At 49.0% G+C, this 60,948-nt stretch overlaps 2 protein-coding genes across 3 annotated transcripts; one reads left to right on the top strand and one right to left on the bottom strand.

The window, feature by feature from the left end:
• Nucleotides 1-1,519: 1,519 nt before the first annotated feature.
• SLC23A3 (solute carrier family 23 member 3) lies at nt 1,520-19,081 on the top strand. Of its 2 annotated transcripts, XM_061555248.1 has the most exons (12): nt 1,520-2,359; nt 4,196-4,392; nt 6,309-6,421; nt 7,066-7,133; nt 8,232-8,413; nt 8,708-8,825; nt 9,290-9,413; nt 12,633-12,886; nt 13,925-14,030; nt 14,469-14,636; nt 15,306-15,398; nt 16,876-19,081. In XM_061555248.1, the coding sequence occupies exons 1-12, from the start codon at nt 2,213-2,215 to the stop codon at nt 17,127-17,129; spliced, it is 1,824 nt and encodes a 607-aa protein (XP_061411232.1). In that variant the 5' UTR covers nt 1,520-2,212; the 3' UTR covers nt 17,130-19,081. The 2 variants fall into 2 exon arrangements, with proteins under 2 accessions (XP_061411232.1, XP_061411233.1); XM_061555249.1 differs by lacking the exons at nt 12,633-12,886; nt 13,925-14,030.
• A 4,575-nt stretch (nt 19,082-23,656) lies between these two features.
• Nucleotides 23,657-41,393, bottom strand: LOC133344911 (indian hedgehog protein-like). The gene is made up of 3 exons (XM_061555241.1): nt 40,748-41,393; nt 29,349-29,610; nt 23,657-25,091 (listed from the first exon to the last, which is right to left on the bottom strand). The coding sequence occupies exons 1-3, from the start codon at nt 41,090-41,092 to the stop codon at nt 24,352-24,354; spliced, it is 1,347 nt and encodes a 448-aa protein (XP_061411225.1). The 5' UTR covers nt 41,093-41,393; the 3' UTR covers nt 23,657-24,351.
• Nucleotides 41,394-60,948: the final 19,555 nt, after the last annotated feature.

Genomic DNA, 60,948 nt, shown 5'->3' with positions numbered 1-60,948 from the left:
CTTATAAAACTCAACGTTTAACCTACTCATGCCGGCTTGTGCCCGCCCTCACAGTCGGCCATATTTGCGGAATACACCACGCCGCCGTTGACCCTGGCCATTGACCGAGCAACCCAACATTCCTACCAGCTCCCTCCGCAGGAATGTGTTTATCTCAACGTGTACACTCGCACTTTCTCCTTACAGTCCCCTACACATGTCCTGCAGATGTAGCCTGTGAAGTTTAGAAAAAGCTGCCCGCTTGTACTTTGGCTTAGGCTCCACACACGCACAGCTGCCCTACTGGAGTCGGCTGACAGTTGGTGGCGCTTTCACGATGCCTCATCATTCAATATAAACTATGAAGCTATTTTACCAGGTAAGGTCCACTGAGCTATGCAGCTCTTTTTTAGAAGCGACCTGGCCACAAATGATGGCTCGACGAAGTGGCTCATGTGTACATGTATAGCAGCCAAAAACTCTTAAATGCAAATTGATTCTAAATGTCAAAGGAAAAACCAGAGGTGGCGGAGAAAAAGCCACGTGACCACGGGAAGAGAACATGCAAACTCCAAAATTTCAACATGCGTCAGAGTCGGAATCGAACCCACACCCTCCTGTATACCAGGAACGAGGTATTTAACATCTCACCACTGTGGCGCCTTTGAGTTCCAGTCAGTTTTCCTACCACAAGCAGGACCCCCCGCAAGGGAAGCGAAATGATTTACACTTCCAGGGTAAAAAAAAACACCCCAATGCTGATGAAATGGTCAGGCACAATCTTGATTTGAAGTTTTCGTGACTGCAGGAATCCATACTCTTTGGTTCTTTCGGTAAAGTCACGTAGGTAGAAAAAGCACTAGATCATGACGTTTCGATCGCAACACAAGCAATCGTCATCAGGTAGGACAACCACAGCAAGAAAAAACTGCTGAAGTAGGCGAGAGATCTGCCGTGGTGTTCAGGTACACCTATTTTTTAACACTTATGTCCAGGGGACATTGAAACATTTGGAAAGATTTCCACTTTTAGTTGTTACCTAAAATGAAATCCATGATTCTGGTCACAATCTCACTTTCTGATGGCTAAAGCTGAACGTTTATAGTACAAGTATATCGGTGCTAAATTAATTGGCAGGAATGTAGAGCACACATCACGGCTGTAACGGATAAAAAAAATTCTGCACAATACTAAACACATGTTGCACTAACAATAGAAGAATATCCAGATTAAAAAAGAACACACGACTTAGTGGTTCCTGTTGATTAGGTTTGAGCCAGCTGTTGCTCTGAGCCTTCTGATCAAATCAGAGTTTACCAATGTCTTTGTTGGATATGCAACCGTGCCACACACACACAGGACACGGGGCCTGGGGAAGGTCTAAATTAATTATTACCGAGCACGGAAAGGCTGTCAGCGATTATATGCTCCAGAGGATACACCTTTAGCAAAGCTGGGGCAATAGTGCAGGTTAATTATTGAGCTTGCAGATCAATTACCTCTCAAATGAACAACGCAGGCAAACAAAATTAGACAGCGGAGGCATCATCTAGCCATAGCTGTAAAAAAACAGCTTAACATGTACAGTGCAATGTCTTAGTAACATGATCTAGCTGGTATTACTGACGGTCGTATAGTTTATATAACTAACTGCCTGCCTGGCTGTCATATCTCTGGAGGTTATGTTGGGTCCTCTTTGGTTCTTTCGGTAAAGTCACGTAGGTATAAAATAAATTAAATTGCCAGTTGTTGATTAAATCCAAATGACGCAGGGAGCTTACTCATAGTGTTCAGGAGTAGTAACACGTTACAAGCCAGCACATTACTGCCACCAGATTAGCCAAGGTAGGTACTGGTAAACTTGTTAGTGCATAATTTGGTTACGGTTACTTAGCGCGATTACTTTTTTTATGATTACTTTCTCAAAGTTTGAAGATGATTGCAAAAATAATTAAAAGGGGGAAATTATGGTGTCAGCGGCTTTGGTCGACGTGAGGAGAGCAGCACCCGACGCACAGAGATCGCCGTACCAAGCCCACGGTCACAGGAATGTGCTCTTACTTCTGACGCGAATACAATACTCGTTCGTTTGAAGAACGCGACCTTTGCGTTTTAAAATACCAAATATTAGGTTACACTGCGTCATTTCTAAAACGCCGAGCAATCATTAATCGGACGGGACCCGATTACTTGCCAAAGAGTAACCTCCCAACGCTTGCCCGATCGCGCAAAGATGTCACCGTGGTGCTACAAAGGCACGGCCCTGTGCATTGGTGGCACGGGCGACACGAGGGACCGGGGCAGTGCCAGGGTTGCCAAGGGGTGGCGGCAAGGCACGGCCGAGCCCGCCTGGATGGTGGCCATCCTCTACGCCGTGCAGGTGAGTCGTACGTTCTGCTCCGCTCTGCGCGCACTGACATATTTTGCTGTCTTTTCTTGGATTTTCTGTTTGCACATAGTCACTTTAAGATGTTTTTTGTTCATGTTTTTGTTTGTTGTTGCGGTTGCACCCGATTCAAGAGCCGAATGGCTCACAGGGCTATACCTAATGAATGAAACTTGAAACATTGGCCTGTGCAGGTCGTTTGTCGCGGTCTTAAACGAGCCAGAAGGAACGCGGCTGGAACGCGGCTGCCCCTCTGTGGGCTAAGGGCTGCCGCAGGGCGATGCCTCTATCTCGTGGATGGATGTGTGTAGTGGATGTTGAACTCCTTTCGCACCGTACGTAGCCAACCGCGCTAATCGGAGGTGTCGGGGAAGGACGGCGAACTGAACACAAATAGCAGTTCTAAAGAAATGAGTTTTGAATCTAGATTTGCATCGCTCAAGCGGCTTTCTAATACCGTTACATCGCGGGAACCATCTGTGCTCGATGTTGTCTGGTCCCGTCGCTTTCACAGCTTTGGTGGTCAATAAGGTGGACTCAAATTCAACTCTCGTGTAAGAGGATGAGAGCTGGGATGCGGCTGAGCACTTGGTTGCCTAAATAGGCTTCTCTTTGCGACCGTTGGTGTTCTGGAGAGGCCCGTTGTCCACTGCATTGGCCAGGCCATTTGAGTGGTCGGTGCCGGGAAGGCTTAGCCATCCCAAGGGTCCACAGCAGATTCCACGCTTCATGGCAGGAACGTGCGAACATGAGATTCTCAGCGGTTTCTCGCCGGGCCGAGTCGAGATATCTTTGCATTGCCTTGTCCGCTTTGTGCTGCCCCCCAGCAGTGCCTCCGTTTTAGGGAGCCAACACGGCTTATCGACTTTTCGATGGCCGTGGGGATGTTATATCCGGCAGAGAGTTTGATGATTTGACAGAAAATCTGTGGGTCAGTTTCGAGGCTCTTGATGCTGTCCTCGATTTTGGCTGTGGATCTCGGACCTCAGTGTGAATCACGGATGGGCGATGCTGGCTGTGCATGTAAATCAGGCAGGATTGTTTTGGGTCACTATTTTAAAACAATGTTGTATTTGACCAGGTAAAGCCCACTGAGCTTTGTAGCTCTTAATCAGAAGCGACCTGGCCACGAATGATAGCTCAAGCAAGTGGCTTATCACGTGGAACTTTATAGCAGTCAAATACTCTCAACGCGTGTTGATTCTTTGGGTCTTTCGGTAAAGTCACGTAGATAGGTTAAAAAAATAATAAAAATAAACAAAAAACTCACAAGCGACCGTCATCAGGAGGGAAAAGGGGAGGAACGCCACTAAACGAAAGCTGTTTATATATTTATTCTAAATGTGGAGGGAAAGAGCAGAGGACCGCGATAAAATCCACGTGACCACGGGGAGAACATGCAAACTCCAAATACACCAGGCAAGGTAGTTAACATCTCATCACCGTGGGTCGCGTACTCGCGTGCAGAGGCGCTGTCCGTTCCTCTCCGCAGGTATGAAACAGAGATCGTTGTTGTAGTCTCTCGGCCACCTACTGGACCGCAAGGCATAGCTTGTATGTACTGTATGTATGTTCAACTTCTTTTGCACCGTACGTAGACAACCGTGCTAATCGGAGGTGCTTCGGGTAAAACAGGAGGTCGGGCATTGGGTCTGCGGCGGACGATCCCGATCGGCGAGTCTGTTTGCCTGCCTTGTTGTTTTTTTGGCGTAAGCCCCACACACCGGCTGTGGCGGCTGACCAAAAGTCGGTGTCGGAATTGGGCCCCTCCACAACTGCCCAGAGGGGCCCCTCCTCCGACTCGTCTCGACCCCACTCGTCTCCCGGCAGCACGTGCTGCTGCTCGCCGCCTCCCTGCAGGCGAGCTACCTCCTGCTGCTGCCCTCCCCAGCGGCCGGCGTCGGTGGCCCCGGCTCGCGTCGCTCGGCTCTGCACGCGGACGGCCCGTGGCCCAGTCCCCAGCTGCTGGCCACGGGCTTCTTCTGCTCGGGCCTCTCCACGCTCGTGCAGCTCACGCTGGGCTCCAGGTAACCAGGGCGCCGCCGTGGTGAAATGTTAACTACCTCGCCTGGTATACAAGGAGGTAGTTGTGGGTTCGACCCCGAGCCTGGCGTCTATATATTTGGAGTTTGTGGTGTGTCTCTCTCCCCGTGGATGCACGGATTTTTCTACGGGTCCTCCGGGTTGTTCCTCCAAATTTAGGAATATGCGTTTAGAGTATGTGGCTGCGATTCCACGTGATAAGCCACTTCGATTAGCTATCCTTTGTGGCCAGATCACTTCTGAAACAAATAGCTGTATAGCTCAGTGCGCCTTACCTCGTAAACAAAAATAGTTTAGGTGCAGACGCTCACCCTTGCTGAGCAACTAAAGTCTCGACCACGTCCGCTCGGTACGAGATCACTGCTTCCTCTCTGCTGCTCACCAAGGCTGACACTGTTCCCCCACTGGTCGTCTTCACGGCTGAGGTTTTATTTCTCATGGAGAATTTGTCAGGCGCACAGTTTTCGTTCATCCCGAGAGACAATGACCAGAGGCGCGATAAACCACAGACAAGCGGGAACGCAGCCAGAGTTGGCGCCTACAATTTCCAAAGTTACGTCAAGTATATGTATGTATGTTGAACTGTCCCGCGCTAATCGGAGGTACACGAGTACGGTTTGGTTGTCGGTGTTAACGAGTGCCTGTCGCCCTCCAACAACAACGGGAGAACAAGTGGAGCGACGCTTACAACAACGAGCGGAGCACCGGGCGGCTTAAACGCAGCAAGTTTGCACGGATTATCTTAGTAGCAAAAGTAGCGACATATCCTACGGGCCCCGCACTTTCAAGGGGCCCGCGCTAAATGCTTTCAAGCTATCAATTCCGGTTCAGTGATTCTGCACTTGCTCTATTCCTATGGTACTATACTGCCTTCAACTTTTATGAACGACTGGGTGTTTAAGATTAGCGATTTGTCGTATTATCTGGCTGTATAGAAAATGAAAAAATACAATTACTTTACTATGCTAGTGTCGTGACTGTGATTGTCACTGTGTGGTGCCGGGCTTACGAAGCCACGGTGAATAATATGTTGTCATTATGTGCAGCCCGCTTACTGGGCGTAGTGCCAGCCCTAGCGGGGCTTGGGTGAGCGCTGGTTAGCGCGGAGGCACCGCGTGCAGTGTGCGGTGCGGGCTCCCGGTGAGGGAGCGAGAGGGAGCATCAGCCAGACAGGGTTACGTTGGGGCATGATACGCTGGTTGACCTGCTGACATGTGACCGGATGATATTGGAGGGGGGCCACCGGTGGATGGAGGCTGCTGGGCGGTCACGTGGTCTAAAATAGCTCTCGGGAGCCTTCGAGAAAGAGCTCGAGAGAGATCTGGAAGGTGGGCGGGGCGAAGGGCGGAGCCAGCCCCAGCTCGGGGTTCTTCGTGTGCTGGTGTGAAGAAGATCCACGTGGGGGAGAAGAAGCCTCTAGCCACGCGGTCCGGGACCCAGCTTGTGGTCCGGGCCGGGATAGCGAACCGTGTCTAGTTCTGCCGTAGCATGGTTAGATGGGCATTCAAGACGCGAGTGAAGATTGTGTGATGTTGCGTTAAGTTGCGGAATAAATAGTATTGCTCCCAAGATAACGTCTGCGACTCAGTTGAACTCACTACACAAAAAAAAAATTAGGGCCCCTTTATAATATATGCTACAGGCCCCGCACTAGCTTAATCCGGCACTACATCTACCAGTCATCCCGGTCAATCAATCCATGACACCTGGGTCTGTCCCGTGACCCCCTGCGAGCAACGAGCCTTCGACACTTCACGTGACCTCAGAGTGCACCTAGCCTGGCACATGCGCCGTGGCGACGTCACAGCCACTTAGTGGCGAATAGCGGCTGTTGTTGTTGTCTGCCCTGTCCCCGAGTTCAACTTCCACTGTCTAAGGGGAAGGGTCGCGCTGTGTGTAGGTTGCCCGTGCTGCAAGGGGCCTCCACAGGGGCCTCGGCTCCGCTGCTGCTGCTGCTGGGCCGCTACTCATCCTGCCCCCCCGGCGACGCGGCATGTTCCGCGCAAGCCGCGGGTACGTGGCGGCGTGATCGAGGGTGGAAGGGCAACGGCGGGGAGCGAGTGGTGGGGGGGGGGGGGCAGTCTCAGCGTTGACACGTGGGAGACGCACGCGGAGACAGCGAGACGCGGAGAGAGGGAGACAGACTGGGAGACAGACGTGGCCGCAAAGAGAGACACGGATAGTGGACACGGTTGCAAACAGATGCGCTGACGCGGAGACAAACGCAGAGCTACCAAGAGACAGAGAGGCACAGAGACCGATAGAGGCGCGGATACAAGCAGAGACATACTGGGGGACAAACGACGATACGTCGATATTAATTATTGATTACAGTTTATTGCAATGGGTGGGGGTAAGTGCCCTGTTCCTACATTCGTCAATGTTGAATCACACAAAAATGTGTCTGCTCATGTGAGCATGGGGCAATGCTCATCTCAACCACTGTTGACTATCCACTGTGGCAATCATACACCAACATAGAACAGATGATGGGCTTAGGCTACCCCTGGGCTGGGAATTGAATTTCGAACCTTCTGGTTGTGAATCCGGCACCATAAACACGGCACCTACCTTCTGGGATATCATTACGAATAGAAGTTACGCAGCAATTAGTAACGAATCTGTCTCTGTGTGTTACTTGTTCCTAACCACATTAGGTACCAATAACAGCAACTCCAGCATCAATGCCACAGCCAACTACGAGTGGCCAGAGCGTGCCGGGGAGGTGAATGAAATGCACTCAATACCATAACCCCACAGCAGAAACTTAAGTAGTCACGTGGAGAACATGCACACCCCAAATATACAGCAGCAGGCGTCAGGGTCGGGATCGAACCCACGACCAGGCGAGGTAGTTAACATCTCACCACCGAGGTGTTATTTCTTTAGTACTGTATATTATTACAGGCAGTGCCGGATTATCCATGTAGCAAAAGTACCACACAGCTACGAGCCCCGCACTTTCAAGGGCCCCGCGCTAAATTATTTCAAGCTGTCAATTCCGGTTCAGTGATTCTCCACTTTCTCTATTACTATAGTACTATACTGCCTTCAACGTTTATGAACGACTGTGCGTTAAAGGTTAGCGATTTGTCGTATTATCTGGCTGTATAGAAAATGAAAAAATACAATTTACTATGCAAGTAAAAAAAATGTGTTTTAATATTTATTTAGGGCCCCTTCATAACATATGCTACAGGCCCCGCACTAGTTTAATCCGGCACTGATTATAGGGTTAAATCCATCCCGGTTAATCGTTGGGCATAGCTTTCCTGGTGGATCGCGGAGCCCGTTGAGATTCACCAAAGTGGATCGCAGTGCTCGTTGTCAAGCTTACAAATTTGTTCTCAATGGGGAAGCTTATTCAAAAGTGGAAGCAGAATGTAATCATTAGATGGCGCACAATACAGTGACATACATATGGGGTGGTGTCCAGATTGGCCAATGGAAGACAAGCTTCTTCACTTCTGACCAACTGGTGTTGAGACAATAGTTTAGTTGCGATCAGTGCTTGATTAGGCTTCTAGCCATTCGTCGAAAAGTAAATGTATAAGTCCCTGTCATGAAACCTCTTCATCCTGCAGCCCGTGTTCACTGACATATCCCCTCTGCAGAAACATCATAGTACTGTAGAGGAATTGGAAATTGTTTTGAGAAGTGCCAGTATGGCATGTAAACAATTGCTCGGAGGGATTGTGGCCGATAGCCAGCACGACTGAGTGTGCAGCCAAAGGAGGCGGTTCGTGTCGGAGCACACATCCACCGCGGAGATGGAGCAAAAGGAGCAGCGATGAGATCCGCTCGTGTGTGCAATGTCGTGCAGCTGGGCGGGGCGCTGCTGCTGTCCGGCCTGGTGCAGGTGCTTCTCGGGGCCCTGGGGGCTCCGGCACGGCTGGCCGTGCTGTGTGGGCCCATGGTGCTGGCGCCCGTACTCTGCCTTCTCGGTTTGGCCGGATACCAGCACACGGGCGAACTTGGCGGCAGCCACTGGGGTCTTACTGCCGGGTAACTACAGCCACATACCGTTCCGTCCGTTCGTCCGTCCATCTGTCCACTTGGGTTCAAGAAAATGTCCCGGTGGTCTGTCCTGGTTTCCTAAAGCATTTGTGAAAATCGGGATTATATATTCTGGTCTCGTGCTATGACATCGTGTCTCTGGAGTCGATAAAAACGAGTACCGCGTTGTGGCAAGACATCAGTGGTTGATTCCGGTCGAGAGCGACCCCTTAAATGGTAATGTGGAATTTCCAGCGCTTTGACTCTCTGGACTCGGTGCCTTGACAGTGGTGTCGTCCGCAGGGGAACGCTGCTGCTGGTGCTCCTGTCCCAGCACATGGAGAGGCATCGCCCTGCACAAGGGAAGGCGGGACCTCTCCGTCAGCTGTGGGCAGTGCCGGCTGCTTGTCGGAAACTCTCGGTATGGCACGAAACGCGCCGCCACTCCGCGTCCTCGGTCGCCTCGCCTCCCTTCGAGTACGCGCAACGGTGCGGCACGGTGCTTGGCACGCTGCAATGTGAACCCGCCAACCTGCTCACGGCTAGCAGCAGCGTTGGCGAGTGACATCTAAAACTGATCCTGGGCCTTCATTCACCAACCTGCACGCACCAGCGTGATGAAGCATGGGCAAACAGCCCCCATGACTGACACGGCATGGGGAGGCCTTCATGCAGCATTTTTAAAAATGTAAATTCTAATAAAATCATATATTAGTGTTACATTTAAGATAATATAATGGAAAATGTGACGTAATTTTCATAGTTTAAGCATTACACACAACAGATCAATGTCCGTGTTGCTGTGTGAATTGTGCTGTCCACTTGTCCAGGTTGTTATGTGTGCATTGTCCTGGTCACTGTGTGGGTCACTGTGCTCGCCGGCAGGTGCTGCTCACTGTTGCTCTGTGCTGGGCTCTCTGCTCTGCTCTGCCCTCACTCTCCTTGCCGCCCGGCCACTCGCAAGACGACGGAGCGGCCACTGTGGCCTGGCTCAGCCTGCCCTATCCAGGTAAAACTCCACTAAACTATTTTTCTTTTTACCAGGTCAGGCCCAGAAGCGATCTGGCCACAAATAATAGCTCAACAGAGTAGCTAATAACTTGGAAATTAATAGCAGCCAACACTCTAATCGCACATTTCTACACATGGAGGGGAAGAACCGGAGGACCTGGAGAAAATCCATGCAACCACGGGGAGAACATGCAAACTCCAAATATACAGGAGTCAGGGTTGGGATCGAACCCACGTCCACCTGTTTACCAGTCAAGGTAGTTAACATCTCCTAGCCACTGTGGCACCCCAGTGCACGGCCACCAACTGCCTCCGCCTCTTGGAGCATGTGGCCTAGGGTTGCCACGTGTTCCACAGACCAAACTCGGACACGTGTCTCGGTGGGCCGAGGTCTATCAACACGATGCAGTGGATGGTAATTAAGTCGATTCCTGACACCCTGGACTCTTCTGGTAGTATACCTGGATCAGTGGCAACACTAACGCAGCTTCATGTTACATACGTATAATACATTGAAGTATGATAAAGCAACCCTCATGACGGACACAACATGGCAAAGGAACTTTACATTTTATATGTTTTAATTAAGATTCATGACGGGGCCATATTTTAATCGTAAAACACTACCCCATCCAAGTTGACCCAACTTTGTTCATTGTTTCGTTACATTTTTTCATTTAGACACTAAAGGACGTAATGTGTTTATGGGATGTAAGAAAAAAAACCTGTTAGAGTCGTATAATAATGATGAAATGGTGGTCACGGTGGTCGTTAAGTATTTCCAGCGTTCATTCACAGTGGGGTGCCGACTGGACTCGCTACTCGTGCTGGGTGAAATGGCCGTGACGATGAATACAGCCACGTCAAACATGGCCCATTACCTGCTGCGCTGTTGCGAAGTCAAAAGAACATACCCTCCCCCACTGTGCTTGGTAAATCAGTCACTTCTGCGTGGTCAGAATTGATATCGACGAATAGGACAATCATTACCCCACTCTCCTATCTAATTGTAAAAAAACAACTTTACTGTCAAATCTAGATATCTGTAGGCCTATTTAGCATTTCCATAATCGTCATCATCAGAAACAATCTGTCCACTGCTGGATGTAATCACCATTTGCTCGTATACTAGAGCTGATCTAATCTCTCCATTGCCTTGGTAGTTGCCGACTTTGGGCAAGTTCCATCATTTGGCTGCCATTCTCTCACCAGCCTCATCCCTTAGCCATTTTCCAAATCTATCCATAATGCGTCCTAGCCCAAATCGACTATCTACGAATTTGCATTTGTTCTATGATCGATGTGTTCGTTTTTCTGCCTTTCGGTGTAATTCCCAGCATGTATCTCCAAGTTTTTCTTGTACACTTTAAACAACAACTAAACATTTCCATGGCTCAGCGCTGTGAACAGGTGATGGGCATTGCCTCAATGCTTTGTTGAGCAGGGAATGACTTTGGACAGTTTGTATTTTGGTAATATTTTTTAAATATTGTTTTTGCTCCCTACGCCGTTTGGGCTTTCGTTGTTGTGTCAGTCATGAAACCATCAATATTCTATTCATAACCCTTGCAGCAATCACTACATCACCTTGTGTCAGAGGACATACTACTTCTAAAATCGCTGAAATGGACATTAAATTCAGTGAAAACCCACGTTTTACGTGATGGGTGTGTTTTTGTGCAGTCCTTGGTAACTTGGCTGAGACCATCAACTCACTGCCCTTGAGAACCTGATTTAATCACAGATGGCTGAAACGCAGAGGGGAATCCAGGATTTAAGTGGTGCTGGCTCAGTGCACTGACTTGGTATTTATTACCTGAGACACCTTGGCCATTTTGAAAGCGAAATATTCTAAAGTGCTGTGGTTAGAGCCTGCAGTTCAAGTTCAAGTTCGTGTATTTGGTATAGCCCTGTGAGCCATTCGGCTCTTGAATCAGGTGTAACCGCAACAAACAAAAAACAAAAACATGAACAGGAACACATCTTAAAGTGAATATGTGACTAAGTGCAAACAGAAAATCCAAGAAAAGACAGCAAAATATTGCAGAAAAAGCACCGTACATCAACGCTTTGTGCAAAAATCCCAGTGGGATGCAAGTCAAACAACAACAACAACAACCACAAGACAACTTAGATTAAGGCCATCAGTCTTACTCCGTACTACAACAAACAAACATGGCTAAACCAATTAACTTTTCGAAATCACCAAAATAAAGCCATGAAAGAAATGAAACAGTGATCATAGGAACTGTTACAGAGCCATACAGAGAGAGAGACGGCGGAGCCCCCTTGTACGCGCACGTGGTGTTGCACGTGACACGGTGATGTTGCACATGGCATGGTGGTCATCAACGCGAGGCATCGTGACGCGATCGCCACCTGGTGGCTCTGTCTGCCATTGCTACTCACGATTGCTCGGCACTTGCAGAGCCATGTTGGAAATTCACTGCTGAATGAAGGCCGCTCCACTCGGATCGTGGGACCATTTGACCATAATTCATCATGAATAGGGGCAGGCGGCTAGGAACGGTTCAGATACCACTAGCCATTGATGTTTAGCCGTGGCCATAAATTAAACAGAGGTTGTTAGCACAAACTACGGTGGTGGTCATTTCTTAATGGCAGTCATGAGCCAAGTGTAAAATCTCAATTTAGGTAACAGATATCAGTGGGATTCATAGGACAATCATTGTTGACTTCTAGCCAGGTGATAGCACCTCATCAGATGGGTGCTTATTTGACTGAACTCGGAGGGATGATGTTGAAAATGTTGACGATAATGCCATTGATGGGGTGAAGTCAACCCTCGCCGGGATTTTAACTTGGGAAACCCCACGATTTGGAGCACGACTGCTTGACCAACTGAGATTTCCCTTACGAAGGTTGGGAATCGAAATCCTGGCCAGGGATTGCCTACGTCTATCATTCCTCTGGGGTAAATAGCATAATTAGCGTTTAGTGAGAAGTCAACAGTTTTGCTCTTATAAATAAACGTATCTTTACTGTGGTAATGTAGAATTTTCACCGACGTTCCAGGACTGCCAAACAAACTAAACACCACCCAGTGCTCGTTTTGAACGACACAAGACACTTCGGCTTCGAGATCAACAAGAAAACGATGATAACGGTGACTTATGATGACAACGATTATGGGGGCAGCGGGCGTTGCTGGCGGTCACGGTGATCACCCGGTCCGCACTGCGCTCATCGCGTGCAGGCCGCATGGGCTGGCCGGTGCTGAGCGCCGACGCGACGCTGGCGGGGCTGGTGCTGGCCGCAGCGAGCACGGCGGAGACGCTGGGCTGCTACGTGCTGGCGACGCGACTGCTCCGCTCGCCGGCTCCGGGCGCGAGCGCCGCCTCGCGCGGCCTCGCCGCGCAGGGGCTCGGCTGCGCCGTCTCGGGGCTGCTGGGATCTCCGGCCGCGGCCGCCGCTAGCCTGCCCAACGCCTGTGCCCTGGGGCTCACCGCCGTGAGTGTGTGGACGCCCCTGATGAGGTTAAACGAAACCGCTAAACTATGTATTTTTTTTTACTTCGCCAGGTAAGGCCCGCTGAGCTGTGCAGCTGGGTTTTTTTTCTTCCCAGAAGCGACCTGGCTATCACAAATGATAGCTTATCGTCACGTGGGAATTTACAGCAGCCAAATACTCTAAACGCACGTCGATTCGAAATGTGGAGGGAAAAACCGGAGGACCCGGAGAGAAATTCACGCTACCACGGGGAGAACACGCGTACTCCAAATGTATAGGCGTCAGGGTCGCGATCGAATCCACGACCTCCTGCATACCAGGCGAGGGAGTTAACATCTCCTAACCACCGTGACGAGGCCAGCGCCTGTTGCCCAGCTGTCTTTGGACTGGCTGAATGCGTGGGATAGGCCAAAAAGAAATGCCGCATGGGTTTGTATTTATTTATATAAAACATGTTGTGGGTTTACTCTCCAACACACCGGTGTGCTGAAGCAGTATCTAATTGGGACATTTTGTTTACGTGACAAACCTTACTAATTGGCTGTGTTGGGTGGTGGTGGATTAACGACACATTTATATTCACACGATATAACCTATACAACCTTTATTATGAATGTTTCTGCGCTGATTCGTTATTTTCATATAATTACACCGAATCAACATTTGTGAACCGGCAGAAGTCCTCCTCCAACAAGCCAACCCCAACGCCAGATCAAACGCTCGCCTAAGGACATCTGATGCCCTTGAGGATCACTTTCTAGGAAGCCAGCAGTTGTTATGCTCTGGACAATCTGGCCCCCACCATATGAATGTGCGATCAACGCCACTGCATCGGCAACATTGAGATGGGCACCGGACAATGTGTTTGAACCCGGCGACACGTTTACTCTTTTTTCTCGTAATGACCTTATTTATATTCTCTCAACCTCCCCGCCATAACCCTCACACCCCCCACGCAACCATTTCCCCGCACCCCCATCACCGCCGCACTCCAACTCATCATCCCTCCATTGGACGGGGGGGGGGGGTGTTCGGCAGGAGGGCAGCCGTCGGAGCGTTCTGCTGGCAGCCGTGCTCTGTCTGCTGCTGGGAATGAGTCCTCGTTTCTCAGCGTTGCTCGCCTCACTCCCCCTGCCCGTGCTGGGTGCGTACGCACTGCCTCCAAACGCCCGACACCACTCGGCACAAACCAGCACTCCCGGCATGTAACGCTCGGCTAACAATTCGATAAATTGTCACGAATCACGGTTGGCATTCCATTCAAGAAATAATTTTTCGTTTTACTCGTTCATACTGCCTCGTTTATATGGTTTCTCTACAATGCTCGTCGACGTTTTTAAACAATATTGTGTTTTTTTTCCGCTAATGCCCCATGGTGCAGACAGAGGGCACTTACCGATAACGTCTTGTAAACCCACAGTAGCTGATAACTATCAAGGGGCTGATGCTGCTCAGAAGAGCAACGCCGGTCAAGTTTGTGTATTTCGACAAGTGCCGCCGGATAACATGTCTGCAGTAACAGACTCCGGCAGAACTCGGTGCTCCACACACCGACTCGCGCGCGTGTGTGCGGCACTTGCAGGCGTGGTGCTCGGAGTGACGCACAGCGTGGCGGTCGGTGCTGGGATCTCCTACTTCCAGTACTTGGACATGGACTCGGGACGGTGCATCTTCATCGTGGGCTTCTCCCTCTTCATGGCGCTGCTACTGCCCCGCTGGATGCAGGACCACGCGCAGAGCATTGCCAGTGGTACGGCCGCGCCGTTCGGGTTGCGTCCCGGACGGCATCCGCGTTGGCGCTCACCTGTGATCTCGGTGCGAGTGTGGATGTGGTTGGTCGAATAGAAATTGAGCGTGATGGGTTGTTGTTTTTTTTCCCGCGTGGTCATTGGTGACCGCGCTGAGATCATCAGCTCACTCGGCTTGAGAACCCACTTTAATCACGGGTGAGTGAGGCTCAAATTCAAACCCACGATCTTGGTCGTGTTATCTCAGTGCATTGTTTAAAACTACTTTTATTTTGTTTTAACCAGTTAAGGTCCACTTAGCTATGTAGCCCTTTTTCAGAAGCTACCTCGCCACAAATGATAGCGCAACCAAGTAGCTTATCACGTGGAAATGTATAGCAGCCAAATACTCTAAACGCGTATTTTGTAAATGTGGAGGGAAAAACCGGAGGACCCGGAGAAAAATCCACGTGACCACCGGGAGAACACGCAAACACGTGCTCGTGTTGGCGTGCCTGTCTCAGCGGGCATATGTTAGCGTCTGCATTTTCGTGTGTGGGTGTGAATACAGTGCGCGTTTGTGCCTGCGTGTCCATGTGTATGTGGGCCCTTGGCTGCGCGTGGGATCGCGGTTGTTGCCTCTGTGTGCTCACATCTGCGTGTCTGTGCGCGCGTGGTGCACTCCTGCGCAGGGCGCGCGTGGTACAGCCCCCTCCAGTCGCTGCTGCGCACGCCCGTACTCCTGGGAGGCGCCATGTCCCTGTTGCTGGACACTACCGTGTCAGGTACACTGGGATCAATCGACGGGAGGAAAGGATTCGGACCCCAACGTGAAACGATCGACCACGGTTACACGTGCGCGATAACTTCCCATGTAGGAAACTCACGCGAAAGGTGCCACCCGACGGAGATACGCGTCGAGTGTGGATGTGCGCACACATTGAGACGTGTGTGTGCATGTATGTATGGCGAACTTCTTTCACACCGTACGTAGCCAACCCGTGCTAATCAGAGGTGCGGGAGACATCGCGGGTGCAGAACGAGAGCAAAGAGCTATGACGAAGGTGTTGGGAAAATCAGGGGGGAGCTACTCAAGTAAGGGGAATAAAAGACAATAATGGTAAAATGCAGAACGGGAGGAAGCATCAGGGGACATGGATGGAGCACTTTCCAAGATTGATATGATCCCTGTAATACCACGGACCTGACGGTGTTCAGCACAATATTGGCTCAACCTGCCGTCAATGACCGCAGCCAAGACTTACTAAGAGAGGATTTGGTCACAGCAGGTGGCAGCGTTATCATGGAGGAAAGCTACTCCGCAGAGCGGGAACACAGTAGACTATCCTTCTCGCCACGCCATGCACAGGAGCTGCTTATAAAGGCACCAGTAGCCAATCCAATGGATCTTGCATAAATAACTTCGCCATGATATCAGTTTCACATTCAGCGTTGGTAAACCTTGTTTTATGACCCTACACCAATGGGGACTAGGCTCTAAAGAAAGCCGTCTCGGGTGTGGGCCAATCAACTTCAAGGACAGTGCATATTATCATCCTTATCAGAGTTGCTTCTTTTTGTTTGCTTTTTTGACTACTTGTGTTGTGGTCATTGCAAACATGATGCCTTGAATAAAGGTGTCAGTTTTGTACCAGTTAAAAGGGTAAAAACCTACTATTATATTTTGCCACTGGTAAAAGAGATCTCATAGTGTAAATGCTTACCCCGAGCTCTCAATACTCTGATATTGCACTGTGTTTGAGTTGTACGCCTTCTGGTGTCATCTGGCCCTACACCAATGGGGACTAGGCTCTAAAGAAAGCCGTCTCGGGTGTGGGCCAATCAACTTCAAGGACAGTGCATATTATCATCCTTATCAGAGTTGCTTCTTTTTGTTTGCTTTTTTGACTACTTGTGTTGTGGTCATTGCAAACATGATGCCTTGAATAAAGGTGTCAGTTTTGTACCAGTTAAAAGGGTAAAAACCTACTATTATATTTTGCCACTGGTAAAAGAGATCTCATAGTGTCTTGTTTTATGGGTTACCTTCCCCGTCTTTAAACTGAAAACGGGATCTACGTGATTGGCCACCAATACCTTCAGAACCCAATACCTGCTCGGGCACAAGAACAATTCCACTGACGAAGGCTGTATTGCTGCAAGCATGGAGCAGCCCACGTCGATGCCGCGTCGGGCTAGAAGCTTGCCACACGCACGCATGGACCCGTCGTGGAAGCTGTCCCCGCACTGTGTGACCACCAGGCACGCCCGAGGAGCGGGGTCTCTTCGCGATGCGCCTGGCCCAGGATCTTCAGGGCGGACCCGGGAGGCCGGCTACTCGCAGTGCCGCGCGCGGTCGCTGGGCGGCGCTGCGCTGTGCGACCTTCCGTGCCTTTGTGACGTCACGATCCGCCTCCAGGGCTGCCCGAGCCAACGGGCATCGCCCGGCGCCGGGAGACGCGGCCCCCGTTCACGAGATGCAGTCGCTGGCTCGGGGCGCGAGCTCCAACTGCTGACGCGCGGAGCTACAGCGCAAGTGCCTGTTGATGACCTTCGTCTTGTTATGTAACAGTACAGGCGACTATGGTGGATTTTTTTTTTGGTTCGGAGCTCTGGCTCGAATATGAATGTAATGATTAATCAAATGATAATGAATTCAAACTAGATTCGAAGCTTTCGTGACTGCAGGAATGATTCTTTGGTTCTTTCGGTAAAGTCACGTAGAAAGAAATTAAATTAAATAATAATAGAATGCGACGTTTCGATTGCAACACAAGCAACCATCATCAGGTACAAATGAATGGGAAAACAAACATAGTAAACTTGGAAATATAATGCAAATACAACACAGAGAGTCGGCCAACACAACAGTCAACACCCCACCTGGTTGATTACGTTCCTCGAAAGATTGCTAAATTTGAGAGAGACACAACACATAGACACACAGATAGACACACAAGCAGAGAGAGAGACTCACACAGAGACAAACAGAGAGAGACTCACACATGGGCAGAGAGGGGGGGGGGCAGAGGGGGAGTTGTGTGGAATCCCTGCCCATAGCGGCCAGAGTAGAGAATGGACCCATAAACAAGCACGGAACAAGCACGGTAGAAATCAGGAATTCCACACAACGCTCCGTGCTTGTTTATTTAGATGTCCAGTGCCCAGCTCGTCCATCCGCTTTGGGTAGGAATTCCACACAACTTCCCCTCTGCCCCACCCCCCACTCTCTATTTAAGGCCTCGACACAGAGACGTTGTCTTTCTGTGTGCCCATGTGTGTGACTCTCTCTGTTTGTCTCTATGTGAGTCTCTCTCTGCTTGTGTGTCTGTCTGTGTGTCTCCGTGTCTATGTTTTGTCTCTCTCTCAAATTTAGCAATCTTTGGAAGAACATAATCAACCAGGTAGGGTGTTGACTTGTGTTAGCCTACTCTGTGTTTTATTGCATTGTATTTCCAAGTTTACTATGTTTGTTTTCTCATTCATTTGTACCTGATGATGGTTGCTTGTGTTGCAAACGAAACGTCGTATTCTAGTATTATTTTATTTAATTTCTTTCTACGTGACTTTACCGAAAGAACAATATAATTATAATGAATTGTTATGCTTGGGTCAAGTCGCGTGCATACGCATTTGTTATTTATGAGAAATGCAAATTTTACGCAAATACAACCTTCATGGGGGATGGAGTAGTATCACAGTGGTTAGCGTACTGCACTGTGAACCCGGTCAGCTAAGTTAAGTTCCCGGCTGCAGGTAATATTACTGCCAAGTGAGATCTTAATCACATCTGCCCCTGCCCCCCCCCCCTCCTCTCTTGACCAACAACCCCCACTGACCAGCGTGGTGAGGTATGGTCAATTCATCCCAATGACCAACAATGGTGTATAACACCTTCATCCACCAGTAGACAGATAAAGGGTTGTGACTTTAATGAATTATTATTATTTTAAATCTTGACTGAAAGCTTTCATGACTGAAGGAATGAATATTCTTGGGTCTTTCGGTAAAGTCACGTAGAAAGGTTCAAAGAAAATAACAAAAATAACAAAAAAACTACGACGTTTCGATCGCAACACAAGCAATCGTCATCAGGAGAAAAAAGAGCGGGAAAGCTGCTGAGGCAATGCTACGAGTGAGACAGAACAAAAGGAAGAGACAAATAACATTCGACGCATTGCAAACGAGACAAAAACTTCGTGATTTTTTAATGGCATTTTTGAATGGCGATTTATGAAGAGTGGAGTTTTGGGAACCTTCCCATACCAAGCATATTATGGGGTTTAAACACATTCCTGCGGAGGGAGCTGGTAGGAACGTTGGGTTGCTCGGTCAATGGCCAGGGTCAACGGCGGCATGGTGTATTCCGCAAATATGCCCGACTGTGAGAGCGGGCACAAGCCGGCGTGAGTAGGTTAAACGTTGAGTTTTATAAGGGCACCACGGGGTGACCAGCCCCTCCCCACCCAGCCCCACCCCTCCCACCCCCCACCCAGCCCCACCCTCCCCACCCAATCCCTTCCCACCCTCCCGACCTGGCCCCTCCCCACCCTCCCCATCCAGCCCCTCCCCACCCAGCCCCACCCTCCCCACCTAGCCAAACCCCACCCAGCCCCACCCCTCCCACCCCCCACCCAGCCCCTCCCCACCCCCCACCCAGCCCCGCCCCTCCCACCCCACACCCAGCCCCACCCTCCCCACCCAGCCCCTCTCTCCCCACCCAGCCCCTCCCCACCCTCCCCTCCACACCCTCCTCTCTCCACCCACCCCTCCCATTTTTGGATGCACGATGGACGGGCACAATAATCTCCTGTGGGCTGTTGTAACCTGGATTGCCAGTCGACATGTTGCTCGCCGACGTTGAATGTCATGACTGTCTACGGTAAACGTATTTATTATGATTTAGAGATCACGGTGATTTTATGGTAAAGCAGTTAGTCACGTGTAGGTTGGTGTGCATGTGTATGGTAACGTTTTCTCAGTATTTTAAAAAACCTTTTTAACGTTTAAGGGGACGTAAACCAGTGTATTTGTAGCGTCAGTCTGACACTCTGCATGACAATAGTAAAATTGTGCATGCTATAGTCGATGTAGTAAGTACAGCACCATGAACTACAATTCGGCTGTAGCTTAACGATAGAGCGATGTTTTGCATAAGTGTCATTTCTGGTTATTTCATTAAATATTGTTTTTACATGTCCTGTGTGTATGCGGTCTATGGATAACTCTAATTTATAATCTGTGCTGGGACATGGAGATGTTGGATGTGTAACCTGCTGCGGTCGAATGAAAGCCCAATGGCTGCTGTCCAGGGTGCTGAACAAGCTGCAATGACCATCAATGCGCTCATAACTCGGGTCTTATTCTTCAAGGGCTTGCCTTGCAAATACTGTGTAGCAACCACGTGCTTACGTAAACGCTGTATGATGCTGCTGGTCCTGTATTCGACTAGCACGCTTGGCTACGTAAGAAGTTCAACATACATGCATTCATAACTCACAGTAACGTCTGTAATATCACCAAACAGCTTGTGGTATTGCACACCTGTAATACAATGCTTTGATGGTAATGTTGGTGGGTTATACTTGGATGTGAAACGGGGCTACGAGGTAGCCAGAATGAGGTAACACAGCAAGTGGGTTGCAGACCTATCTCTGGATTATTGAGCGTTCTTGGCTTGTGTGTGAGAGAGTTTTCTTCCTACACTCTGGCTTTCGTCCACAAGGGGACTCAATAAAAACAATTAGGTCAAATGTTCCACGCCGACCCCCTCCTCGACATAGGTGTTAGAACTGAGTGAAGCTCTGTCGGATTAATAAATTACGCGATTATTTGACAGGAATTGAAACGTGACATTTCATGGTTCAGCAGCTCCACCGAGACTCCACATGCCTCTTCCTTGCATTCCTTTAACAAACATGTTACGTATTTCACCCCCCCCCCCACCCGGCCTCCACACACAGGACTTCTGAAAAATCCTTGAGCTGATTTTTTAAATTATTTTTCTACCACGTGTCACACTCCCGCGACGAGATTGTGACGTGGCAGTTAAAAATTCATTTTTTTAAATTCTCGGAGCAGTACATTTTAGCAACACTTTTAAGTGCTACGTCAAAGGTACTGTGGTGGGGATGTTTTTGTTGCTGTGCAGTCAGTGACCAGGGATGAAACCGTCGTCTCGCTGCACTTGAGATCCAGGTGGCCGAAACCTGGATTCGAAACCGGAACTCTTGAGCCATCCGACTACGTTACTCTGCCCGCCGGTTGTAAACGAACATCATCATGACAGTGGCATGGGGTGTTGTTTTCTCTCTTGTCTCGTGGCCCAAACAGACACCCACTTAATTTCAAATAACCCCATGTCTGCCGAGGATTTCCCTCAGATTCTTTAAAAGGAGCAAAGTTATCTACGTATATTTGTATAAAATCTTGATTAAGATAAACTATACTCTTTGGTTCTTTCGGTAAAGTCATGTAAGTATAAAATAAAATAGATCACGACGTTTCGGGCGCAACACCAGCGTCCGTCATCATGTGACAGACGCAATTGTTTCTTGCTGTGGTTGTTCCACCTGATGACGAACGCTTGTGTTGCGCCCGAAACGTCGTGATCTATTATTTTTTCTACCTACGTGACTTTGCCGAAAGAACCAAAGAGCATGGATTCCTGCAGTCACGAAAGCTTCAAATCAAGATAAAATATGTTTTCAGTATTATATAACTACCATATCTTGTGTGCATTCCCTTTGGCATCGTATTGATAATGGTAACCTCATTTCAGATCATCAGAGGCAATTACGCAATATATGCATACACGCACACAACGATGTCACATTTAGTGACAGACTGTAGGGGGTTAGTGCTATTCACAAGCACCTATTAAGGCTGGCAAATCACAAAGGGGGGGGGGGGAGGAGGTGTGCTCAGAACTCAGTGCTAATGCTTACACAATACACAAACATGACTGCCATCGCTCTACACTCCCAAGATATTGTCCAATCTTAAAAGCTAAGCAATGTGGAGCCTGGTTTGCACTTTGACCAGCCACTGGTAGGTTTAGTTATTTCTTTATAAATGTAGACAAACAGTCCACAGTCCACAGCTCCAAGTTCTCCTTTAGCACATCAGCCAATCTTTTCTCGACACCGTGACATGCCCATTGAGCCTGCTCCCCAGCAAGCATCTTACAGGGGGTCATCCATAGCGATTGTTTTGTGTTTATCGAAACTCTCGGGGAACTGCGAGTGTCATTGGTAATGACCGAGAGGCCGATATTTGAAGTCATTCTACGAGACCAAAGTGTCAAAAAATACTAGAATAGCTTTGCACTTGCTTGTTTAACCAACGACATGAATATATTATGCTCAAGTCAAATGTAACATGACAATGTCTATATTTTTTTCTCTCCAACCTTACAGTGCAATTGTGTTTGTTTATTTTGACAGTGATATTTCACTTCATATCGAGCACTTAAAGGATTTAATTCTGGCTCCGAGCTCATGACCTGTTGATGTCCTGGGAACACACACCAAAATGTAACAAAAGCTGCAAAGTAAAATGATAACAGATCAGATGAGCTAGAGGACACGGACGGCGATGGTCCATGCCTCCTGGTCATCCTCTATGGTATAGCTCTTCCTGGAATTCATACGTCACCCAAACCGAAAAAAGGGCCATCCTTCATAGCACATGTTCTATGAAGAAGGGCCCGTTGCCTGAAACGTTGCCGATGACATTTGTTTTTATTTTAAAACAGTGTTGTTGATGAATGTGTGGAGTTTTAACTGTGCTTGTGCCCCACTGCCAACGCCGCAGCATCACAAAATAATGTATGTAAACGATGCAACACTCTAGTATATAAGGACATGCTAGAAATAGTCCTGTGCGTTTACTGTCCTTCTGGTGATGTTTATAGGTATACAGCTGGTGTAGATTATAAAAGACCCATAGTTACAGCTGGGCTGCTATCTGTTTAAAATGTGAAACACTGTGATATTAGAAATTGTATCCAAGTCTAAAATAGGGTTCTTATGTGACTGATGCATTGCATACCCTTACACGCATTAGCCAACCAGGTGACGCTGCAGTTAGAATGCCCACATTAATTTAAAAATACAGTAGCAAATGTCAGTCTGGGGTGAATTCAGCTCATCCTCATCATTGTATTTTATCAAAATGAGTACCATTTTCTGGTGGGTCATCAGATATCGTATACTGATGTCGATCTCAGTAATAGGAATGTGGAATTTCCAGCACTGGCCCAGGAAAATCGGTGGAAGCGAGCGCCGTCAAATTGCTCTCGAGCCACGGAGACGCTGTGACTTGGCTCGATCAGGAATTCGCTGAACATTGTGCACATCCATCCCGATATCACAATGCCACGTGTGCACTCACTCCGAATACATTGTGTTTGGGAAGTTGGGGTTGTGGTCTGGGATGTGACCTAATGGACTAATTTCTATACCTTGATAACCTTTTTGTTATTTGTGCTTTTGTTTTGCTGCCATTTCTTAACTTGTTAATTTATTTAGGATTTTGCTTGATAGTAGGGTTTTCATTTGCTTGGTAGTAGCTGTATATGGGATTTTGTCCTTACATATAAATAAAGTTCAGCGTTATGGGATGTTATTAGCATGAATGACGCGACATAAAAGGATAGTTGTGTCGTATTATTATTACAGCTCTCTTGTCCGTTCTATTTCGGGATGGGGGCCTTCCCATGCCTAGCATGTTATGGGGTTTAATTGACTATACTTCACCAAGCCGGTCAGTGCTGGTTGGTGAATGTGTGGGGCAACAGCACAACAATGGATTTATGCTGCACTGCCCTCTTCTGCCTGCCACGAAGCCCCACGGCAGCTTATAAACCTATTTTAATGCATCAGTGTACACCCATTCAAGTACTATCCGGGCTCAGCTTGGCTTAGCTTCGGCGATATGATGAGATCATGCATGCCGTCGAGTGATTTGTTCGCGGGCGAATAGCATAAGCCGTAATACAATTTACTTGGCACACCTCGCAGATTAAATGTCCACACTCGTGTTGCAATGTTTATAGGAATTAGTTTATGCGTAATTTCCACATATAAAAATAGACACATCTCCACATGCCATCACAGACCTGCCTGGCTGCTAAAAATGGAGCAGGGGGGATTTTCTGCCCCAGCATCGAATAAATATACCAGCAGACCAGTTCTCGTGACGACGGCAATCCGTGTTAACTTGTAAATACGCTACACAAATAAATACCACCTAGCAAACAAACGGACAAACAAAATCACTCTACGCATCTCCGCACATAAACTCTGGCCCACGTGTGGTGTTGTTATTTATGGAAGTTGTTATGAGAATCCAGTCAAGTGGCTCTTGTGGTTAGAGCGCCAAGACGCGCAATTGGACATTTGCGAGTTCAAATCCTGGTTGGGGGGGGGGGGGGGGTCGACTTGGCCCATTATCATCACCATCATCCCTCCGGAGTCGATACAATGACTACCACTTTGTGGAAATTCAACAGTGGTTGTGCTATGGGAATACAGAATTTCCACTACCGGCTCAGGGGAGCCAGCAGATTTTAGTGTTGCCCCACACTCGCAGGGAGATGATGCTCTGACTTGACTTTGACTATTATTATTATCACGAAGCGAGTCCGTTGCTGCGACGCTCACCGTTCCTTCACAGCCCCCCCCCACCCCACATCTTCTTCCTCCACCCTCAACCCGCCCCCCACCCACCCGAGTCTCAGTCAGGCATCCCCAGTGGATGGAACATGGCTTTGTCCAGTACGAGCGAGCCGACGCGGTACAGCAGACGCGAGAACCAATGGACGCCCTCCTCCTCCGACGAGCGCTCGTCTGCCGGCTCGCCGCTGCTGCACGTGCCGTTGGCGGGCCGGCCCGGGCCCAGCCCCGCCGCCAGGCCATGCAGGAGACGCACAGGCCCCAGGGCCGCGTGGGCCAGCTCGTGCGAGCTGATGGCGGCGTAGCAGGATGCGAGCACGTCGTCCACGAGCACCGTGCCGCTCGACACGAGCGGCGCGTATGCCCCGAGCGCCTCCTCCGTGTAGACGGCAGCGACGCGCTCCGGCCGCATGCGCCCCGGGTGGCCCCCCGGCATCGCCGCCGTTTCACGCACGAACACGAAGTGGCCCGGGCGCACGCTGCTCGCGAAAATAGCGTCGACTCCGTCGCCGCGGGAAAAGTCCGTGTCGTTGGGTGCGACGAACAAGAGGTGCGCCGGCGTGAGCTTGAGGCGGCGGCGAGGGTTTTCCCCGGTCTCGATGACGTAGTAGAGCTGGCGGACGCGTGGCTGGCGGTCGAGGAAGAGCAGTATGGGGCTGTAGAGCAGCGCGCCCGAGCCGTCGGCGCTGAGCACACGCTGGCCTGGCTGCACGTCTCGCAGTGGAGCGGCGACGCCGCCCTCCAGCCAGACGTTCGCCTCGCCCGGGAAGCAGCCGCCTGACTTGGCGGCCACAGAGTTCTCTGATGGGGGGAGCGGTGGGGGGGGGGAGGAGAATGGGGCAGTGAGCGGACGTTAGACGTGCTTTGTAGATACGCGTGTTGAACTTCTTTTGCACCGTGCGTAGTCAACCATGCTAATCGTGGGTGCGTCGCACCATGGGTAGTGCGTCGAGTCATGAGCCGGACAAGCGGTTGATTAACAAAGTTTGTGCCATTGTTACTTTTAGACTTCGTAGGGCTGATGTAGATGTGGTACGGCCACTAGAATGTCACATTCAGATGGTCAAGCCAGATAACCGTCTCAGGAGCAGACACCACGAGTCTAACATTTAGACTTGTGGAGAGGAATAGAACTGTGCAAAACATATAAAATAAAATAAAACTATTTGAAACAATGGCAATGATGCGGTAAGAATTAGACAACATTTATTTAATCAAGACTCCCTGAATCATGGACAATTTGTCGAATAGTCGAGGGTGAATAGTAATTCGTGTCGTGTCGAACGCCGTTTGTGTCAAGTCTGAGTCAAGATCATTAATAACCACTGCTGTGCCCTTGCAAAACAATGGGAGCATCAACACAGGTATAGATTACGATGGCTCTTCTCTAATGATCCCAATAAAGCAGATCTCTTTAAGAGACAGCTCTTAGGACATTGTTTAAAGCAATGTTAATAGTTCAACTGTCTACTCTCTTTCATTGAATCAGATATGCAGATTTGTACGATTGACATCACAAGAAGATGGAGCATCAAAGTTAGGTCGTGTTCAGGAGCTCGATGGACTCTAGCATTGCGAGACTATGAGAGAAGGTAATGGCTTGGGGAAGGTCGTTATCCAGAAATGGATAGATCGTGACTGACGATGATGTTAGTGGAATAAAAGGATACATTCTCCCTGCTCCCACAAAGCATTGGGGTAGCCTCATCTCCACTTGTGCCTCTGACCCAGTGTTGGAAATAACTAATTTCCATGCCATTTACAAGTAAATCCATAGGATGATCACAGTTGACATTTTCTACAAAATAGTACTTGGTTTAATTACCCCCAGAAGGGCAGTGTACTTTTTGTTGTTGTAAAAGCATCTAAAACACAATTATATCCCTAGAAACTGCGTCATTAAGAAGAAAGACAACACAGGATGTAGGTGTAGCAGTGATCAAGCATGAGACATCTCTATCTGAGATGTTACAATTTGATGTAAGCAACGATGGGCAAAATAATGTAAATGCACCCAGAGCGTCACAAAACAGTATGGGGTACTAAATATAACAATGCTTTCAGGAAGGCCAGGAAAGTAATTCACACACAGAGGAAAAGAAGAAAATGCTCAGCCTGGACTTGAATTCGTGGAAGGGAGTCAGCAGTGTGGACAGCCATGAGGATGGAGCTCCAGACTGTGGGAGCAGCAGAGGGGAAGGAGTGACCTCCCACTCAGTGATGGTTGACTCAGGCATTGATTTCTGGAGCAGAGGCCATGTGGATGAGAGAATGGGTAACCGGCACAGATAGAGAGATGAGAGAGGGTAGAGAGATATTGCATTGTTGAGTTGAAAAGGCAAACGTGAAGCCACTATGGGCTGCCTGCATTGTGTAATGATTACAGCCTCCCTCTCGAAGCGAGAGTTTCCGCATGTGTCTAGAATCCGGCAGGGCAGCACTGTGGTTAGAACAACACTCGACTCAAGAGTCAAAAACACACGAGTTCTTGCATGGAGAGACTGGTCACTGTCATATAAATGTGGAGTTTCCTCCACCGGTGCAGGGTCACCAATTGAGAGAAGCACCTCCTAATACCCCTTTGAGCAGGGATATACTATTTTACTTTTAGATGCACACCTTACCACCATCACTGCGATCAATATTATCCACAGCTAAAATTAATTCAGCACCAACTTCTGGAAGACCAGCGCTTCCACCTCTATGGAAATGTATGGCTCAAGTGAAGAATATTTGGACCAATTTGATCGCTGACAATCCGCGTTTTTCCATCACGCGATTCAAACCATGTATTCCACGTTCAAACAATTGCTCAGCAATGCTTATCCCTACTGGTGATTCTGAGCCTGACGAAAATTCTACATTATCATGGCAAGGACCAGTCGTTTCATACTTCAACTGCTGTTGACGTTCCACAAAGTAATGCAGTAATATTCCGGTTTACGTCGGGGATGCGTTCCTGAAAGGTGCGACGACGAATATCAAAACGACGCAAAATCAAATCGAGTTACAGGGCAGGTGGAGGCAGAGGCGGATTCTGTTAGCGCCGTAAGTGGGTTGAGGCAATGCAAATCAGGTATTGGTATTAATAAAGTGACGATGTATTTGCGAAACGACGTCAAAGGGGGTGACGTAAGTAGGGGTATTGCTGCACGTACATTGGTATTGTTATTGGCTGCAAAAGCACGATAGTCAACCCCTTACCAAGCTTTGAACTCTTGAATTTCTTTGATTGAGCATTCTACCCACAGCGCCATGTGTCCTTAATGCAGTCCTTATTACATCCTGACTCCAGCATTTGAATACAAGACAGTTCAACAACTTTCACTCAGTTACGCATTACCAAGGGCACGCCAATGGCTATTGCGCACCCCTTACAAAACAAAGATCGCATCAACTGGATTTACATAAACAAAGCCAAATATTACGATTGTGATTACTATCTCAGCAAGAGGCAGTTCTCTCGGCAAGCTTTTGTTTAAAAGAGTGTACAGTACGTCGTTTTAATTAACTTTGAGCAGACGTTTAGAAACTTGGTAATAATTAAGTAATTCTGGTCCACTATTCTTAGTGCTACCTATTATTGGCATGTAAGGGAAGCTTTAAAAGGTAAAACATGTTTCCATACTCAAACGACCATTAAAATAGTTATCCTATCCATTGATGGCCACGAGCTCGTGCTGGGAATTCCAAATTCCCATGGTGGGGACTTTCAAATTCGTGCTTTTCAATTTAGAAACCACAGAGGGATGTATGTTGAACTTTTTTCACACTGTACATCGCCAACCGTGCTTAATCGGAGGTGTGGGGGAAAGGTCAACAAATTAAACACGAAAAGCACTTCGAAAGAAATGAGTTTTCAATCTAGATTTAAAAGTGTGTAGCCCCAGTGCTTCCAAATATGGGAAGGAAGAGCGTTCCAGACGGCCGCAGAAGCACATCTGTTCTATGTCTAGCAAAAAGCCGCTGCGAGGATGACCGGAATTCGCACGATGGTTTATACTCCTTGACGAGATCAGCAAGGATGAATCTCGCGATTCGAGTCACTCGCTCTCACCAGTCAACCTTACTAGTTCGCAAACAGAGTAAAAATTTTAGTATCGAGAAGTGTAGAAGGATAAGCAGCTTGGGCGATGGAGGGATGTGAGTGGGCGTGGTGGCACACACCTGCAATCATGGAAGCGAGGGTGAGACTGACAAAGGGCTGTAAACAAATGTTCCCATGTCATTATGATCAGTGGCATAGCGCAGTTGGCATGGGCCCTGGTTCAAGGACTTAAATGAGGCCCCCTGTCTAATCCCTCCTTCTAGTCTGGTGCCTGGGTCCCTCCAGCTAGGGTTGCCACATTTTGTCCTCTGTTGACCAAGCCCACACACGTTTCTCAGTCAGCAATTGGTCACCTCTGGTTTGCACGGTTGGCCACGTACGGTGCGAAAGAAGTTCAACATACACACACATACGTACCATGCAGTAAACTCTAATACACATCAACACAATACCGGTACCAGATCTGGGTGCAAACCGATTCCTCGCTACCCAAAATGCAGTTGGCAAAAACCTATACAGGGGGCAACCTCTAACCCCACGGGGCGCAACGCAGAGGTCGCAACCGGGTACCTGATACCCGTACCCTACCCGATACCCGGATACCCATACCCGGCCGGGTACAGGTACGGGTACCCGTTTGCGACCCTGGTGCGGCCGGGTACGGGTACAGGTAGACCGTGAGTCACTGGTGAGTAACCGTTTGTCACTCATTTCCCAACGTCTTGTCTCTTCTCACAATTCAAGTTCCTAGAATCAATCCACCCGCGCCTGCAACATGGCTTCATCCCAGAGGTCGCAATCAGGTACCCGATTCCCGTACCCTACCCGGCCGGGTACGGGTAGGGTACGGGTACGGCCGGGTACGGGTATGGGTACCCGTTTGCGACCCTGGTGCGGCCGGGTACGGGTACAGGTAAGGAATCAAAACCCGTTTGCGACCTCTGGCACAACGGGGCCCCGGCGCAGTTCAACCACTGGCACACTACTCGATCCCAGTCCAGTATTCGTACCGGCTTTGACGGAGCAATGCACGTGCGCCTTGGACTCGTAGTAGACCCAGTCAAAGCCCGCCTCGGCCGCCAGGCGTGCCAGCATGCCGTACTTGGCGCGGTCGCGGTCCGACGTGGTGATGTCGAGCGCGCGCCCCTCGAAGTGCAGAGACTCCTCCGAGTGGTGGCCGTCCTCGTCCCAGCCCTCGGTGACGCGCAGCTTCACACCGGGCCACTGGTTCATCACGGAGATGGCGAGCGCGTTCAGCCGGTCCTTGCAGCGCTGCGGAGCGAAAGGAGGCAAGGGCGGGCAGGTGAGGGGGAAGCGTGGTACGTGGATCAGATTGGGCCAGGGGAGGGGAACCAACTCGTACGACATGGGGGCCGCACCTGTGTCCGCGACTTCGTATGTATGTTGAACTTCTTTCGTACCGTGCGTAGCCAACCGTGCTAATCAAAGGTGTGCCTTCATTCACGACACACGGCTCGCACAACCACATTATGGCCTCTCGCTTTTAAACGGCCCACAAACGATGTCCATCCCTTGCTGTGGGTGAGCACAGTAGCCGCACTCACCGGGTACTGTCGGAGACTGTGTTTCACCAGGCAACGTTGTGGTTCTAATTGCAGCACGACCAGTTACTTCTGTCACTGGCAACGGCCTCGTGCGATTATATATAAACATTTGTTGTCCTTGGCTACATACGGTGCGAAAGAAGTTCAACATACATATGGTACATACTTGCGGTGACAAGATAATTGAAAGTCGTCTTCGACCCGAGTGCTATAAGGGCTGTTTTGGGAAACGTAGCATATTAAGTGTTTTATTTATCTTTTAAGGCCCCAGTATTATTGACAAATGTGTTGAAAGAGTTCCCCACCCCTAACCCTGGACTATCGACGCATGTGTAGTGTCAGCGGAGCGGCAGAAAAGGTTTTTTTCCAGGAGGCACCTTCTTTATTGACACCTTCACAGGTTCCCCCTCGCACTCTCCCTAGTCGTCTAGTCTTGCCTAAACACAACCCTGGCCGTGTAACACCGATGACGCTGACCGAGACAGCCAACAACTCTCCGGTCACGCAATATCTAGCGAAGACAGCAGCGATGAAGGCGGTGAAGAAAACAGCGATGACGAGACGAGTCCACTCCCAGAACCGGCAGCCCTGAGCTTCTGCTTTCAGCTGCTTTTATGCTACCCGGCGCCGCCTGGCTCCGCCCTGGTCACGGCTCCCTTCTCGAACCCACTAGCAGGTTCCAGGGGTTTCCAGATGGGGCCTTCCGTGACCCTTGCCCCAGTTCCTCCGCCCTACCGACACACCCGTGTATATGCTCACCGGCGTGTATACTGCTCGTCCACCGCAGTTGCCGCTGCTGGACAGCAGTCGACACTATTACACTACACGTCTATAACATGTACCGTGTTGTGCTCTGTGTGTGTGTTTGTGTGAGGAGTGGTGGTGCAGCGGTTAGCACCACCCGGCTACCTCAGTTAAGATTCTTGGTCACGACCAACATCGGTGGCGAATCGTATCCGAACCGGTTCTGGGACTCCTTTCTGAACCGGTTCTGGGACTCCCCGAGGACGACTCGGCCTTACGTGGTAAGTGCCTGGCGCGGTGTGTAAACCTCAGCCCTGGAGAAACCGATGTGGCTGGGCGTGATGCTGGCCACACTAGCCCTCTCGTGCGCCATGCCGGCATGAACATGTGCTCGCAAGCAACACTTTCCACAGCACTCTACGCAAGCCACAAGGGGAATCTACGCTTTTGTTTGATGTGTCGTAGCAAAAGATGGCGTCACGGGGAGTTGGGTGACAGATTTGGGGGCGAAACTAAACTAGGAGCCAATCGGTTTAACTTAAACAACAAAACAAGAATGCTGGATTTTGCGCACACGTATTACTGTTGAAATAAAGCTATTTATTAAACATTACAAATGTGATGTATACACAGTGCTGTACACTAATTAAGTTGAGATACGTTGTAGCCGAGGAGGCATGTATACTGTCCCCTCCACTGAAACAGGGAGTCGAACCTGCATCCAAGAAGGACGCAAGCTGCCCAGCCACTATCGACGACAACGTAGCTGCTGTTCTTCGATGATAATCGTCGCCTGCACGGCAGACGGGCTGCAAAACACGAGCGCCAAGTTCGCATCGCAACCCTAAACCCCGACCGCTCTGTTGTAGTTATTCAGATGCCGATATTGCCCACAATTTGAAGGCAAAAATTGGCGTCGTGTGTGGTGAGTTTCCGAGCGACTGGCTGGAGTGAGCGCTCAGGAGTTGCCGGGAAGGCACGACAATGGGAGGAGTCCACGAAACCTACAAAGACGGCGGCGACCGCATCGCGCGCTTTCAGACGCGCTTCCGCGGCCGTCTGGAACGCTCTTCCTTCCGATATTAGGAAACCACTGGAGCTATGAAAGTTTGAATCGAGATTGAAACTCATTTCTTTGTAACTGCTTTTGTTGCATAATTTGTTGTCTTTTCCGCGCACCTCCAATTAACACGATTGCCTACGTACGGTGCGAATGAACCTAATGTTTTTGAGGCATAATAATAATGACGCGACGAATATCGGGTCCCTTTAAATAATATATCGTGTAAGTTAACTGAACATTTTACTTGAGAATGTTTTTTAAAATATATTTTATATCAATCTGCTTTGGTGAAGGGCCTTTCCAAGCCGTGTCAGTTGTGAAGGTAGTTTAACCATACCTCACCACGCTGGTCAATGCAGGTTTGTGATTAGTGCCTAGGACTGGTTGGTTCATATCCCACTCGCCACTGATGTTAGCCGTGCCGGGTGCATGGCGCAGTGCGATAACCACTGCGTCACCGCTATCCATATTGCACATCCATGTGCGCTTATGTGTATACACACCCATCGATATTCATCCCAATTGCTCTCTACATGAACGACTATCGCTCTCTCAAATAATGTGCAGACACAAATACAGCTGCATATTTAAATGTGCACACACACGCAACATTCATTTACAGCCTTTCGTCAGTCCACTTTTGGATTAATGGAAGTTGGATGAACCCACTGCTGGACGAGGATTCATAGCGCAGTGCGCTAACCACTGCGCCACCGCTACTCCATGAATATTATAAATGTATGTACTGTGTGTTGAACTTCTGTCGCACCGCACGTTGCAAACCGTGCTAATCAGAGGTGCGGGGGAAGGACAACAAAATAAATACAAAAATCAGTCCTAAAGAAATGTGCATAGCTCCAGTAGCTTCCTAATATCGGAAGGAAGAGCGTTCCAGACGGCCGCAGGAGCGCATCTGAAAGCGCGCGATGCAGTGACCATCGTCTTTGTTCGCTGCTGTGAGGATGACCGGAGTTCGCGTGATGGTTTATGCTCCTTGACGATATCATCAAGGTATTGTGATTCGTTCATAAATTAGGAATAGCGTGAATGGTAACATCGCGGTTAAACTGGGCGATGCACTGTGCAGTTCTACGAGTTACTCATCTCGCTCCACTCTGGTGGGGGTGGTGGTGGGGGGGGTATGTTTATTTCATCATCAGTTGGAGAAGATAATGCCGTGGTTAATGGATTCGCGGCGGCAGCATCGGCATTGTTTGGTTTGGCCGCAGAGCTCATATTGTTTCCGTTTGTGTTTGCGCTCCAGTTAATGGGTAGCGAGGCTGGCGAGAGGAGCCCTCCGTTCGAACTCACACCCCCTGCCATTCTCTATCCACAAGTGGATGATGGCCTTCCTCCCCCACGCCATGGAACAACAACGCGTCTCTAGACATTCAGTCAATAAGACTGTGGCCGTCAAAGGACAAATATATAAAAGCTGACGTTCGGGCAATGGCCCTTCTTCATAGCATATAGACAGGCCAGAGAGATAGAGGGGATACTGTGCATTACACACTGAACTTGACACACACCAGTGAGTCTGATCATTACATTTTAAAATTGTTTCCTGATGAACAAATTTTTTTTATTAGCCATATGGATATTAGTAGCTATTGAGTAACAGACAAACCCTTCGGTAATAAAAAATATGCATTGTTAAATAAACTCAGTTGTGTTAAAGGTAATATGATGATGAAATGTAGCTGGCGCATTCTGCACCACATTCTGCACGGTAGTTTTTGTGTGTGCCATATTTGACCACGTTTGCAAGTGCAGGTTGGTGAAGCAAGTGTGGGAGGATAGCACCCTGTTCTAATAACGCCACCTGCCATGCCGCTGATGTTGACCGTGAGCGGAAATCGAATTCGGGTCGCCGGGTTCATAGCGCAGCGCGCTAACCACTTCACCCCCAATCAGTAACTTAAACCGGTGGCATCCTACCGTGGTCGATAAAGGCAGTAACACTTTGTTGATGCTCCAAAGTTTGAAATAAAGAAATAATCCATTATGTGGAATTGCATTTGAATAAAAATATGGGCCAGTTTCGCTCATTTGGAAGCTCATCAGGAATGTGTCAGGCTTGTTAAACAATCATTGCTATTCTAAGACCTCCCCCCCGAAGCGTTAGTTATATTGCAGTTCTGTCCATTGTATATTCTACAAAGACAAATATCTCCTGTATAGCATTAACAGACTATTGTGGCAAGTGCTGTTGTAGAGCACCTATGAAGGCCAGCACGGCACACGGTGGAGGTGGGTGGCCAGCATGACGCCCAGCCACCTTTGTCTCCCGAGTGGCGATGTTTACACACCGCACCAGATACTCATTTGATACCGAGTCGACCTAAGGGAGACCCAGGACCGGTTCATACATTCGCCACTGTTATTGGTCGTGTGCGGGAATTGAACTCGGGTCGCGGGTTCGTGGCGTGCTAACCGCTGCACTACTGCTATGTTGTACGGTATATATGGGTGCTCAGCCAGTCGAGCCATACATAGCAAGGCCACTGTTGTTTTTTAGGGCACTGAACTGACTTTTTACGATGGTGGGCCGAGTCAACGACTGATCGGCTGGGATTTGAACTCTTTAAGGTCGCGAGTCGAGCTCGCGCATGAGGACTCACACGTTTGCGCGGATTAATACAACCTACTTGCTGTACTGCCATCGATAACACTGTTAAAACGTTGCCTGTTTTTACGTCATTCAGTTTATACATTCACTGAAACAGCTAACTTAGACGCCTCCACTATTGTAAAACAAAATTAACAATGTTCCGCCCTTTGTCGATCCACTGCTTGATGGGCGTTGATTGACCATACTTCACCACGCTGGTCAGCACAGGTTGGCAACCAGTTCGGATATCACTCGCCACTAACGTTAGTTAGCCGTGGCTGGGAGTCGATTTTAGGTGGATGTGTATATAGTGCATTGCGTTAACCATTGTACCACCGCTCCACCCCCCTTAAACAATGTAATCCAACATTGCAACCATGGCCGCTCCATCATCACTACATATATACATGTACAGCTATATATAAGCTATAATATACGCGCAGTGTGTCGACATATGTAGCTCTGTGTTCCATTCGCGCAGTGGGCTATGAGCCGGGTAACCCGACCGCGTTCACGGCTAACGTGACACGGACCTCTCCTAGGTCAACTCGACTCGAAAGGAGTACCTGGCGCTCTGAAAAAATCCCAACACCAGCGGCGACACAAGCTTTGCCGACAACGTCTCCCGTTCAAGCCACAATAGGTGCTCGCTTACAGCATTTGCCCGACAGTCTGTGTGGATGGATGTTCGGGGAATCGTTATGTTTGTTTGCGCTCTTAAGAATGTATCGGTGAACGTGGTCTCATTCGTGCTCCAGTCTTATTTGAACTTTTTATAGTCGCAGGGACAACGTAGGCGGTCGCTCGATATTCATATGACAATTCGAATTAATGCACAATTCGCGCGGTTAACCAACATTAAAATTTCCCACTTTGTCAAATGATCGGCAGAGCAGCAAGCACGTGTTCGTCAGCGGTTTGGTTTCGTTCACAGCCAACCACCGCCGCCTTAGTGCAAGTAGAACGTGTCTCGCCTTAAGGCGCAGCTCTGCAATGACTTGCTCACGCCGCTGCTGGCGGATGAAGCGCCGTCCCGCTAGACGAAGTCCAAGAGAGCACCTCCCTGGAGGACATTTCTCCCGCTTTCCCACTGCGACGAGATGGGAGATGAGCCACACTTGACCCCACCACACGAACCTGCCGATCGGTTCATTGACCGTGGTTGTACCCCATGTGCGTACATTTCTGGGTGGGCAAAAGTGGGTGTGTGGGTGGGGGGGTTAAGATAAAATAAAACTTCCGCGTCGGGAGATCGAATGGAACCGACGACCATTGAGCCTTTTTGCCGGTTCGCGAGGCCGTCTCTCTCGAAGGCCCAATTCTCAGAATTAAAATCGCACCTTGGCAAGAGAGTGGCCGAAACGCGGCGGCCATGGTGGTGAGTGAGACATCATCCACCGCTGGCCGCGTTTTTTTTTTCTTTCTTATATATGTGTTAGGAGAAAGCAAAATAAATCGCCCGAACCAAAAGTAACATTCGCCGACACGTGAGCTCGGGCACGACACCCACCCGTGTACACCGACATTCGCGGTATTTAAACCGCGGGGCGCCGGTTGGATTTTACAAAGCGCACGCGAATGCAACAACACCTGTACTAACGACAGGTAAACACACACACGGCGGGTGGAGGGCGCGGTGGGGGTTCCGCAACGGCGAAGTTCTCGGAAAAAGGTGAGCAAAGTGCAATCACAGCTTTAAGAACACGTCCCCACACCCCACCTACCCACCAGCCCACCCATTATATCCACATAGCCACTTACCGCCAATAAAGAAATAAAATATAGCCTTAAGATACTGTTGGGGCACGTGTTGTGAGCGAGTCACCTATGAAGGCCGGCACGGCACACGACGGGGTAAGGTGGCCGACAACCACGCCCAGCCGCCTTTGTCTCTTTCGTGGCGATGGTTACACACCGAGGTTCTCGTTTTCAGGCTGAGTCGACTTAGGGGAGACCCAGGACCACGTATGCCCACTTATCCACCTTGTTACCTGCCCACACCTACACGCCTGTCCACTCACCCAATTGCCCACCTGGTCCACCTACCGTCCAATGTAACCTGCCCATCCACACGACCCGGCGACCTCCGGGATCGCCTGCGAGTGAAGGCAGCGGGGCGAGTTTCGTAAGACCACCGAGCCGGCCAATACACAGCGAAGCGAGGGTCCTATAAATACCGATGTCGTTAGAGGCACCCGCTTTCATGTTTGGTACCATTGACCTCGCATTTACGTTCAAAGTACGGGTATGGTGGACACACTGCGTTTCTCACTACACCCCCCCCTCCACACACATGCATACGCATAAAGAAAAAGATCCCCCGTATAGCATTGAACAGACTGTTGGGGAAAGGTGCTGCTCGCAAACACCTATTACAGTACGGCACAGGTGGCCTACGCCACGCCCGAGACCGCCTTTGTCTCCCCAGTGGCGATGTTTACACAGCGCACCGGGTCCTCGTTTCGAGGCCGAGTTGACCTCGGAGGGAGGCCCGGAACCGATTGAGAAATCACTCGCGATCGTGGCACAGTGCGCTAACCGCTCCGCCACATATCCCCGCGAATACAAAACAAAAGACGAAATTCTCCCACGGTGTGGGAGCAAGTCAAGTTCGTGAGCACCTCTTGAGGCCGAAACGGCGCTCCACGTACCTACACGCGAGACAATGGCAGAGATCACTCGTCACAAGGCACCGACGGAGTGCGTGCTGTTTGCGAGCACCTATTAAAGTCAGCGCTGTGACCGTGGTATGGCCGTCAACCGCGCCCGAGACCACCTTTGTTTCCCCACGGGTGATGTTTACACATCGCACCAGGTACTCGGGGAGATTTGGGACAAGTGTTGAAACCACTGTCAATAAATATATCCGTGACGAGGTTCGTAGCGTAGTGCGCAAACCACTGCACCACCACTCCCTGCTATACACATATATATACAGCAATATCATCCACCTTCGCCACTGATGGTCGGCGGCGTCGCAACAGCGTTTGTGCCAGGCTAGGTACACTTAGAAGCCACGCGACGTGTCGACGGTTTTTAGGCAGGTCACAGAATAGACCCACGTGTTTGTGGGTTAACTGGCAGATGCCACCAGCTGTGCTCCCCACTGCGCCGCACCACTCGCTCCGCTTGTTGCTGTTTAGCGTCGCTCCTCCGCATTTCGCTGTTGCTTGAGGACAGCCGCCTTGCAATTTCCGAGCACCGGGACAGACCACGCCAGGTCCATTCAGCCCCAAGTCCTCGTGTGCCACATCAAACGGTCTCATCGCTAACCTGTGCCGGCGCCCGTTTATCCGCCTCTATCGGGACAAAACAGAAGCTATTTGGGCACGAAGGCGACGTGGCTGGGCATCCGGGCTACATGGCGCGGCCAAACAACACATCATCGCCGACTGGAGGGTACCCGCTGATAGGTTTGTGTCCAGAAGTCTCAAGGATCGATAATCTCCCAACACAAATCAAGTCTGGTTAACCACAAGATGGACCAATCTAGATTTGAAGTTTTCGTGACTGCAGGGATCCATACTCTTTGGTTCTTTCGGTAAAGCCGCGTAGGTATAAAATAAAATAAATTAAATCACGACGTGTCGGGCGCAACACAAGCGTCCGTCATCAGGTGGGATAACCACAGCCTCTTGTTACAGCAGCAGCCCCTTTTGCCCACTTCAGCAATTGTTTCTTGCTGTGGTTGTCCCACCTGATGACGGACGCTTGTGTTGCGCCGTGATTTAATTTATTTTATTCTATACCTACGTGACTTTACCGAAAGAACCAAAGAGACGAGCACACGATGGATCGTATTTGCAGGCCAACCTGAACGTTTCAAGCCGGCGCCGGTGTTCCCATATCGGTCCAAGTTACGCAAGCGTAGATACCAGAGGGCATGCTTGTGACCGAGAAATCCCGCGTTTGCAAGATAGGCATACACGAACATGCACATACAATCTATCGCTATAATGAAGTGGCCAGTCATGCTTACGTGATTTACTACTAACACTATTTGGTGCCCTATCGTACGAGGTATTTTCTGACCGGATTATTGACGTTACATTACGCGAGATGGCAGCTTAAACATGGCATCACCTGGAGCTGACTCACCCACCGTTGCTTGTTTAACGTTAGTGAACATTTCACACGACCTCGCTGCCCTGCTCTGCCCCTTATCATCACATTACCATTTAAGGACTGTACTTATCTAAACTAAATGATTTTATTTTATTTTACCAGGTAAGGCCCACTGACTGATACAGCTCTTTTTCAGAAGCGACCTGGCCACAAATGATAGCTCAACGAAGTGATTTACCAGATGGAAATGTAAAGCAGCCAAATCCTCGACACGAATGTTTCTAAATTATGGAAGGAAAATCGGAGGACGCGAAGAAATATCCACGCGACTACGGGGTCAAAAAAGACATGCAAACTCCAAATATACAGGCCTCAGGGACTGGATCGGACACACGACCCCTGCAGACCAGGCGACGTAGTTAACATTTCGCCACCGTGGCATGTAGCATCGCAGGTCGAAAATGCGTAGAATTAAATAAATGTCGAACGTTATCGCTGAACAATGCACGTCAATTCAACTATTCGTGCTATTTACGAATACATGGCGTCCGCACCCAGTGTCAATGTTCATTTTCAGGAGGTTCCTGCATTTGGGTATGTTTGGCAAATGCCGTTTCAAGGAGTGTTTGACCTCGTGTGGGAGGAAGCTGCAGGGAGTACCCGCAGAAACCCCACCTCGAATTCGAGGAATAAAACTACACGAAGGTCCACAACGATTGTCGTTCATCACCAAGTGGCGGTGACGTCACCACGGAACTTGTGCCATGCTAGGTGCACTTTGAGGCCACGTGAAGTGTCGAAGGCTCCCTGCGAGTAGGTCACGGGACAGACACAGGCACCGCTGTTGGCAGAATGCACCAACTGTGCTCCCCATTGTGCCAAATGTCTTGCGTTTTAGCCGCTCCGTTGTTGCCGGAGGGCGACTGCTTCTAAAGGTCCGCACGTACGGCTTTACGGACTCGTTTTCTGCACTGCCATCTCTCGGCGACCTCGCAGCCCGGCAAGGTTTAGGAGTTTCCCAAATCTGAAGTGTGATCCACCAACACTTGCCTCCAAAAGCGCCGCATTACAGAGGCCTGCGCCACCGACTCAAGCAAGCGCTCACGTGCTGTGTGTAGTTATTATGTTCTACTATAAGAGGAATTGTCCGAAACGTCTGCTTCTTATTTTTTTTTCACAGCGACAACGCGGTGTCATGCTAACAAGAAGAGTTTCAGTCTTAAACAAACAAAACAAACAATCACATCTCATAATAATAATATGAAATAAGCCGTCAGCTGTAACAGAAACCAAGTGTAGATAATTAATTAATTGGGCCACGTTAATCATCTGATTGACGTGAAGCTGTGACGCTAGGGGGCGGATAGAACCACCCGGTGAAGTTGGTTAACCCCATGCAAGCTCGCACAAGTCATATATATACATCCTCGGAGGTCGACCGACCAATGTCCTTGTCCTTGTCCTACAAACTATTGACGTTCATGCTGGCACCAATCAGACCACATTTGTCAATATTGCCATTTACATCGGAGTAAGGCTTGTACACACAGAGGCTAAGACAGACAAAGATCTCCCGTGTAGCCTTCACAGACTGTTGGGGCAAGTGCTGTGAACGAGCTCCGATGAAAGCCGGGACGGCACACGATGGGGTGGGTGCCCAGTACCACCCCCGGCCGCCTTTATCTCTCTCGTGACGATGTTTACACATCGCACCAAGTACTCATTTGAGGCCGAGTCGATCTAGGGGAGGCTTAGAACCGGCTCAGATATAATCTTCACCGGTGTTTGGCCTTGAGCGGGATAGGAACTCAAGTCGCCGGGTCCGTCGCGCACCGCACTCACTGCTCCACTGCAGTGAATTGACACCAGTGCGTCATCATCGTGAAACGAATCCGGAATGTTGCTAATTCGACTCCCACCTCACAGTTCGTTGGAGCCCATCATCCATACGCGGTGAATTAAAATGAATACCAGTTTGTGAAATATCACTAGCGGTCATCCTATGCTCCGTAAACATGCCTAATGTGGAATTCCTACCGCATACTCCCAAACCAACACGAGCACTCACAGCATCAGAGGGGGGCTTCGTTCGGAAATTACCCTCGACTACGTTTCAAGTGCGCTTTAAAGACGCGTCACCTTAATCTGATAGCACCTATTCAACTACTTTAACCCACGGGCACCGCCAAGCGCGTACAAGCACCCAGTGTTGAGGGACACACTCGGCTCGTCCCGTCACACTCCACGGCGGGTATCCAATGGGCCAAACCGCGGGGCCACGGCGATCAGTCGCGACGTGAACGCCTCGCAAAAGAAAGCCGCGCAGCCCGCAGAGAGGAAACTCTCTGCGCTCTCCCTCACCTGCGTCATGAGGCGGTCCGCGCCCGTGTTCTCCTCGTCCTTGAAGATGATGTCGGGGTTGTAGTTGGGCGTCAGGTCCTTGAACCTCTCGGAGCCGCGCGCGATCTTCCCCTCGTAGCGACCGCTGGCTCCCAGGGTCTTCTCGGCCACGTTGGGCACAAACTGCTTGTAGGCGAGCGGGGTCAGCTTGCGCGGCAGCCTCCGCCGGCTGCCGTAGCCCCGGCCCGGGCCGCAGCCGCGCGCCGGCGCCGGGCAGCTCACGAGCACCAGCAGCGCCACGAGCAGCACGAGCAGGGCAAGCACCGTGACGCGCTGCCTCGCTCGCCGCATCCACCCCACGGCCATGGCAGGGGCGTCCTCACCACGTCCCGCGAGGAGGGAGATTTCAAGGTGTGCGCGCGCACGCACGCACGCACGCGCGCGCGCCTCTTTCTCTCTCTCTCTCTCTTTGATTTCGTCCGCACGCGTCAAGGTGTTGGGACGGCCGCTATTCCGCCACTCTCCTCTCTCGAGCTCCTCTCTCCCGCGTCGTGCGAGGGTGCGCGTGTCCGTGTCGCACCTGCCCACCAGCCCGCCCGCCGCGGAAGAACTGCGCCGCGCGTGACTATCTGTGTTCGAGTTGTGCACGTTTATAAAGTACCTCGGACCCAAACCCACTCAATCACCTCCCACCGCCGCCACCCTCCCCGGCCAGTTCCTCCCACCCCCTTCTAAAGGAACTAGGTGGCTGGGTGTCGGAGTTGCAACACAATGGGATGGGCGGGCAACGCCGCCCCAATTTGCGTGCGGGCGTTTATGAGCCGTACGATGCCCGCCAATGCCGAAACGCGCGGCGGCTGCGGCGGCCGCCAGCGGCTTCTATCGAGGCAGCGCACGGGACCACCACGCATGCGCTCAGCATCACAATCAATAGCTGAGATCAGAATCTCATCAGCTGCATTCACATCGGCGGCATCAATAGCTGAGATCATCGTCAATAGCAGCAGCAGCAATAGCTGAGCAGCTCGCAATCGAACTCTGACCGCCGGGTTCATAGCGCAATGCGCCAATCACCACCTGCACGACAAGCACTAATACAAAGCCTTTGTCTCCTCAGTGGCGATGTTTACACATTGTGACTAGGTACTTATTTGTGGCCGAGTCGACCTAGTGGAGGCCCATAACCGATTCGGACAATCGTCACTGGTGTTGGTCGGGAGGAGGAATCGAGCTCGGGTCGCTGGGTTCGTAGCGCAAGCGCGCTAACCACTGCGCTACCGTACACCACCATCAGTATCACCACAACCAGTACGAGCAGCATCAGTCACTGTTTATCGACTTCTAGATGCGGTTCATCCCTGATGGCCCTGCGATGCCAAATCAAGCGTCCTCTGCGCCGGTGGTCGTCCTTCCCTGCTAATATCGTCAACGAGTATAAACCATCATCACGCGAACTCGGATCATCCTCACGGCGGCTTTTGGCTAGACATCGAACAAAGACGGTCATTGCATCGCGCGCTTTAAAATGCGCTTCTGCGGCCGTCTAGAGCGCTCTTTCTTCTGATATTCGGACGCCACTGGAGCCATGCAGTTTTAAATATGAATTTAAAACTCACGATTGGCTGCGTACGGTGCAAAAGAAGTTCAAAACACATACACGCAGCCTCGACCATCGACAATCATCCATGCTGGCAAAGCGTCCTCCTACAGTCAGTGTCTGTGTGCATGATGTCTCCGATTTACGCTTACATGTCTGTAATCAAACACGAAAAATAACTCGGCATATCCATCATTACTCCTATTTTGTATGTATGTTTAACTTCTTTCGCACCCTTCGTAGCCAACCGTGCCAATCGTGGGTGCGGAAACATACATCCAAGCAGCAGGCCAACGTTACGGGCAATTGCCCTCTTTCAGAGGAGAATGTTTGACTAACCTCTAACTCTCGTTTCGTAATCACGGTAGAATATGAACAAAGGTGATGCAGGAGAGGCTGTACGCGAAGAGAGCAAATGGACATTGCTCTGCTACTTTACGTCTTTGTTTGTCTGTGATGTTTACCTCCCATGATGCAATTCCGCAATCTCAAATTGATCATTTAAAAACACGTGAACTCGTTTGTGGATGTCGTGCGCTCGGGTTTAAATGTGTCCGCGACTCAAACGTCCCGTGGAAAAACCATTCATACGCCCATGAAAAAGGGTTCGTGTCGACTCAGTTGAGAGGTTGGACATTTCGCAAAAGGCCGCACACTTTAAATGAGACATCCATTCCGCACAAGCCTTCTCTCCTCGCAAAAGAAGAATCACTTACCCCGAAACGTTCCCCGGTGTAATATGGAACCTTTATCGATCCACTGCTGGATGAAAGCCTCAACTAGCAGCCACCGTCTCTCGCGAATCATGCTGTCAAACAATCAACCGCTAGCACCTGCACGCGATTTGATGTAATTGCTCCATCTAAACGAAACCTTTTTTTTACCAGGTAAGGTCCACTTTAACTATATAGCTCTTTTTTCGGAAGCGACCTGGCCACAATTATAGCTCAACAAAGTGGCTTATCACGTGGAAATGTAGAGCAGCCAATTACATTCGTTGATTCTGAATGTGGAGTAAAAAACCAAAGGTCACGGAGAAAAAAATCCACTCGACCACGAAAAGAGAGACACGGCAAACTCCAAACACACAGCAGCAGGCGTCAGGGTCGGTATCGAATCCACGACCTCATGCATACTCGGCGAGGTAGTTAACATCTCCTAGTTATCGTGATGATGATGAGAGAGAGACACGCAAACTCGAAATATACAGGCGTCAGGGTCTGGATAGAATCCCACGACCTCCTGTATACCAGGCGAGGTCGTTAACATCTCGCCACCGTGGCGCCCGTTACAGATTTGTTCAGTATAAATAAAACATTCTTCCGAATATTCTGAAAGTAGTTCCTGGAGGACACGTTTAATTCCTTGTTTGATCATACTTTACTACGCTGGGGGTGGATGGGGGAGGGGGCAGGATCGGTTCGTATAGAACTGGCCACTGATGTTAGCCGTGGTCGCGAATCGAAGTCAGTTGTCCGGGTTCGCAAGCGCGGTGCACTAACTTTTGACGTTAACCCAGAGCCAATTATTAAAGTGGAGAGTGAGGTTTTAATATATATAAAAAACAACTTGTGTGTGTGTCTGAACCATCATCAACAAGACGTTGCCTTGATATTTGTTTTTCATCCGTGATGCCGAATATCCATTACCCCACGCGAGAAGGCCACGTGCATCCCACTCCAAATCCAGCAGAGCTGGACTCTGCCCAAATTCATATCCGACCATTATAATTAGTACGACCAGAGTGGCGGCAGTGTTGCACTTGGCAGAGAAGCGCATTGGTTGGGTGTGTGATGAGCCAAACCTGCTACACAACTCTGAGCATGTAGGAGTAGGCGAACTCAAACAAACACGCATACAACAACACCCCCCACCCCCCCGCTATAGTCGTAACAGATTGATGGTGCAAGTGCTGTGAGAAAGCGCCTCTTTAAGATTGGTAGGGTCACGGTGGGGTGGGTTGTGCAGTCCTAGAAGCACGCCCGACCGCCTTTGTATCTTCTGTGTTGATGTTCACACACCGCGACGGGCACTCTCACTCAATTAATGCCGAGTCGAACTAGGAGATGCCCAGGATAACACGCCCGCGCGTTGCTCCGACTCTTACACAGATACTCTTTGGTTTTTTCGGTAAAGTCACTTAGGTTAAAAGAGAACAAATCAATTAAATCACGACGTTTCGGAGGCAACACCGGCTTCCGTCTTCAGGTGAAACCGTCACAGCAAAATTTCTGTATCAAATGTCTGTATCACTTGATACATACATTTTGCTGTGACAATTTCTGTATCACTTGAAACAGCAAATTTGCTGTGACGGTTTCACCTCAAGACTTCCGAAACGTCGTGATTTAATGTATTTGTTCTCTTTTAACCGACGTGACTTTACCGAAAAAAACAACGAGTATGAATCCTTGCAGTCACGAAAGCTTCAAATCTAGAATTCTTACACAGATGTCTCCGCGTTCGGAAAGCATCCAAAGGCGTATAGAACCCAGGAGATTCCGCACGCAACGACTGCGTACCGCAGAGTCGCAGTCCCAACTCAAATACTGCATCGATCGGACAATGCGTTGAATGCAGCGGCTGCTCGCGGCTGCAGGTCACGTGCATCCTGGAGGGGCAGACGAATCAAAGCGTCATCGTTCGCTCGTCACGTGCGTGATTCGATGCACGCAGCGTGAGGCTGAAACGTTGATTACAACGGATGAATCTATGCATCGTTACCGATCCATCGGTTGAAATCGAATACGAGGCTTCGGGAAGTGACCTCCAACGCCGGGTGATGCACTGCTTTCTGCGAGCGTTCCAAATGAAAACGTGTTCACCTCGTGCGCGACATGACGCCGATAACACGAATATATGTGTCGGCTCGGTAAAGGCTTTCCTGGAGGAAATAGTTACAGTGATCAGTATGAAATGATGCGAAACAAAAAATGTAGATTATGAAATGTGTTAAAAATGATTTTAAAAAATTACGAGTTACAATAATACAATTGAAGATTATCAAAATAGTGGTTTAAACGATTAAAATAAAATAAAATACTTCGAAATATTTACGTTGAGTAGTTTAAAAAGTCGATTTAAATTAAAACGATTTAATTATGATGATGTTAAAGTATCACCATATTCTATTACACTTTTAAACAAGTAAACGAGTTACTGTAGCATTATTCAAATGAAAATTGAAACGTTTCCACGTAATTTTACTCCGAAATTCCGACAATCGAGCACCGAATTTGGAAAACGGAAATATACTGGAGGCATCCACGTGTCCCCCACACACACCTCAGGCACACAACACGGACATCACAAACAAGTGCTCTTCTCCGGCCGAGTTACATAGATGCACGCACAGCTCAGGGCAGCACGCGCGGTGCGGATTCACGTACCAAAGAGAAAGATCCCCTGGGGCAATGTTAGCGAGTAGCCCCGATGAAGGCCCGGTCCGGGCTCACGAGGGGATTTGATGTCCAGCACTACGCCCGACCGCTTGTGTCTCCCGAGTGACGAACTCGGGTCGCCGGGTTTGTTGCGCAGCGCGCTAACCGCTACACTACCGCCCCCCCCCCCCCCCTTACAGCCACAACGCTTTCCTCTCCGCGAACACCGCTTCCACGAGTCCTGCGCTAGCAGTCTTTACGACGCACATCCATGCGTACCTGGCGCGTGCGGTACGTGTCAACACACGAGCACTGCTGAGACGTAGGCGGTCGGCCGTGGCGCGCTTCCTCACACCCCCTCCCCCCAGGCCTTAATAGGCGTTCGCTAATACTGCGACATTACGATCCGTGGGCGATCTGACGATGGCGGTTTTCGCACTGCGCTCCGATCCCAACCACGCGTAAGAGCTCGCGGGCTCGCGTCGTGCGAACCATGTATCGAGCCTCCAGTAGGTCGACGCAGACTTCCTCAAGGACCTGTGTGTACACGTCAGTTCGGGAGAGACAAAGACGACCGGGCGTGGTGCTGACCACCCACTTCCTCGTGTGATGTGCTGGTCTTCATCGGTGCTCGCTAACAGCACTTGTCCCAATAGACTGTTAAGGCTATAGGGAGAATCTCTGCATGTGTACACGTGCGCGCGCGTGATCAGATGATGAAGGCGCTCCGGCCGATCCCCATCCCGACCGCACGCGGAGCTGCGCAGCGTCACGTTTGTCTGCCCCGGACCCACGTCAATTACCCCATCGGCTCCGCTTACCCCACACCCCCCCCAGTATGGAAATGAAGACGGTGTTTATTTTATAGCAGCTGTCCCCGCAAAAATTAGTCCTCTTCGCCCGACTGCATTCCACAGAGACAATGTCACGTGCATAAGAGGCACCGGGGGAAATGTGTAGCCAGGCGCCCGGGTTACTCCTCCGCCGAACGCGGCGGGGGGCGGGGGGGGGGCGGGGGGGCTGTTTGCGTCATTCTGCTTGTGCTTCCCAGGCACGCACGCACGTGGAGTGCTTTGTTGATTTGTGTCTGCGGGCAACACGTGCGCGCATCAACACGGTCAGAAGCAGGGCCGGATTAAGATTGTGTAGGCCCCCGGGGCTACAAGTACTGCGAGCCATCCCCAGTAATATTTTGCAAAGGAAAACAAAGTTAAAGAAAAATAACAATTTATTTTTTACAAGGCTAACAACAAATAAAATTGAGCATTCACGAGTAAAATAACTTTTCACTTAATCTCTGGAGGCGCTCCAGCTGGCGGAGGCCCCTGGGCAGAAGTAGTTCTATTAAATCCTCTTCTGAAATATGCTGCCGCAGCAGCAATAGTCAATTTCTAGATTTTAAGTTTTCGTTACTGCAAGGATCCCTACTCTTTGTTTTTTTTGTAAAGTCACGTAGGTAGAAAAAATAATAGATAACGACGTTTCGATCGTAACACAAGCAATCGTCATGAGGTGGGACAACCACAGCAAGAAAAAACTGCTGAAGTGGGCAGAATGACGCGCTAAGAAACTATTTCGGTTTCATCCTTTGTGTTGTATTTTACTGTACTCTGATTTGGAATTGTTATTGTTATTAGCCGAGGGATTTATTGTTCACCCTGGATAGCCCTTCAAAAAAAGGAGACATTTAATCTCAAAGATCTGATTATATAAATGACTGAAATTAGTCTGTGTTGCAGTCACATTGGCAGCCGTGCACAAACACAAACAACATAAATAATTAATAGGGGCTCAGAGAGAATTATATCTGGTAATATGTAGCCAGTGGCAACATTCAAGCACTGAAAACAATATTTGCTAGCTCCACACACACACACTCTTGGCGTAGGTTTTAGCAATGACAACTTTCATCTGCATCAAGGTGTCATAAACTAAGAGGATAATAAATCATGTTTCCGTCGTCCAGCAGAGTCCAACTGAGGATGTTCGGCGAAATCTATCTCGACTATTTTTTTGTGACCATTCTGACGAGGAGAAATTCTAGGGATCAACGCTAACGGGTCAGTAACCTATTTGCCCTACTGCCTGACGCTGGCCACTCGCAGCCCTGCAGGTGGGTATCTCTTACACACGATGAGCTTTCGCCGTCCTGCCGACTCCACGTATCGATGAATGCCGTGTGCGACAGTGCCTGACAATAATAACCGAGCTATTTTTAACAATCCTGGGCCAATTTGTGCTGGACACAGGGTTCACTGTGGCGAGCTTTTGGCGTCTAGGAATCGAGTGTCACCGATATGACAGCGAGTTAGTTCAGAAGACGGCGATGAGGGAAATTTATGAACTGGCACATTATTGGGAAGGATAGAATTGTGCCATTTCACACACGACGCGTGGACTTGCATCCCACTCGGATGTTTGCACACAGCATTGATATGCGGTGCTTTTTCTGGAAGACTTAGCTGATTTTTCCTGGATTTTTCTGTTTGCGCGTAGTCACTTTAAGATGTTTCTTGTTCATGTTTTTTTTGTTGCGGTTGCACCCGATTCAAGAGTCGAATCGCTCACAGGGCTATACCAAATAAATGAACTGAAATGAAATGAATGAACGGGTGTAATGAGACGCACTCACGCGTTAATCACGAACAAAATGGGACCTTTTTCAATCCATTGCTGGAAGAAGGCCTCCCCACGCCGTGTCTGTCATTGCTTTTTGATGTTGACCGTACTTCACTACGCTGCCTAGTGCGGGTTGGTGAACGGGGGGGGGGGGGCGGACCCAGGACCCGTTCTGATCTCACTCGCCGTTGTTGATATTAGCCGCGGCCGGGTATCGAACCTAGAGGATCAAGGTTCACCGTGCGCTAGCTGCTGCCGCCACGGCTGTACTCCCGGGCGTGGCAGTTCAAAGCAGCACCTAGCAATGGGATGTGATGAGTACTCGCTGGGGATGTTAGGCGCGTGTTAATCATCCACTCATCTGGAATCCCGAGAGGTCTTCGCTGTGGAATGCAGTGCCCGTTTATTGACTCTGGCAATGTCTGCGTTTGTAGCTCACAAACACACATTTTTTTGACTGATTACTTAGACACATTCTGTTGTTTTTTTTCCCGACAGATCTACTGTTTTACTCACTGCTGATGAGACTCAACTGGTCCTGGGTACTTCCCGTCATCAACCCGGACTGACCAGTGTAGTTGAAGAATGTTCAATCAACCCTCATTACACTGTGTAACAAAATGTGTTTTGTTCCTGGGTAGTAAGTGTTATTTCCTAATTGTTTATGCCTCAAAAGTACAGAAAATGGCTATTGTTCACAACAAACTTTACCTTTGTGACCAGGACAGTGAAATGTACCTATTTTCAATGAGAAAACGTGCGAATTTGTGTCTTTTCGTTCACATAAAGGCAGAAAAAACAACATGTTAATCAAAATTAACAAGTATTTATACTAAAGTAATACACTAATGACTACAAAAGATTTAGACACCAAGGCGCACTACCACAGGCGGGACTGGCCACAGCGGACCCAGTTCTCTGTGGGGAGGAACAACGTCAAGTGGGAGCCACTGGTGGACCCCCGGAAGGTGCTGATGCCACCACTGCACATCAAATTGAGCCTTATGAAACAATTTGTCAAAGCTGTAGATAAGGAGTCGGCAGCCTTCAAGTACCTTCAATACTTCTTCCCTAAGCTGTCTGAGGCAAAGGTCAAAGCCGGTGTCTTCGTCGGACCACAGATAAAGAAGATCTTGGAGTGCAATGAATTCCCCAAGAAGCTCACCAATTAGGAGAAACGGCTTGGAACAGCTTTGTCGTAGTGGTTCGTGGCTTCCTGGGCAATCACAAGGTCAAACACTATGTGGAGCTGGTTAAGACTCTGGTGAAGAACGACGGCACAATGGGCTGTAGGATGTCCCTCAAAGTCCATATCCTTGATGCTCATCTTGATAAATTCAAGGAGAACATGGGAGCTTCCACCAGGATATACTGGACTTTGAACGCCGCTACCAAGGACAGTATAACCAGAACATGATGGGAGACTACGTTTGGGGGCTGATTCGTGAAAGTGATTTACAGTAAACTACTCACTTCTAAATCTTTTGTCGTAATTTTTGTATTACTTTAGTATAAATACATGTTATTTTTTATTCATATGTCGTTTTTTTCTGACTTTATGTAAACGAAAAGACACAAATTCGCCCGTTTTCTCATTGAAAATAGGTACATTTCAAAATATCACTTTCCTGGTCACATAAGCAAAGTTTATGGGGAATAATAGCCATTTTCTATACTTTTTAGGCATAAGCAATTACGAAACAACACTTACTACCCTGGGTCAAAAATTGTGTTACATAGTGTTATCGATACAGCATTGGGAGGCCTTCAAACAGCGGTCGATTGACATAGGGCTGCAATTGATAATTGCTGAAGAGACTCAATGAAGTTTACACCAGAGAGAATGAGTTTTTTTCCCCAGTATATTATAAAAACTGCTTCCCTACAATGATCTGGAAGTGCCATTGTTTCTTGAATACATTTTATCTTCCTTTTCCAATTATACAAACTTTATTTCAGTGCGTGAATATATTTCCCTACAATTTGTTCAGACAACATATTGTTTCGTACAAAAATAAATGTGTTATTAACCCTGCCCGAATACAGAACGTGATACTAGTCTGACGTTCCAGGCAAAGGCCTTCTTGAGAGCAGAGAGAGACCACTTTACGTTGTTGGGCTGCATATGAACATAATAAACGTGTTTGGGTTAGATCGCGTTATTTATAAATGTGTCGTAACCCTCCACCACCCGACACGGCCAATCAGCAAAAAAAGAGTCACGCTGACAAAAAACAAAATAGTTCACGTGACACTTTTTTTGCTGATTTACAACTGGGCATAATTATTTGATTATTTATTAATAGATAGATAGACAGTGTTGATTAATTACTTTTTCCTCTAACATTAGATTACTAGGTGGCAATGGATTAGCTGGCCACACCCTGCTGATGACCCTCAGATAAATGGAAACCGGTGTGGGTTTGCGATGTTTAAACTTACGCTCTTGGGAAACGCCTGTGACCAAAATCACTCTAGAATGTTCACATCGGACCTCGGAAGCTGCGTCGGGTTTTAGTGATGGACTATCAAGCGCAAAAAATGGGTGTAGTAAGCATTGTGGACAGGAGAGAGCGCAGTGCAGCAAAAATCAATTGTTCTGTGCTCCCCACCTTCAACCAGCATTGACCGGCGTCGTGAAGTATGGTCAACTAACCCTCCCTGCATGTACGGCGCGGGGAAGGCCTCGTTCAGCAGTGGAGGAACAAATGGGATTCACGTGTACATTAGGCAACATTGGTACAAGACAAGTTTACTGAATATTATATAGTTTTGCCATTTTTCTATCTTGCACTAAGTTAATACATTTCATAAAGGGAAACGTTGCAGCTGTTTTAAATATCACCGTCCAAACAGTAGTGGCAATTTTCAAAACATGTCAAGGGTCATGATGCCTGAGTCATCAATAATTCAACAATTATCACGAGTCATCAATATTTAATTGAATAAGTGAGCATAAATATACCCCACGTAAATACTGGCCCTACATTACCCTATTATGTGCAACACGAACGCACATCACAAGCATTCGGCACACAGAGAACTGCAAAATACGGAAGTTGAAACGTCAACGTGTATGGTTTATTGATGGTGTAACAATATATCAGTAGGAGGCAGGACAGCAACTCGGTTTTTTGTTTCTGACAATTGTGCAGAACGTAAGTGCTCTCCCCTCTTATATGCGTGGATTCGATAGGCACTCTAATATATCCCAATGCAGAATACTCAACACGAGTATTAAACTAACGAGTGCATTCCCCTCCTTTGCCTGCTATTCTGTCATCCGTCTTGTCCATCGAGCATCGTCCCTTATTGCGATGTGTCCTACCCATGCGCTCCTTTCTTCAAGTGGATGTCACGTCTCCAATGTGCAGTGATGGAGCAATAGCAATGCAATCGGTTCGTGCGCAGGGGTGAAGTGGATCGCGTTCTTGCAGGATATGTTGAGGAATGATGACGGCATGGGAATGCCTTCATCCAGCAGTAGATAGAATGCCTCGAAATGTCGATGAGCAGTATGATCGCGTAATCCAAGGCTATGCCACAATTGCAAATATGTATCTCCTAGTTTCTATCGGCCACGAACAAAAAAACATCACAATTATAAGGATGTCCAGCGTATTCTTCGAGTATGAGGCAATTAGCGGATTAATTTCCATCTGTACGGGGGATTGAGTGATACCCCCCCCCCCAACCTCGCGCGCGGGAGTTTTCACCGGCTACTCCATTTTTCTTCCACACGTGCGAAACCCGCATTGATGGAGTTGGCCAGATATCCAGGTATAGGGCCATAGAGCTTGGGCAATTGTTGGGGCCGGTTCCGGTTTGCCTTTAACCGCTTGCCCGTGGTTCCCCGCGCCTCTGAATCTCATGGTAATTGTGCGGTGCGCGAGTAACGTGTGTATTTACTAACAGTCAACTTAATCCTTAAAGGTCCTTTGTGCAAGTTGCCTCCGTATCGACCTGTTCACTCGAAAAAACGTTGTGACTGCCTTGGCTTGTGCTCACAACTCCTTAGGGGCCGTCCATAAATGACGTCACGCACCTAGGGGGGGGGGGTCAAACATTTGTGACGATGGGGGGGGGGGGGGTAAGAAATGTGACGTCACATCAAAATGCGCAACTTTAAATAAATATAGACAACGCGTTCGACTTAATTAAATAGACTTTTTGATACATGTTTTCTCCTACAACATCACAGTGCAGCGCCACAATAAATACGCACTACAATGACAATAGTTTAAAGCGATTTGAAGCATGTTTTATTTTCTGGGGGGAGGGGGGGGGGCAGAGCTTTGTGACGTCATATTTGAGGGGGGGTCTCACTTTTTGTGACGCCGTGTGATGAAGGGGTGGCGTCAAAAATCGTCCAAAATCGCGTGACGTCATTTATGGACGGCCCCTTACAAAAAAGTAACAGGACACTAAGTACGCACGTGTGCATTGTTTGTCGTGAGCCAATCTTGCATCAGCGTATCCTTTGTTTCTTCATCGGGAGAGACAATGTTGAACTTCTTTCGCACCGTGCGTAGTCAACCGTGCTAATGACATGACAAAGAGCAGACACTTTGACTCGTATAAAGGGTGTGTAGAGTAAAGCATGCAATATTCTTGGTTCTTTTGGTTAAGTCACGTAGAAGGGAAATAATAAAAAAATAAAACATAAAACATAATAAGATAAAATTCTCACGACGTTTCGGCCACAACGAAAGCAGCCGTCCTCAGGTGACGAACAGGGCTGTGTTGCGTTGCGCGAGTAATGCCGAAACGTCGTGATACATTTTATTTCATTATGTTTTATTTTTCTTATTTTATTTTTTCCCTTCTACGTGACTTTACCGAAAGAACCAAGAATATGAATCCATGCAGTCACGAAAGCTTTACATCGAAATATAAAGCATGCAATATTCAGCCCTTGGTCAATCGTCTGTGCGGGTCCAAGGGTGGTGGGGAGAGGGGTCCGCCCAGGTGCGGTTCAGATATTGCTCAAGATCCGAAAGGTGTCCTCACAAGAGGAGAACCTGAAATGTGTCAATGTCTTCGCCGATATGACGCCAGCCGATTAAGGCTACAGAGGGGATCTTTGTCCTCATATATATGTACAAAGACAAAGTTCCCCCGTATAGCCTGTAACAGACTGTAGGGGCAAGTGCTGTTAGCAAGCACGTATAAAGGCCAGCACGGCACACGAGTGGGTGGCCAGCACCACACCTGACCGCCTTTGTCTCCCCAGTTGCAATGTTTACACACCGCACCAGGTACTCATTTGAGGATGAGTCGACCTTGGGGAGGCCCAGGACCGGTTCAGATAATCGTCACCGGTGTTGGCCGTGAGCGGGAATCGAACGCAGGTCGCCGGGTTCATAGCGCAGCGCGCAAACCGCTACATTTCCGCTCCCCACGTATATATGTACACACACACATTGTTATACACAAGCACAACAACTAACACCACTGCCATTCACCACCAGGTGACGGTGACGTCACCACGGCACGTGCCAGGCTAGGTGCACTTTGACGACGTGATAAGTGTGGAAGGGCTCGCTTGCAGATCACGAAACGAATCCAGGTGCTATGGATTTGACCGAGATGGCTGTTGGATGCTCCGCCTGTGCCAACTGTGTTTTACCTGCCTGGCGGTCTGCTCGTTGTTCTGAGCGTTGCCCCTGACCGTGCGCTGCTAGAGAGGGCGACTGCCTCCAACTGCCCAGTAGCGTCCTGTACAGAGGCTGATCATCTTGACAACTCCTCCGTGTGAGCAGCCATTGCCAGTAAATCAGCATACACAGCATGGTTGACGAGAAGAGAGATCCATCCATCCCTTGGCCACACGTGGACATCGATCAGGTGTGGTCAACAGTGTGCCACGGTGGCGAGATGTTAACTAGCTCGCTCGGTATACAGGGGGTCGTGGATTTTTCTCCGGGTCCTGCGGTTTATCCCTCCACATTTAGAATCAACATTACGCGTTTAGAGCATTTGGCCGCTATGAATTTCGACGTGATAAGCCACTTCGTTTGGGCTATCGGGTCGCTTCTAAAAAAGAACTGTATATCTCAGTGGGCATTACCTGATAAGATGAAAAGAGGACACCTCTGCCGTGCCACGAGGTGGACATGAAATCGCTCTGACTCCCGGTTACGCAGCTTTGCCCACCACCCTAAAGGTCTTTGAGGGGTGAGAGGGTCAGAAACCGTCCACTGGGATTCTCATAGTAAGCATCGTCCGCTTCCCCCAGTGCTTCCCCACGCTTGTATCTTTGTGTGCTGGACTTCTTTCGCACCGTACGTAGCCACCCGTGTTAATCGAGCCGGCCTTCACCGCAGAGCGACCCGTGCCGTAAACTGTACTTAACCCCAGCCACTCGAGCAGTACACGGCCTGTCGCCACGCTATCACGATCACTCGCATGCACACACACACATTGTCTTAAACAAAGACAAAGATCCCGGCCTCCGTCGAGTCTTAACAGACTATTGGGGAAAGTGTCGTTAAATAAGGGGATCTGTGGCCAGCGCCGAGCCCGACCATCTTTGTTTCCCCAAGTGGAGATGTTTACACACCGCACCAGGTACTCGTTTGAGGCTGAGTCCACCTAGGGGAAGCCCAGGACCCGGTTCAGATAATCGTTACCGGTGTTGGCCGTGAGCGGGAATCGAACTCGGGCGGCCGCGTTCGTAGCGCAGCGCGTCAACACACACAAACACACATAACGACACAATCTGTTTCTCGCATTCACACACAAAACTAATACTAAAGATCCCCCGTCTAACATACACAGACCAGAGGCGATTTCTGTTAGAAATCACCTATCAAGGCTGGCTTGACACAAGCGTGGGTAATGTAGCTTATACCACACCCAGTCATCTTTGTCTCTTCGAGCGCTGATGATGTTATTCGAGTGCAATGCACCGGCTTCGAAGAGGCACAGGACAGGTGCAGATATCGCTTGTCGGTGACGGTGATGATGCGCATGGCCAGGGAATCCAACGCAGCTCAGTGGCCACGATTTTAGATCACTCAACCACTGTGGACATCGTTCACCAAGCACCTGCGCACGAGAACTCTTCGAGACTTACAGTAATTTACAAATACAACTAAAATACTACGCTATTTTTGTTTGTTATTTTTTTTTACCACGAAAGGCCCCATTGAGCTATGTAGCTTTTTTTAAAAGAAGCGACCTGGCCACCAATGATAGTTCAACGAGGCGGCTTGTCAAGTGGAAATGTTTAGCAGCCAAATACTCCAAACGCGTGTTTCTAAACGTGGAGGGGCGTAAACCGGAGGACCCGGAGAAAAATCCACGCGACCACGGGGAGAAAGACACGCAAACTCCAAATATACAGCAGGCGTCAGGGTACCCACGACCTCCTGTATACCAGACGAGAAAGTTAACATCTCGCCACGTTTATATAATTAAAATGCACGCACAGAGGCGCACACTGTTACGCATAAATACAAACTAAACAACTCCTGCACCAACATCCTCATGGGCAGACTCGCACACGATAGTACATGCACAAACAAACAAAACATTGACAGCACGTACTAAACACCAACGTAGTCGTGCATGCACGGCAAATTAGTTGTACAAAGTCTAATAGGTGCTCGCCAACAGCACTTGCTCCGACATTCTGTAACAGGCTATACTATATTGCACATACATACATACACATCAACAGGCATGCACATGGGACAGACACACGTTGAACTCACTAAGTCCACACATGCAACAGCGGCAACCTCCTATAGCTGAGCATTTCAGGGACAACCTAAGAAATGTTTAATGGTGTGTGCATCTGTGCGTGCACGCGTGAGTATGTGTGTGTCTGTGCGTGCAAGAAAATGTGTCTCGCTTCGCAAGTCAACTCACATTGTGTCAGTGTGTATCAGACCGTCTCCCTGTGTGTGTTCCCCTCTTCCTCAATGACTGCTCGCTAACAGCAATTTCGAGCACGGCGTAATTCTGCCGCTATTGGAGGTTGTTTGTTTTCGTTATCGTTGCGTGTTGCGTGCGTGAGACCGCTGTGCATAGAGACGCACTATGAACCCAGCAATCGGATGCGTGCGGTGTCTGAAACAGGTCCTGGGCCTCCCCTAGATCAACTCGGCATTAAATCGAGTTCCTGGTTACGGAGTTTCCACATCCCCACTGGAAAGACAAAGGCGGCCGAGGTGCTTCTGGACAATTTGATAATCGTTTGTGCTTGTTGTCAGCGCTTGCCCCAGCAGTCTATAAGGCTACACATGGTATTATGGCCGTGTTTACTGTATTAGCAAAGTAATTCAGGTTCAATTGTTGGTCATGCACAACACCAGCATAATTGTTTTAGCTTAAATTCATTACATATAATCTGCTGCGAAACATTGCTATTTAAGGCCCATAGGCTGAAGGACACAAATGTATGTTTTACAGAGACACGGAGAGACTGAAATCTGTAAATATACGTGCAATATTACCACTGATTAATTGGTATCCGAACCCGTCCCGATGCTCCGAGTTCTTGCGTCTAAAATCGAACTTGAATGTTATCAACATCAGCACTGGGAAGACAAAGATGGCCGAGCGTGCACGAGGTGTCGTCGGGGCAACATCAAGAAGAGGAGCTCGCTAAAAGTCCTGGCCCCAGACAGTCTGAGAAGCTGAAGGGAGGATCTCTGTCAGTGTCTCGTTTTTTTTTTGCGTGTCACAATATGTGCAGCTACCTGTGCCAACATTTCACAGTCGCTCTCATGCCTGTAATTCAGGATGTAAAAAAAAATGGTAGAACTGAAAAGGAAAATAAATTGAGGAAATACATAGGTGTCGGCTAAGACTCCTTACTACACAGAGAGGCCTTTGTATTGTCCTGTACCAGTCACAATCTGCGGGCGTTGCCAGACTGTTCAAATATGTGTCTCTAAGCACAGGGAATTGAGAGGACACGCATCGAGAAATGGGCACTCTCGTCCTCCGCAGGGGAATCTGCCAGCAGTTATGTTAGCCCATGAGAGCAATATTTTCGTTCCAATTGGTATCTTATTTGGATGTTTCGTTGTCTGGGGCATGGTTGAATAATGACAGTAGCCAATTGAAACCAAATTCGTTTGAAGAGTCGCATACAACGGAATGTACGTAAGTATGTTGAACTTCTTTCGCACCGTACGTAGCCAACCGTACTAATCGGAGATGCGGGGAAAGGTCAACAAACTAAAGACAAAAAGCAGTTCTAAATAACTTAGTTTTAATCTAAATGTAAAAGTGCATCCGTGCAATGGCTCCTAATATCGGAAGGAAGAGCGTTCCAGACGGCCACAGAAGTGCATCCGAAAGTGCACGATGCAGTGTAAGCGCGCGATGAAGGAGCGGTTGAACACACTGGTAATCCACACACACACACAGGGAACATCACTTTGATGTAAGCAAATCCTTTCTTTAATAAAAACCCAGAATAGCAGTCATTCCTATGCAACCGGTGTTCGGTACAACTTAATACTGTCATGACGGTATTGAAATGAATAATAATAAAAAACAATCCAATATCAAAATTTGTGAATGTATATGCAATAAGTATCACAACCACGCGAAGTAGTTATGATACTGATCGATGATTAGGAGTTCAGCACAGTCCGGAATCCTCAAGTCAACAGTCGACGAGCAGGCGTCTTCTCTCGCCTCTAGAAGTCGTCGCGCACGATGGCCCCCATCGATGCTCACAGCGCGATGCCGCAGCTAAAGAGCCACAAGCCAGCAGTGGCATCTGGGCAGCTTGACGAACGACGGCCCCCTGACGCTGACGACAACGCAGCAGCGTCGGTGCTGTCGGTGCTCAACTCTGACGACGTGTAGACACACACGCGATCTCCTCGTGGACCTAGACAGCATGGCACACTCTCTCTCTCTCCGCCCATCATGCGACAGCTGGACAGATATCTTCACCGTGACGATCGTCCACGGACTTGGAGCTCTGGTCACTCTTTCGCTCGTGCTAAGTACGGCTCAGTGACTTTGTTGGCACAGTTCAGTGCGGTAGGTGTTTGCTCCTTGCGGAACTTCTCCATGAGTCGCACTTATGTCCACTCACCGCCGACTGTTTACAAGATCAAACTTCAACCACAGCGGGACATCTTTAGAATCGGCTTAAAACCAGCTCCACTGCGGTATTACTTCAACGACAACTTCTGCTGCAGCTCCTCTGCAGCTGATTGCCGTGCACTTATTGCGGCTTCTCCTCTACTGCTTCTCCGCTGCCCTGCGCGACTTACGCGTTCAGCGGCGGCTCTTCGTCTCGCCGGCGTACTGCTCGGGTCTCGTGATGACGATGATGGCAGGTGATGGAGGGCTGCTTTCCAAGGGCCACGGAGCGATCGCAGTCGGGCTGACGCGAGCCACACGGTGACCGAGCCACCGCCGGTCTGCCCGCAGTTCAGCGGTGGCATGCGTGGATAAACTAAAACGGCGTAAATTGACCAGTGTGCACGAGTTGTATATTTCATTGCTCATCCGATCATTCCCATCGGAGGAAGAAGTTCCCTTTGTCTGTTGCGAGACAATGGAGAACTTTTGCGAATTCATGGCAACTTTGGCCTCGTGTTCCACGCCTAGTGAGTCCCCTTTTTCGGAAGGTTGATGATGATAATAATGATTATGGCCATTTGTAACGCGCACAATTTAACGTTTCTTCATTTCGACAGCTGCGAGCCGTTCACTTCGTGGCCGGCATAAAGGCGAAATACGTCTCAACCTTTTCTCTGTGCCCTGATCAGCTCTCAAATGCTGTGCCGTGTTGTGACTCGAAGGTCAGTTTGACTCCGGTTTGCAGCCTAAAGTGCTCTCAATAAAAACAAAACGCTAATATTAAAAAAAGGTTACGCAACGCCAGCGACTCATGCATCATTGTACTCAACAAGTTTTGTTCACTGGTATACCCACAACAATATCATTGCAATCGCTATTCGTGTCCGGAGGGTGACTTTGGAAGCCTTTAACATACTCTGGTTACGGATATCGCGAGCTTTCTAAAGTAATGTCACGTAATGCCATATTGGAACGTTACATCAGGTGAACGGATTTACTCTTTGGTTCTTTCGGTAAAGTCACGTATAAAGAAAATAAATTAAATAATAGAATACGACGTTTCGATTACAACACAAGCAACCGTCATCAGGTAAGAATGAATGAGAAAACAAACCGAGTAAAATTAAAAATATAATGCAATACAACACAGAGAGTCGGCTAACACAACAGTCAACACCCTTCTTCCAAAGATTGCTAACTTTGAGAGAGAGACGAAACACAGACACGGAGACACATAGACAGACACACAAGCAGAGAGAGACAAACAGAGACACACAAAGATACAACGCCTCTGTGTCGAGGCCTTAAATAGAGAGAGAGGGGGGGGGGCAGAGAGAGAGGTGGGTGGGGTAGAGAAATTAGCATGTCAATGAGAGCAGCCGGAGGAGAGAAAATTGATACTCTTAGTTCTTTCGGTAAAGTCACGTAGGTAAAAAATGAAAGAAAGATTAATAAAAATAAAACAATAAAATCACGACGTTTCGGAGGCAACACAAGTCTCCGTCATCAGGTGGGACCGTCACAGCCAGATTTGCTGCATCAAGTGAGGGAGGGATTCAAGATGCAAGCTCTTAAATACCAGTTAAGGGGGGAGGAGAGGGGGAGGCGCTTATCAGAATGTGGTAGCTAATGAATGGAACGTATCGGGAGGGGGGGGGGGCTAAAAGAGGGCACGGGGTACTCGTGGCATGGGCGTGGACGTGTTTGTGCGCAAGTCACTGTGGATGCACATGATAGAGAAGAAACGAAAATGCCCATGTTTATACCAGTGTTGGCTGACAATGAAGAGAGTACTGTTACATGCTAGGGATGTTAACACTCGGTAAAGTAAAATAGTGCCTGTCAGATAAGATGGTCCAAAAATGTGTAGTTAAATCTTTTTTGCATGGTTGATAACATCTTTCCAATGATTACTAAGTTTGTACCCATCATCACGGTTGAAATTATGTCTGTGTTTGTATATCTGAATGGCTTCGTGTACAAACCTTTGATGATAGCCAGAGGGTTTGCAGAGCACCTTAGTCTCGGAAAAAAACAATATCATGAGAGCCCACCGCGTTGTAGCAATGATCGGCAACGGCGGAAGACTCAATTTTGCCGTGTTTCAAATCTGACTTGTGCTCGTGGACACGATCAGAGACATGACGTTTCGTTTCCCCAATGTAACAGTCACCACAGCTGCAACTCAGTTTATAGACTCCAGGGTATTGCAAGTCAGAGATGACATCCTTCACAGATGGAATTAGATCACGGATTTTATGTACTGTACTGAATCGGACTTGGATCTTATGTTTAGTTAGAATTTTGGAGATCTTTTTGGTCACGCCTGCTATGTATGGTAGCGTGTCAGTTTTGATCGGAGTTTCAAGTGGCTGTTTCTGTATGGTGGGAGAAACAGCTTGGCGGATGGTGCGTTCAGAGTATCCGTTAATCCTGAGGGCCCGATGTACATGTCTTAATTCACTGGCCAGGTGGTGTTGGTCAGAAATGCCATGAGCTCTGTGGTATAGCGTTTTGATGAGGGAATTATTTTGAGATGGGTGGTGGTGGGAATCCGGTTTCAAGTA

The sequence above is a fragment of the Lethenteron reissneri genome, chromosome 20, assembly GCF_015708825.2.
Source record: "Lethenteron reissneri isolate LAM-NWPU_2019-01 chromosome 20, ASM1570882v1, whole genome shotgun sequence".
In the NCBI taxonomy this organism is placed as follows: domain Eukaryota; kingdom Metazoa; phylum Chordata; class Hyperoartia; order Petromyzontiformes; family Petromyzontidae; genus Lethenteron; species Lethenteron reissneri.
This window is presented reverse-complemented; position numbering and strand designations above follow the sequence as displayed.

Coding starts and splice junctions, on each gene's coding strand:
- LOC133344911 (XM_061555241.1), bottom strand. CDS start 41,092: ATGGCCGTGGGGTGGATGCGGCGAGCGAGGCAGCGCGTCACGGTGCTT. Junction 29,611..40,747: donor CGGACCGCCTCATGACGCAG/GTGAGGGAGAGC, acceptor TTCGCTCCGCAG/CGCTGCAAGGACCGGCTGAA. Junction 25,092..29,348: donor GCATTGCTCCGTCAAAGCCG/GTACGAATACTG, acceptor TCCCCCCATCAG/AGAACTCTGTGGCCGCCAAG.
- SLC23A3 (XM_061555248.1), top strand. CDS start 2,213: ATGTCACCGTGGTGCTACAAAGGCACGGCCCTGTGCATTGGTGGCACG. Junction 2,360..4,195: donor CCATCCTCTACGCCGTGCAG/GTGAGTCGTACG, acceptor GTCTCCCGGCAG/CACGTGCTGCTGCTCGCCGC. Junction 9,414..12,632: donor GCTCAGCCTGCCCTATCCAG/GTAAAACTCCAC, acceptor CATCGCGTGCAG/GCCGCATGGGCTGGCCGGTG.